Raw genomic sequence first — 72,089 nt, 5'->3', positions numbered from 1 at the left:
GCCACCCTCTCCCACGGTTCGGACGGGGTCTGCAGCGGTTCCAACAGTCCCGCCAGCGGTCTGTGTACTGGCTTGGCACTTTGGCATGTGTCGCACCTCGTGACGTAATCCGCGACTTCTCCCCGCATCTTGGGCCACCAAAAGTCTCTGGCTACTAATTCCACCGTCTTGTCCTTGCCGAAATGTCCGGCGCTGGGTGCGTCGTGTAGCTGTTGCAGTACTCTCGTGCGGAGTTCATCTCCCGGCACGTAGATGGCCCCCTTGCGGAGGAGCAGTCCGTCGCGTATCTGGAACTCGTCGTCCTTCGCCGTGCCGCTGCGCACCTCCTCCATCTTGGATCGTGCGAAGGAAACTGTTCGCAGCTCGCGCCGTATTGCTTCCAGGTCTACGGTGGCCGAAGCGCATGCCCACGCCTTGGGTGCGAAAATGTGTTTGGCCGCTACCGGTGCTGCTTCCTCCAGATACTGCGGCTTCCTGGATAGCGCATCAGCCATGATGTTGTTGTCTCTGGGGATATATTCTATCCTGAAGTCGAAATCCGCAAAGAACTCCGCCCAGCGGATGTGTCTCTGGTTCAGGAACCGCGCCGTGCGCCAGTACTCCAGGTTCTTATGGTCCATGCGAACTTGCACCGTGTGTTTGGCTCCGATGAGGAAGTGCCGCCACGCCTTGAAGGCTGCATGAATGGCCAGCAACTCTCTGTCCCAGATGGTGTAGTTCTGCTCCGACTTGCTGAGTTTCCTGGAGTAGAAAGCACACGGCCTCCAATCCCCTTGCGGGTCTTGCTGCAATAGGACTGCCCCCACGGCTCTGTCGGAGGCATCCGTCTCCACCCTCATGGGTCTGCTGGGGTTCACATGCAGCAGTTGTTCCTCGGAAGCGAAAAGACGCTTGTGTTTCTGAAAGGACTGCTCCGCCTGCTCCGTCCAGATGAACTTCTTCTTCTTGGAGCTGAGGGTGTCCGTGATGGCCGCCGTCTGCATGGCGAAACCCTTGATGAACTTGCGATAAAAGTTAGCAAAGCCGACAAACCTCTGGACCTCCTTCCGATTGCGCGGGCTTTTCCAGTCCAGTACTGATCGTACCTTGGCGCTGTCCATGGCGATTCCCTTGTCGGACAGCTTGTAGCCCAGGAAATCCACCTCCGTCATGTCGAACTGGCACTTCTCCAGTTTGGCGTAAAGCCTGTGCTCCCGTAGTCTTTGCAGGACTTCCTTGACATCTCTCTCGCGAGCCTCCTGCGATTCCGAGAAGATCAGAATGTCGTCCAGGAAGCAGACGCACTTCTTGTAGAGGAGCCCCGCTAACACGTGATGCATGAAGGCTTGGAAGCAGTGGGAGCCATTTTGTAAACCGAAGGGCATAACCCTATACTCATAGGTGCCCAAGGGCGTGAACATGGCCGTCTTCCACTCATCGCCCTCCCGCATGCATATAAGATTGTACGCCCCTCGTAGATCCAACTTGGTGAAGATGCGTACCTTCCTCACCGTCGCGAGCAAGTCGTCGATCTTGGGCATCGGGAAAGCCGTGGGCTTGGTTTTCGAGTTTAAGATTCTGAAATCAACTACCAGCCTCTTTTGGGGCGTGTCTTTTTTCTTCACAAAGAACACAGGACTGCCCCCCACTGCTTTGGATTCTCGGATGAATCTCCGCTTCAAATTGTGATCTATGAACTCCCTGAGCTCTTGCAGTTCGTTTTCAGACATGGAATACAGTTTTCCGGTCGGCAGCGTTGCCCCCGGCAGGAGGTCAATCTTGCAGTCGTAGGGTCTGTGGGGAGGCAGCTTGTCCGCTTCCTTCTCGCAGAAGACCTCCAAAAACGCCTTGTACTTGTCGGGTACCGCTTGCAGCATGCCCAGTTGTAGCTGTGGGTCATCCTCTTGCCCCTCGTCTTCCTGGTTAGTCATGATGCAATGTTCTGCGCAGTAGGAGGAGCAGAAGGTCAATTTACGCTGGTACCATGCCAATGCCGGGCTGTGCCTCTCCAACCAGCTCATGCCCAACACTATGGGCGTGTCTGACAGTTGGGTGACATTGAAGCTGATGACTTCGCGGTGATTTCCAATTCGCATCACCATTGGCGGCGTTTGCTGTACCACCTGTCCCCCCAGCAATTCTCTTCCATCGACTGTCACTACTTTCAGGGGCATCGTGGCAGGCAGGAGCGCTATGCTATGTTGCTTGATGAAATCCACTCCTATAAAGTCTGCATTGCTACCAGAGTCAATGGTAATAGGGACTTCCATGGTGAGCCCATTGGGAAGCTGGAGTGTTGCGGTGAGCTGCACCACTGGTTTGGGCGGGAGGGGGTCTATGGGCTGTAAGATTCCTGGGGACTGCTTCACTGATTCGTCTGGCTGGGCCCCAGCGGCTCTGCTTCCAGCCAGACTTCATCGTTTCCCTGCTGTGGTTCTCTCTGCTGAACTGCTTCTGTTACTTTTGCTGAGGCTGCATTGTGCTTGTGGAGCCTCTGGGGGCACTCTTTTGCCATATACTGAGCACTTTCGCAGATGTAGCACTTCCTGTTCCCTCTAGGAGGCTTCACTTTGGCTGCTCCTGGTGCTATGTCTCTGGTTGCTGACTGAGCCTTGGCACCACCTATCTCCATCGGCTCCTCTCCCCCTCCCAGTGGAGGCGTGGATTGAGCGCGCGCTGAGTCTCTGGGAAAGAAAGGAGGTGCTCTTGCTGGCGTGCGTCCCCAACGCCCTTCGTCTTTACTCCAGGGACGTTCTTCCAGCCGCACACCAATCGTCAGCGCTTTCTGGACCACTTCTTGAGTGCTGTGTGGTCTCTCCCCCCTTGCGATTTCATCTTTCACAGCCCCGTTCAGCCCCTCCCAGAACAGGTCCCTGACGGACGCTGAATCTTTTCCCCATCCCAGCGCGTTGACCAATGCAAAAAAGCGGGAATGATATTGCCTTACAGTGGCTCTGCCTTGTTTCAAACCGTGAATCTCTTTTCTAGCGACATCCACATCTATCTCCGATAAAAAACAATCGTCCATTGCCTTAATGAAGGCTTTTGCGTTTTCGAGGGCTGGATCATTATCTCTCCACAGATTGCGCAACCACGCTTTAGCTTCTCCATGGAGATGCGTTAGTATGAAGCCTACTTTCTCCTGCTCATCTCTAAAGTCCTTCTCCAGCAACTTTAGCGCAAAAACTACGTCTGCTCTGAAGTTAGGATATTGCTGCAGACTCCCATCGAAATGCGACACAAGGCTCCCTCCTCTCTTCCCGAGCCCAATCCCCTCTGATTTGGCTCCCGGTGGCCCCTGTTTAGTCAACATTTCCAACCTGATTTGCAGATCCTTGCAGACAGCATCTGATTCCTCTTCTCTCCTCCTTGCCGCTCGTATTTCTGCGTTAAGTTGTGCCACGGCGTCTTGCAAAGCTGCCAGTCGTTCTTCGGTAGTCATCTTGTGCTGCTTTTGTGAGCTCGCGAAGCACCAATCTTCGCCCCTCGCTGCGTCCTCTCACGTTGCGAGGTCCTTTGAAGGGAGACGGGACTTACTGTCAGAGCTGCCTCCAGGTCCCAGCTCACAGAGGACCAACGCTAGGCTGTAGTTATGTACAAAAGTCTTTATTGAGATTCAGTTTCCATTTTAAAGCCGCAGCGCGCAGCTCTACGTCTCGACCTTAGACCGGCGAAGTCCCGTCTGAGTCTCCGCCCCTTCCACACAATTTAACACTCTCGCCTTGCTCCACCTCTTCCTAAGTTCCTTTCTCCTCTGGGCCCTCCTGCCCGCTAGGGTTTCATCCTTCCTGGACTCCTCTGACGCTGACCCTGATGATTCTTCCCCCTCCTTCCGGCGGGCTTTAGGACCTGGTTCCCTATCCGGGCTACCTGCTGTGCCGCTCGCCTGTACATTTGAACTTGGCGCGCGCGCCCAGCCTGCAACTTTCCTCTTGACCGTTCCCTCGCTCTCCGATGGAGGCGTGGCCACCACTGACTCCTCTTCTCTCGCTGGTGGTGAATATGTGGGCTCTGATACCTGGGACTCCTCCCCCCCACTACGCTCTGGTGGGGAAGCTGGTCCTGATTTCCAACTGCTGCTCTGGGAGTCCCCGCTGGCCCCTTGTTTCTGGGGTGTCCCCCTTGGGTCCCCCCTTGCCCTGCCCATCGGCGCCCCCTTCTGTGAATCTTCCGATTCGCTGGAGAGGCTCACGGAATCTATTGGGCTGCTGTCATCCTCTCCTACGCTGCCCTCGGATTGCTCCCCCTCGCTCTCCATCTCCTCTCCTCCCTGCGCTCCCGCTGAGTCCCTGACAGGTTCGTATTACTGTTATAAGAAGAATTGCTTTTGTCTCGACTGAGCAGCACAAAATCCATAAGGTTTAGAATGATGGTACTTTCTTCCTCATTGTTTGAAGTGGAAGAAAACGTGTGTGAGAGAGAGTTTGGGATTAGGAATCTGAGGTGTCTGTTGGAATGGCAGTGGCGTAGCGTGGGTTATCAGCACCCGGGGCAAGCCAAGTAATTTGCGCCCCCTAACCCGTGGATTTGCGCCCCCTAACCCATGGATTTCCCTAACCCCCAGATGTTGCGCCCGGTGCGGCCGGCCCCCCCCCTGCACCCCCCACGCTACGCCACTGTGGAATGGAACAATGCAGTCTGGGTCAGTTTATTCATTTTAGGCCTACTAGCATCCATGAACAAATCTGATAGGAAACCGAACACAGGATGTAGAATAACAGCACTAACCCATAAAACTATGTGAAAGAAACAGTGTAATACATCTGAAGAAAGAAAGCCGTAAGGGGCATTGCATGGCAAGCTGAGCTTTCCCTAAGGCTGCCAGTATTTCAGAGATGGTTTAGTTGTGGCTAAGAATGTGAGCCATGAGCCTTGATCTCACCTGAGCAATCAGTTCTTAATGGGTATCTCAGTCAGCATTGATCTTTCACCATGAACTAAGGTGCATTTCAATAGTTGCATCAGCATCAAATTATTCTGAAAATAAGCAGGATCCTGTGGTCCTCCAGATGTTACTAGACTCCAGCTCCAGCCTGACCATTTGCTATGCTTGCTGGGGCTGATGGGAGTTGGAGTTGAAGACCAACATCTGGAGACTTGCAAGTTCCTCCTTCCCTCCCTGTTTTAAGAGATGGAGAGAGACTATATTGAACCGGGAATTTCAGTAGGGAATTTCACATTTTTCCTACCTCTGCCATTTGAGCTGCACCTGACAGACTAAGATCTCCTTCTAAAGGCACAGCAGCCATGTTGCTTCCTTTGCTCAGTCTAGAAAGGGAGAACAAAGAAAGGGAGAACATACAGCAAACAGTGAAAAGTGGATGCCGTGTTGTTGATTGGGACTAAAGGTGGGTCTTATTTTTGAAAAAGGTCGAAGGTTTTAGAAGTAGGTGGGTTCAGGCATGACCCAAGACCAGATTTCAGCTCAAAATGGATTTATTGTAACATCAGGAACACAAAGAACAATAATAGCAAATGGGCACTCAGCGCAGGATATAAACCTCCCTGCCTGTGATAGGTCACCTTATGCTGTGACTGGCGAATCACAACACTGGCCCTATCGCAGCAGGGATTGGCTGTCTGCCAGCTACCAGCAAATCCATTGAAGGGTTTTAGAATCCTCTCTGCCTTTTGTTATGCAGATGAAGTTCCTGAGCTTCAGGAGGCATGAAGGCCGGGACCTGCAAAGTCATGCATGCAGCCTGGCTTCCGCTTACAGTGCCTGCATGCATAATGGCTATTATTCTAAGGAGTCCTAAATAAGCCTTTTTCTCATGTTTAGCTTCCTCATCAGTTACTGACCCATCTTATACAGTTATTGTGAGGTTCCCTGAGTAAAATCTCAAGTACAGCGTTTTGGTGATTTAATTATCATAATTTGAAACTACTGTAGAGCTTTTCATCTTCAGAGAACTTTGAGAACATTAGTCAGTTTAATTAATTTCATTTTTGAGATGTTCCTTCTGCATTTCTTCCTCCACTGAACACGGTAGTACAGGCAGTTACAGCTGTATTATAATTCAGAAGTTGTTATGGTAAAGATTTTGACAAGAACAGAGAGTCCCTCATGAAAATAATCAGTGGTGCTAATTACATTGGAGACTAGAAGGCAAGAAATGTTCATTTGTAATTCTGAATATACTGTAGCTCTAAGTTTCGGCACTTGAAGAGTAAGGATCTGACTACATTCAGTTTGTTACCCATGACACAGGATATCATGGGAAGGAAACACAGATCTTCTGGAATTATAATACAAGGTTAAAATCATGTTAACAGTCAACTGCAAGTGCTCCCAAAACTTACACCCAGAAAATTGGCTCCACTTCCGGGTGGGGCCGGGTTGCGGACAGGCCGCCTAGACCCCCGCCACAGTGTGGGGGCAGTGCAGCGTCACATGTCACACTGGTGGAGACCCTGGCCACGTCTTCTCAAGTCTTATCTCAGCAATGTTCCAGCAATTTTTTTTTTCTGCATTAGCTGTTTAAAATTTCTGTCTAAAATTGGCTGAATTCAATAACTGTGAGACAGGCATGCAAGGAGACTTGGGGCCCACACATATGTCTGGTTGCCCCATGATTTCAAGTCACATGCCTGAGAAGGGCTTTTTTTGTTCCAACACTTTCCCCGTAAAAACTTGTTAACCGCTGAATCAGAACAAATGTCAATCAGGTTTTCTGCGGATTTATGTTTATTCTGATTAAGCAGTAAACAATGGATTTCCCTGAGAGAAAGCAGTGGGACAAAAAAACCCCAAAACCCTCTTGCTCCAAGACTTGAAATAACAGGACAAACAAAAATGAAAAGGTCCCTTAGAGCCTTCATGAACTAATAATCAATCTCCTACATGTGCAAAAGACCAAAAATATTTTGCATTTACAAATTAGTTTGGCTTTTATTTACAAATTGCATTTACAAATTAGTTTGATTTTCAGGAGTTATTATCACTCCTGGAGAATTATTGAATTTCTGAAAAGAAGTTCAGAGAGGTTCAAAATAATGCCTCTTGCTAAAACATGGTAACTCTGTCCTGTGAGAAGCTTTGGTGGTTCGATAAGATGAGCAAACACAAGATGAAAGTTAGCTCATGGTTACATGCTTGATCTTCTGTTCACACCTGAAATGGTAACAGAATGGATAGGTGTCTGAGATAAGAAGTGGGGAAATGTTGTAGAAGTATGAAAAACAGAAGCACAAGTTTAGTAGTATTTCAACAAATTTCCTCCAAGTACCCCAATTTTCCAGGGACAGTCCCATAATTATGAAAGCCAGAAAGTTCCTCTTTCCCCTGCCAGCCACCTTCATTTTTCTCTTTCTTTCTTTTTTATTACTACCAGAAAATGCAGGGCCTTAGAAATACATTTCCCCTGATGCCAACTTATTTATGCCTGCCATAATTATTTGGCTTATTGGAGAAGGGTTTTTTCCTTAATTAAAATTTAAATATTTTAGAGTGTTGGAACCAGGTGGCATTTTGCTGTTTCCTCTTTCTTGTCTTCCACTCAGATATTTATTTATTCTTGGCAAAATGATCATGCCTCTTGGGCACCTGGCAGTCTGCAAGGTCACCATTCTTGTTCTTTTCTCATGTTCTTTACCATTAGATATCTTGAATTTCTTTAGATACCTTGAATTTTTAGATACCTTGAATTTCTTTAGTACTAAGTAGATATAGAGAAATATCAATAGATAGATGGCTATATCAACTATATCAACTCTGCCTTTTTCCCTGACAGGACTCAATTCTTTCTTGATGAAGATCCAAGCAAGGAGAGGCTTCTGCAAGTGTCTCGCCTGCTTGACCAAATCCTCTTGGCACCTCTGCCCACAACAGACATATGGCTTCAGGGTTAGGTTTGTTGGGTTTATTGCACTATTCTATTCATCCTCCTTGCCTACCTCTTCTCTGTCTGTCTATCACATCCTGTCTATCACATCTTGATTAAAATAATGCAAGTCCTTGGAGCCAGCCAGATAAAACTGTCCTAGAGACTATCAGTAGCCATCTGAAAATGCATGTTCTTATGTCAGTGGGATTCCTCTGCTTTGAGGACCCAAGGCTGTAGATGTTTTAGACAAGATAATTTCTACTGAATTCTCAGAATACTGATGATCTCAGAATAACCTTTTCCACATGTATATTCAGACAAGGACAACACTTCTAAGCAAAAGTGAGTAACTCAAGCAAAATCAATGAAACTATCCAAATGAAGAGCAGGAAGCTTCAACAACAGCATTTTGTAGGTTTATTATACAACCCAGACAGGGATTTATACTAAAAGTCTGACAGCTTGGAGACAATGTGTGTGACACAGGGCTCCACAAAGTAGAGCAAGCAACAGAAAGTGCCAGTAGAATGACAGCACACTGACCAGAATAGCATTAAGCAGCTCTTAGGCCATTTTGATAAGATTATACAATTTTCCCGCAAGGACTCATTTAAAAACACAGGATTTAGCACTGTTGCCATATCATAAAACTGAATGGCTGCACACAAAATACAGAGCAAGGCTAGGCAATGGAGTCAGGTAACCTGCCACCAAAGAGGTAACAAACACAGCAAGTGAAAGATTGAAGTTCATAGCAGGTTATGTTGCTACGCTTTTTTGTTTCTCCCAGTGTGAAATAAAGAGCACATTCTGACGAGAGGGGAGAGAGAGAAACATGTGCATTGAATCTTAAACATTATGTCTCTGTAGTATACTTGCCATTTCAAGGAAGGGTGCTGGTGGGGTTTTTTTTTAAGTGAGGGGGCATGACTGATCTTGTAAAGGAAATAGCCAGAAAGTGTAAAAATAAAACCAGTAACTACTTTGCAGGATTCAGATAGTTGGACTGAGATCAGAATTATGTATACTCTGTACAAGTGTTATGCATTCTAGATAATAACTGTACTGGTAGTTTTACTAAAAAAAATAACCCCCCCCCCCAAAGTAGCTCAAATTTTGCACCATGAAAAACAGATTTGTGAGTCTCTCTACACTTTCAACCACAAGTCGGGACCTACCGGGTACATGCCAGGGGTCCTTTTACCATCTTGACTTACCTAGCTGCAGTGATTCAGGCATTGACATCCAGATCAGATTACTGTAAAATGGGGTGGCCTTTGAAAGAGTTACTGGAAACTACTGCTGAGCCAAGAGGCAAATGGAACCTCAGCTTTCATTTTTTAAAAATTCTCTAGCTATTGCAGAACGCTATATAAAAAACAGAATTACGGGCCCTGTTGTCCTAGACCACTCCTACCTTTCAGTGATTTCACTATTGTATGAAGGCATAGCAAAGACTGACATCTAGGAAAAGATATCTAGCCAATTTAAAGAAATAAAAGGTTCAAGTGACAACCCATTGCTTAGCCTTTTAGTTGTTAAGTATAATTATTCAATTCACACTGAAATGGGAAATGCCTAAATGTAGAAAAGGCTAAAAGTTAAAGCTAAAGAAGTGCTCTCTGAGCTGATCTGAGTTGAAGTTGCTCCGGTGTAGATGTTAAGGTTTCGGAAGGTGGTTGCTGGACATCTTTGTTCTCAGACTGTGAGAGGAAGGATGTAAACGACTCTCCAGGATCTGCATTCCCTAAGGCCAGTAGAGGTTGGAATGCAGGCAGTTGGGAGAGACAGACCTCTGCTTCTAGGACTGTTGGAATTGTTTCATATTTTGCAAGATGCTGAGCCTATGTCATATGTTATGGAACTGTTTGGATGTATCATTTGGTGTTCCTGTTCTGTTATGAAGAAAGTTCTGTAAGTAAAGTTTTTGAATGTCTTATGGGTCTGGACAATGCTTCATTTCCAAAAGGAGTAAATTTTCATGTATCTAGTCACTTCAAGATGTGCAATATAAATATCTGCAATATTAGTTTGGTCTTTCCTTAGGGAGAAGGCAATACCTGCCCGCTAGGAAAATAATCACTGTCACATACGTATGCAGGATTTTAGTGCAGCTATGATTGGGCAGTTGTCCATCTACCCAGAGGCAAAATGTAGCAGCAGAGACCTTTCTTAGATCTAACTTCATACCAAAAAAAAAAAAAAAAGTTCTCTTCCATTTGAGTTTTTTAAAAAATATTTAAAAAACTACTGGGCGAAGGCATATAAAGTCCATTGGACTGTAGCTGAGAAAGTGTGAGTTATGCAAAGTAACCCACCGTTGTTGTACTTAGTTTGCTGAGTGGAGGGAGTTGCTGGAGACAACCTTGAAGTGCTGTTGTCCTGATGTGTTTGGGGTATTTTTGGCAGGGGGTGAGATGTAAACATACAGTGGGGGCTGTAAAATTGACTGTAGCAGTTGTACAATTAAGAGCTGCAGAGGGTGAAGAGAGCCCGGGAAAGAATTGGGGATTTCAATGGCAGTGGAAGGCATTGTTTAGATGCCAGGTCTGTCTATAGATGCTGGACTGCAGATCTACTGGGAAACAACAGAGGAATAAACCTCAAATACCAGTTTCTCAGTGTCCAGATCTCCCCAGACCTTGTTGCTGCTTAGTAACTAGATCTACAATAAATTATGACCTTTTCTGTGCTACTAGTATATTTATTTTGCCTATTTACTTTGTCACCCGACTGCTGGAAAAAATCCTGCAGGAAGCCTGGAAAATTCCTTCACACGAGTATTTCCTAAATGCTGGTTTATATCTCTCTCTATAGAATGCATTTCAGAATTAAGTTGCTGTAATGGTTGCTTTGTGAAGCATTTTAAAATAGTCTATTTATTGTGGTATCCAAAGGACTGTGCATCTATTTTCTTTTACCTCAACACTGTCTTCAGTAACTTCCATTATATTCCCTCTTCCTATTTCCAGTCTCTGAATTCATTAGCTACATAACCAATCACTAACACATAGGCAGTGCCAGGAATGCAAATCCTACAGATTCTTTTCTTCGATTTTTAAAGAGCCTCAGGACAGTCAGCTGGATGCATCTAGCCAATTATTCTTTCTTGAGGTTTTCAGAAATTGTAATAATTCTATTTATTACCTGTCCTTAAAATGAAAACATTGTTCAGGTTTTGTTTTTTTTTAATGCTGCACTCCACAGTAGAGGAGACAAAAAACTTAATGACATCATGAATTTCACGTTAAACGAAAAGGCAAGATAACTTTCCCCCTCTATTCCACACCAGGAACACATAACCAATAAACCTGTGTACTGGAGTAAACTTACTGAAATAGATGATTGATTGAAGTTTTGTGTTGCTTTGCTTTGTTGGTGGTGTTCCCAAAATGACCTATATAACCACCAGTTCTTCCCCTCTCAATATGAACTGAAGACGGGGAGGGGGGGGGATGGTGACATCATCAACCAAGATGGTTACTTAAATTGCCGCTGAGCTTCTTCCTGAGAACAATAACCAGCACAAACTGAGACAATGTCATCATTGTCATTAAATGTAAGCATTTAAAAAAGGAAGCCTGGATTGCTAAAAGGGACCTTAGATTCGTGGATTTCACTACCTTTGAAAGAATCTCCCTCAGGCACAGGCCAAGCACTAGCACAAGCACTAGCAGGCCCAAAAATGGTTGCCAAGGCTTCCAAAAATGACAAAGCAGAAGCAGGGAAACTGATAGACCTTGAAAATGCACAAGGCCTAGTAGCCCTCATTAGGAAGGAATTAGCCCAAGACTGGGCAAAAGCACTCCTCCCACTGAGGGAAGACATTGCTAAATTAACTGAGACTGTGAATGATGTTAATGGACTGGGGTCAGCTATAAAAAGGAGACGGGTTTGGAAGGAATTAAGAAAAGGGAGATTGGACTTGATTCTGGTCCAGGAGACTCACCAGAGGAGGTGGGGGGCTACAATGAGTATGTCTCCCCACCCTGGACAAGATGAGTTTACTGGCTATTTTTATAAAACCTTTTCTGAACTTGAGGTCCCATTCTTGCTGAAATTATTTACAGATACAAAGGATCATGGCCTGATGTCTGGAACTTGGAAAAACACACACATTAGTAAATGAGGCCTATCTCATTAATAAATGTTGATTTAAAATTACTTACAAACATTATTACACACAGGTTAGCGATGATTGTACCAAATTATATACATTCGGATCAGACAGGTTTTATTAGGCAAAGGTCAATAACTACCCCAATTAGGAGGATCCTCAGTGCAATATACTGGGGATCAAACCAACCGGCACCGACAGCCATCCTTACATTGGATGCAATGAAGGCATTTGATCGTCTTGAATGGAATTTTCTTTTTGAAACCTTGCGAGGTTTGGCATGGGAGCCCCATTCATTGCACTGCTGACTACCTTATAGCAGGATTGTACCACAAATATTTTGATAAATGGTATACACTCTGAGCCTATATTGATGGGCCAGGGTGTGAAGCAGGGCTGCCCATTGTCGCCCTTGCTTTTTGCCCTGGCCATGGAACCTTTGGCTCTAGCACTTAGGGGAGACCCTGAGGTGTCTGGAATACAAATTAATGGACAGAGTCATCTGGTGAACATGTTTGCAGATGATTTAGCCTTGATGCTGTCTCGCCCTGGAACAAGTCTCCCGGCAGTAATGAAAATTCTTGATGCTTACGGAAAGTTTTCTGGTTTTCATGTTAACTATAGCAAATCAGACCTGCTATGCATTCATATGCCACCTGAAGTACAACTACAATTTCAGCACTCCACTGGAATAAAACTTTGCCAGAAATATTTTATATATTTAGGAGTTATTATCCCCAGGAACCTTCACAATTTGGAAAATTAATTTTGGTCCAATGATCCGAGAGATTAGACAAAAATTGAAAACTTGGAGCAAGGGTTCGTTGTCATGGTTGGGCTGAATCGCCACTATGAAAATGATGGTGCTGCCGCACCTCCTCTATCTCTTTAGAGTCTTACCAATAGCCATAGAAGACAAAAAATTACAAATTTGGCAAAACATGCTTCTAAAATTTATACACCAGAATAAAAGGCCAAAGCGTTATATCAACCAGCCAGAGGAGGTGGCGTGGCAGTACCTAATATCCTGTAGGCAGCAGCCGATTTACATGGATGTCAGGGACTCAGCGGGAGCGCAGGGAGGAGAGGAGATGGAGAGCGAGGGGGAGCAATCCGAGGGCAGCGTAGGAGAAGATGACAGCAGCCTGATAGATTCCATGAGCCTCTCCAGTGAATCGGAAGATTCACAGAAGGGTGCGCCGATGGGCAGGGCAAGGGGGGACCCAAGGGGGACACCCCAGAAGCAAGGGGCCAGCGGGGACTCCCAGAGCAGCAGTTGGAAATCAGGACCAGCTTCCCCACCAGAGCGTAGTGGGGGGGAGGAGTCCCAGGTATCAGAGCCCACATATGCACCACCAGCGAGAGAAGATGAGTCAGGGTTGGCCACGCCTCCATTGGAAAGCGAGGGAACGGTCAAGAGGAAAGTTGCAGGCTGGGCGCACGCGCCAAGTTCAAATGTACAGGCGAGCGGCACAGAAGGTAGCCCGGATAGGGAACCAGGTCCTAAAGCCCGCCGGAAGGAGGGGGAAGAATCATCAGGGTCAGCGACAGAGGAGTCCAGAAAGGATGAAACCCTAGCGGGCAGGAGGGCCCAGAGGAGAAAGGAACTTAGGAAGAGGTGGAGCAAAGCGAGAGTCTTAAACTGGTGTGGAAGGGGCGGAGACTCAGACGGGACTTCGCCGGTCTAAGGTCGAGACGTAGAGCTGCGCGCTGCGGCTTTAAAATGGAAACTGAACCTCAATAAAGACTTTTGTACATAACTACAGCCTAGCGTTGGTCCTCTGTGAGCTGGGACCTGGAAGCAGCTCTGACAATAGCATTTTCCTGGTAATTCAAGGATCACAACAAATAGCTTGGCTAAATATGGAAAACCCAAAAGAACAGAATTCAATAAGAGGGGTCCCATTTTGGCAAAATAATCATTTTTTTTAATTGAAATAGAAAACCCCTTTTTTATCTAATCTAAAATTTTGGAAGAAATGGTTCCCATGGATGACCTCTCAGCCTTCTCCTGTAATACCATTGGCATTTCACCCTACTTTCTATAATAGAGACAGAACATTCCCCTTTGAAAAATGGGGAAATGTGGGCCTGTCTTGGCTTAAAGACTTTTAAAAGAAAACACCCCATTGTCTGGATTAATACTACAAGAAATGGTTCAAAACTTTCCCCATAATTGGATGGTAATCCATAAAGTCATCCATTTTATAAGTAGCACAGATATTCACAAACAAGGGAGAGTCACTAACTGCATTTGAAAATATTTTATATACCACAGACCCTAGAGGTAAAGGTCTAATTGCTTTTATTTATAAAGCAATTGTAAATTTCTCAACCTCAAACCCTCCTTGTTGAAGACTAGATGGGAAAGAGACTTGGGAGAAGGGATTGATGATGGTTTGTGGGAAGGAATGTGGCAACAAGCCCCCTTTCGAGCTATTTCTGCCTGAATAAGAGAAAACACCTGTCAGGGACTCAGCGGGAGCGCAGGGAGGAGAGGAGATGGAGAGCGAGGGGGAGCAATCCGAGGGCAGCGTAGGAGAAGATGACAGCAGCCCGATAGATTCCATGAGCCTCTCCAGCGAATCAGAAGATTCACAGAAGGGGGCGCCGATGGGCAGGGCAAGGGGGGACCCAAGGGGGACACCCCAGAAGCAAGGGGCCAGCGGGGACTCCCAGAGCAGCAGTTGGAAATCAGGACCAGCTTCCCCACCAGAGCGTAGTGGGGGGGAGGAGTCCCAGGTATCAGAGCCCACATATGCACCACCAGCGAGAGAAGAGTCAGGGTTGGCCACGCCTCCATCGGAGAGCGAGTTAACGGTCAAGAGGAAAGTTGCAGGCTGGGCGCGCGCGCCAAGTTCAAATGTACAGGCGAGCGGCACAGAAGGTAGCCCGGATAGGGAACCAGGTCCTAAAGCCCGCCGGAAGGAGGGGGAAGAATCATCAGGGTCAGCGACAGAGGAGTCCAGAAAGGATGAAACCCTAGCGGGCAGGAGGGCCCAGAGGAGAAAGGAACTTAGGAAGAGGTGGAGCAAAGCGAGAGTGTTAAACTGGTGTGGAAGGGGCGGAGACTCAGACGGGACTTCGCCGGTCTAAGGTCGAGACGTAGAGCTGCGCGCTGCGGCTTTAAAATGGAAACTGAACCTCAATAAAGACTTTTGTACATAACTACAGCCTAGCGTTGGTCCTCTGTGAGCTGGGACCTGGAGGCAGCTCTGACAACACCTTAAAGCTAACCCAAAGCTAACTTGCACCCCACATTGCTAAGCAAAATAGACAAAAATATTTCTCTGCAATGTTGCAGAAATGGTGGGAATGAAGGAACATTTATACACATGTGGTGGAAATGCCCATTGATTAAAAACTTCTGGTTAAAAATATTTCAGGAAATGCTTCCTGTTTCTGGCGGTTGGAAATGGCTGACTCCCATACTATCAGATCCCAGCCGTGCCGGTAATTCAGGGCTGATATGGCGGTAATTAGCCCTGGCAGACTCCCCAGGGTGGGGGAGGATTGTCTCGTAGACCCGCAGATCATCCAAGATTTGTCAGCTGGCATCAAGGTGCAAGTGGCAAGGACTCTGGGTACGTCTGGTACTCTCTGAAGTCACTCTCACAAGCCGGACATATCTGTTTGATAAAATAATTAGATTTGGACAATAAACAGACATAGTCTGGACCAAAGAAGATTGAGGAAAAATCTGCAGAATTGCACAGTCCCTGGTGTTTAAGCTCGGACTTCAAAGAGATTCTCATCATGACATTTGGATTACAGAGGTGTTTGCTAAGTCTTTTTTCTCTTCTTAACATCTACAGTTGGTTTTCTATGCCAAGCCTCATTAAGAAACCTATTTTTTTTAAAAGAGTACAGATGGACTTCTAGTTATAATTAAGTATTCAACTGCGCAGCTTTACTCAAATTTGAAGGACGTGATAAATATAAAAGAAGAAACAAGATGGCATTTGTTAATATGATGCAGCACGGAAAGATGAGAATTCCTCCCTTTTTTGAGGGAAGTAGGAAATATTTGCTGGCTGACATTGTAATGTTTTGAGATAACAATTTGGGATAACATATAGTGCAGCTGTTTGCAGAAGTTTTTCATTATGAGCAAGAGAAAAGGCTGAATGGAAGTCTAACAGCCCCCCCTCTAGGGCCCGGAGGTGGGAAATTGTGTGGTCTCCGAGAAGCTGATTGATACAGTTCATTTACATTGCAATATTGCAAACAGTTTCACCCAACAATCTATAGCAACAACTCAACAACATGGAAGGCACTGTGTCACTAAATCTCAGAAGAAAGGTTTGGACAACAGCCCGGATTGGAGTGATTTAACAACTTGGGGGTTGCTCCATCATTAAACTTCAAAGAATAAACTTGGACAACAGCCCGGATTGGAAGATTTGAATGAAGTCAGGAAAAGCTGCGCTGGTAAATAGACAATTGAAAAAATATATATTTACAAATAAAGCTGTATTTGGTGGATGAAAGGACATATGATTTTTGACATGATTGAGAATCACATAGCTAGGGACGGAGAACTTTAAAGCATTAAGACCAGAAGGTGGAAAATATGAAAACAATGAGAAGAGGCAGGACTGAAGATTTGGAGATATGCTTCAGAGGTCCAGACTATGGGGAGCCCCGAAAAATTAATAATTACAATTTGTATTACAATTTGGTCTTTTTTAAATTTTAGTTTCTTGTTTTTAATTGGATTGTGATGTGGATACGTTGATTGGCTGTTTTTATTGGAAAATCAATAAAAATGATTAATTTTTTTTTCAGGAAATGGAACAAATTACATCTCAATCGATCAATTTAGATCGCAAAATAGCATTGCTTTCTATATTTGCAGATGGAGCACAAAATCTTAGAGACAAAGACTTAATTGTGCATCTTATAACTGCAGCACGTCTTGCTGTTGCTAGACACTGGTGGACATTAAACTTGAACCTATATGACGTCTGGTATGCTTATGTCTGGGAATTAATTTTCATGGAAAAGTTAACAGAAAGAGTATGTGAAAGAAAACGTGAGAAACTACATAATTTCTACATAATGTGGTCCTCCTTTATTACATATGCATCAAAGACAGAACATGCATTTAAACCACCTAAGACACATGAGAGCACGTGATCCACCTGGAGGAGGAACCGGCAAGCCACTCCAGTATCCCTGCCAAGAAAACTCCATGGACAAAGACAACAGGCATATAAAAGTTATGACGCTGGAAGATGAGCCCCTCAGGTCGGAAGGCGTCCAACATGCTACTGGGGAAGAGCGGAGGGCAAGTACAAGTAGATCCAGAGCTGATGAAGCGGCTGGGCCAAAGCCGAAAGGACGCTCAGTTGCGGATATGTCTGGAAGCGAAAGGAAAGTCCAATGCTGTAAAGAAAAATATTGCATAGGAACCTGGAATGTAAGAACCATGAACATGGGTAAGTTGGAGGTGGTCAAAAATGAGATGGCAAGAATAAATATTGACATCCTGGGCATCAGTGAACTAAAATGGACGGGAATGGGTGAATTCAGTTCGGATGACCATCATATCTACTACTGTGGGCAAGAAACCCGTAAAAGAAATGGAGTGGCCCTCATAGTCAACAAAAGAGTGGCAAAAGCTGTACTGGGATGCAATCTCAAAAATGATAGAATGATCTCGATACGAATCCAAGGCAGACCTTTTAACATCACAGTAATCCAAGTTTATGCACCAACTACTGGTGCTGAAGAAACTGAAATTGACCAATTCTATGAAGACTTACAACACCTTATAGAAGTGACACCAAAGAAGGATGTTCTTCTCATTATAGGGGATTGGAATGCTAAAGTAGGGAGTCAAGAGATAAAAGGAACAACTGGCAAGTTTGACCTTGGAGATCAAAACGAAGCAGGGCAAAGGCTAATAGAGTTCTGTCAAGAGAACAAGCTGGTCATCACAAACACGCTTTTCCAACAACACAAGAGACGACTCTACACATGGACATCACCAGATGGGCAGCATCGAAATCAGATTGATTATATTCTCTGCAGCCAAAGATGGAGAAGCTCTATACAGTCAGCAAAAACAAGACCTGGAGCTGACTGTAGCTCAGATCATCAGCTTCTTATAGCAAAATTCAAGCTTAAACTGAAGAAAGTAGGAAAAACCACTGGGCCGGTAAGATACAATCTAAGTCAAATCCCTTATGAATACACAGTGGAAGTGAGGAACAGGTTTAAGGATTTAGATTTGGTGGACAGAGTGCCTGAAGAACTATGGATGGAGGCTCGTAACATTATACAGGAGGCAGCAACGAAAACCATCCCAATGAAAAGGAAATGCAAGAAAGCAAAGTTGCTGTCCAATGAGGCCTTACAAATAGCGGGGGAGAGAAGGCAAGCAAAATGCAAGGGAGATCGTGAAACATACAGGAAATTGAATGCAGATTTCCAAAGAATAGCAATGAGAGACAAGAAGACCTTCTTAAACAAGCAATGCAAAGAAATAGAGGAAAGCAATAGAATGGGAAGAACCAGAGATCTGTTCAAGAAAATTGGAGATATGAAAGGAACATTTCGTACAAAGATTTCCATAATAAAGGACAAAAGTGGAAAGGACCTAACAGAAGCAGAAGACATCAAGAAGAGGTGGCAAGAATACACAGAGGAATTATACCAGAAAGAAACGGATGTCTCATATACCCCAGGTAGTGTGGTTGCTGACCTTGAGCCAGACATCCTGGAGAGTGAAGTCAAATGGGCCTTAGAAAGCACTGCAAATAACAAGGCCAGTGGAAGTGATGGTATTCCAGCTGAACTATTTAAAATTTTAAAAGATGATGCTGTTAAGGTGCTACACTCAATATGCCAGCAAGTTTGGAAAACTCAGCAGTGGCCAGAAGATTGGAGAAGATCAGTCTACATCCCAATCCCAAAGAAGGGCAGTGCCAAAGAATGCTCCAACTATCGCACAATTGCACTAATTTCTCACGCTAGCAAGGTTATGCTTAAAATTCTACAAGGAAGGCTCAAGCAGTATGTGGACCGAGAACTCCCAGAAGTGCAAGCTGGATTTAGAAGAGGCAGAGGAACCAGAGACCAAATTGCAAACATGCGCTGGATTATGGAGAAAGCTAGAGAGTTCCAGAAAGACATTTACTTCTGCTTCATTGACTATGCAAAGGCCTTTGACTGTGTCGACCATGGCAAACTATGGCAAGTTCTTAAAGAAATGGGAGTGCCTGATCACCTCATCTGTCTCCTGAGAAATCTCTATGTGGGACAAGAAGCTACAGTTAGAACTGGATATGGAACAACTGACTGGTTCAAAATTGGGAAAGGAGTACGACAAGGCTGCATTTTGTCTCCCTGCTTATTTAACTTATATACAGAATTCATCATGCGAAAGGCTGGGCTGGATGAATCCCTAGCCGGAATTAAGATTGCCGGAAGAAATATCAACAACCTCAGATATGCAGATGACACAACCTTGATGGCAGAAAGTGAGGAGGAATTAAAGAACCTTTTATTGAGAGTGAAAGAGGAGAGTGCAAAATATGGTCCGAAGCTCAACATCAAAAAAATGAAGATCATGGCTACGGGTCCCATCACCTCCTGGCAAATAGAAGGGGAAGAAATGGAGGCAGTGAGAGATTTTACTTTCTTGGGCTCCATGATCACTGCAGATGGTGACAGCAGCCACGAAATTAAAAGACGCCTGCTTCTTGGGAGAAGGGCAATGACAGGCCTAGACAGCATCTTGAGAAGTAGAGACATCACCTTGCCAACAAAGGTCCGTATCGTTAAAGCTATGGTTTTCCCAGTAGTGATGTATGGAAGTGAGAGCTGGACCATAAAGAAGGCTGATCGCCGAAGAATTGATGCTTTTGAATTATGGTGCTGGAGGAGACTCTTGAGAGTCCCATGGACTGCAAGAAGATCAAACCTCTCCATTCTGAAGGAAATCAGCCCTGAGTGCTCACTGGAAGGACAGATTGTGAAGCTGAGGCTCCAGTACTTTGGCCACCTCATGAGAAGAGAAGACTCCCTGCAGAAGACCCTGATGTTGGGAAAGATGGAGGGCACAAGGAGAAGGGGGCGACAGAGGATGAGATGGTTGGATAGTGTTTTCGAGGTTACCAGCATGAGTCTGACCAAGCTGCGGGGGGCAGTGGAGGACAGGAGTGCCTGGCGTTCTCTGGTCCATGGGGTCACGAAGAGTCGGACACAACTAAACGACTAAACAACAACAAAGCATCTCAACACATATTTAAATGTGTATTTTGTCTCAATGTATTGTCTCAGTATTTAAATGTCCATTTTGATATGCTTAAACTGTTGAGAAGTGCTAAATCTGGTGAACAGCTAAATTGTAATCTGAACAAAAGTCTGGGAACTGCAGACTTAAGTGCATATAGGAATGTGAAAAGAATTAATTCCACACATGTCTGGAAGCTTAAAGATGCTGCTGTAGCTTTAAGGGTTTGTTTGATGCAGAGGAAGAGTAAGTGACCCAACTCTTGGTGGTTTTTGGCACACTTGCCAAAATTGCCCCAGTTGCCTGTTTATATAAGCAGGAAATGACCCGGTGGGGAAAGTCCCATCAATTTAATGTGGCCACAATTTCACGGTTTGCAGCTATATTGAGCAGTGAACACAATGCTGATGTAATAGAGCAGCAATAATTAATTAAACATGGGCCACATCCTTAGAAGTAATAAGCAGCTGCACAAGCAGCATTGATGTTGACTCTTTTCAGGAATAATCTCATTAATAATGGAGAGGGGCATAAAATAGTAATACAGAATTCTGTATTTTCTCATTACCCTAAACATCAAGCTCTTGTTTAACACTGTTCCATTCCTTTCTTACACTTAGTACATGCATATGCATCAAGATGTGTTTAGGAATGATGTGTTTAGGAATGTGGTGCACATGATTTCTGCATGCAGGCATAACCATCAGCATAAATTAAGATCCTGCACAGTTTAAAATTTCCCTTCAACTATTTTAGGTATATTAATTCAGTTTTCCCTCTACTACACAACTTTCAACTGGGAGCATATCTCCCAGTTATTCATGTCCCCATCAAACAGTACAGTATTTATAAATCAGGATTGTTTTTAAGCAAGAACGGCAAACATGTTTGAAGCATATGCAATAGAAACTAGTGATTAAAATGCAAGCTCCACAGAAGCCTTCCTTAGGTTGATCTCAAAGAAAAGAAAAGAAAAGAAAAGAAAAGAAAAACAGAATAAATGCTTGTGACACTTGGACTACTCTGTAGACTTTCAGTACTAAAACAGGGAATTTTAAATAGGCACTTAAAGGCAAGGAGGCTTTGGATCATGAGACAAAGTTGGAGAGCAGTTTGGCAAAATGAGCACAAGAGAAACCAATGTCCTGGAGTCTGCATTTCTACACAAAACATTTACAGTTTTGAGCTGTTGAGGGGTTTAAAAAGATTTTTCCTTGCCTGCACAGTGTTGTTTTTTAGGAAGAAAAACACGACTGCTGCTAAATCATTGACTTGGAATTGACTCTCTTAAAGTTGTCATTGTTATTTACTGTCCACCTTGTTCCAGCAGAAGAGCATGTTTTCCCATCATTTTTCTCCACAATGACTTTGTGGCCTGTCAATGTAATTCCCATTTTACAGGTAGAGAAACAAGGCTTGTCAATGGCCAATACAGAACCTATTGCCAATTCAGGATGTTTATTTAATCTTTTCATCACCACATCCAGTTCTTTGCCTCTTACACCATTGAAGATCCTTGACTTCCATGCTTGGCAGCAAAGAGCCTCTCACAGTTCATCATTTAGGAAACTATTGCCTTGGAATGCAACTATTGCCCTGCTCATTCTTCATGCACAACTCTTATTTTCGTGCTTTCAGTTTTCTTAAAGAATACAGCAGAGTGCCCTGAAGTTACAACTTTCCCTGTTGGCTTTGGTATTAAACAGCACGCTATTTTGGGGGGTAAAATTATAGTTTTATAGTTTATTTTATTAAGCTTATTATACTAGGTTTTTTTAAGGACTAGAATATTGATTTTACAAGAATTACTTCCTGCTCTGCAAGCCATACTCAGGGAATATATAAAAGCTGGCAAATGGGTGCCAATGTCATGTTGGGATACTGCCAGGGAGATAAAGCCCATCATGACTCCCCGTCGCCTCCAGACGATCCATCGATCTCCCGTAGATACAGTATCAGCAATTAGCGACATGAGCTCCAGAAATAGCTTGCCACATTCCAGAGCTGATGCACGCTCTATCAGCAGAATTCACACAGCGAAAGATGCACGCAGGAGAGCATTATTTAGAAGTTTATTCAGCGTTGGTCAGAACAAAGGAAAAAACATGACTGCCTGCTTGCGTGTTCAGGCACAGAGAGAGAAACGAAAGCATAGACACAACAGAAACTTCCTGTGAACAGGAAATACGCAGACTGTGACTCACAAAGCCTGCTCCCTTTTAAGGTGGAACGGAAATATCCTAACATGTCAACATTTCCATGCCTAGTTATGAAGTGTTGATAGAGAATCGTTGTTATGGAGAACATAAAGGCTCCAGTGAGCAGTAGATAATTCACTTAACAAAAAGTCATCCCTATTTAGTAGTAAGCACTGAACTGTAGTGAACATTACCAACTCCAGTGATTTGGAGTAGGAAGAGAATTGAAAATACAGGCAGGAAATGGAAAAGACAGCAAGGGGAAAAGAATGCTGTCAGAGCTGCCTCCAGGTCCCAGCTCACAGAGGACCAACGCTAGGCTGCAGTTATGTACAAAAGTCTTTATTGAGATTCAGTTTCCATTTTAAAGCTGCAGCGTGCAGCTCTACGTCTCGACCTTAGACCGGCGAAGTCCCGTCTGAGTCTCCTCCCCTTCCACACCAGTTTAAGACCCTCGCCTTGCTCCACCTCTTCCTAAGTTCCTTTCTCCTCTGGGCCCTCCTGCCCGCTAGGGTCTCATCCTTCCTGGACTCCTCTGACGCTGACCCTGACGATTCTTGCCCCTCCTTCCGGCGGGCTTTAGGACCTGGTTCCCTATCCGCGCTACCTTCTGTGCCGCTCGCCTGTACCTTTGAACTTGGCGCGCGCGCCCAGCCTGCAACTTTCCTCTTGACCGTTAACTCGCTCTCCGATGGAGGCGTGGCCAACCCTGACTCATCTTCTCTCGCTGGTGGTGCATATGTGGGCTCTGACACCTGGAACTCCTCCCCCCCACTGCGCTCTGGTGGGGAAGCTGGTCCTGATTTCCAACTGCTGCTCTGGGAGTCCCCGCTGGCCCCTTGCTTCTGGGGTGTCCCCCTTGGGTCGCCCCTTGCCCTGCCCATCGGCGCCCCCTTCTGTGAATCTTCCGATTCGCTGGAGAGACTCATGGAATCTCTCGGGCTGCTGTCATATTCTCCTACGCTGCCCTCGGATTGCTCCCCCTCGCTCTCCATCTCTTCTCCTCCCTGCGCTCCCGCTGAGTCCCTGACATCCATCCCCCCCTCGAAGCCCCCCCTTCCCCCCTCCCTCTCTTCTGGCATGGGTTCCGGGTGCTCCAATGCTGTGGGGGTGCATGCCGGATACCGGTTTTTCCCCCTGGCATGCTGCCAGTCCGTGACGGGTACATCGACGTTGCTCTCCTCCGCTTCCATCTCGTTGCCGGCGTGCTTGAACCCAGGATCCTCCCCCAACGCGTCCATGCCCCCTTGTTCCCCCATTTCCTCTGGAGAGTCTGCGTGCCAGGGCCCTCTGAGCAGTCCCCTGCGCCACTCCTCCTCGGGTTGGGTGTCCCACCAATAAGAGCGTTCCGCACCCAAGTCTGAGAACGACCCCTCCGGCGAGGTAGTCTCTGGAACCGTCTCCTCAGCCGAGGAGAACCCCTGAAACGTACTGGCTGAGAGTGTGGGAGTGAAAAGATATTCATCAAAATAATCCTCCGGCATGGGCCTGTGTGGGCAGAGTGCGTGGAACTCGTCTTTGAGGTAGTGCTCCTCCACCGCATAGTACGGCACCCAGCTGTTGGCGCTGGCCGGGGCACCTTCCCTTGCGATGAGATATTCGACCCCCTCTTCCCCCCATCTCGAGTCCAAAATCTCCGTTACCTCGTTGAGTGGCCCCGCCCTCGGCGACCCCCCTGTCCTGGGTGCGTCACTAAGCGGACTGGGAGCCGTCCCTGGCTCCTGAAACCTGTGAGGTGCCTTGTAGGGCGTTAGCACCGATCTATGAAAGACCGGGTGCATTCTGGAACCCTCTGGTAGTGTCAAACGGAAAGCCACTGGGTTGATCTGTGCCTCGACTAGGTAAGGGCCCAGCTGCTTGTGTCCTAGCTTCTTCTTAGCTAAGGATCTGGCCGGCACTGCCTGGGCCGCTAACCAGACCCAGTCCCCTACCCGTATGTCCTCCCCCACTCTTCTGTGTTTGTCTGCTTGCACCTTGTATGCGTGTTTTGCTAGGTCTAACTGTCTACGGAGCTGTTCATGGACCTCCTGTAACTCCTCTGCCAATGCCTCTGCTCCCTGCGGCTCCCCCTCCCCCTCTTTCTCTAAGCCCGGGAAGGTCCTGGGATGTCGCCCGTTGTTGGCGAAAAACGGTGTCACCCCCGTGGACACGTGTTGTGTGTTGTTGTAGGCAAACTCGGCCAGGGGCAGGTAGTCCACTCAGGTCAAGGGCTGCTGGTTAGCGTAGCATCTCAGGTACTGCTGCATGATGGCGTTGACCCTCTCCGCTTGTCCGTTGGTCTGCGGGTGTCTTGCTGACGCTAGGTTGACCTTGACGTTCAGGATTCCCATCAGCTTCCGCCAGAAACTCGAGATGAACTGGCGCCCCCGGTCGGACAGGATTGACCGTGGCAGGCCGTGCACCTTGAACACGTGGTCTATGAACAGCTTGGCTGTCTGTTCCGCTGTGGCCACCTTCGCGCAAGGAATAAAGTGCGCCATCTTGGTGAACATGTCGACTACCACGAGTACTGCTGTTTTGCCCCTCGAGCTGGGCAGGTCAGTGACAAAGTCCAAGGCCACCCTCTCCCACGGTTCGGACGAGGTCTGTAGCGGTTCTAACAGTCCCGCCGGCGGTCTGTGTACTGGTTTGGCCCTTTGGCATGTGTTGCACCTCGTGACGTAATCCGCGACTTCTCCCCGCATCTTGAGCCACCAAAAGTCTCTGGCTACTAATTCCACCGTCTTTTCCTTGCCGAAATGTCCGGCGCTGGGTGCGTCGTGTAGCTGTTGCAGTACTGTCGCGCGGAGTTCATCTCCCGGTACGTAGATGGCCCCCTTGCGGAGGAGCAGTCCGTCGCGTATCTGGAACTCGTCGTCCTTCGCCGTGCCGCTGCGCACCTCCTCCATCTTGGATCGCGCGAAGGAATCTGTTCGCAGCTCGCGTCGTATCGCTTCCAGGTCTACGGTGGCTGAAGCGCATGCCCACGCCTTGGGTGCGAAAATGTGTTTGGCCGCTACCGGTGCTGCTTCCTCCAGATACTGCGGCTTCCTGGATAGCGCATCAGCCATGATGTTGTTGTCTCCGGGGATATATTCTATCCTGAAGTCGAAATCCGCAAAGAACTCCGCCCAGCGGATGTGTCTCTGGTTCAGGAATCGCGCCGTGCGCCAGTACTCCAGGTTCTTATGGTCTGTGCGAACTTGCACCGTGTGTTTGGCTCCGATGAGGAAGTGCCGGCACGCCTTGAATGCTGCATGAATGGCCAGCAACTCTCTGTCCCAGATGGTGTAGTTCTGCTCCGACTTGCTGAGTTTCCTGGAGTAGAAAGCACACGGCCTCCAATCCCCTTGCGGGTCTTGCTGCAACAGGACTGCCCCCACGGCTCTGTCGGAGGCATCCGTCTCCACCCTCATGGGTTTGCTGGGGTTCACATGCAGCAGTTGTTCCTCGGAAGCGAAAAGACGCTTGAGTTTCTGAAAAGACTGCTCCACCTGCTCCGTCCAGATGAACTTCTTCTTCTTGGAGCTGAGGGTGTCCGTGATGGCCGCCGTCTGCATAGCAAAACCCTTGATGAACTTGCGATAAAAGTTAGCAAAGCCGACAAACCTCTGGACCTCCTTCCGATTGCGCGGGCTCTTCCAGTCCAGTACTGATCGTACCTTGGCGCTGTCCATGGCGATTCCCTTGTCGGACAGCTTGTAGCCCAGGAAATCCACCTCCGTCATGTCGAACTGGCATTTCTCCAGTTTGGCGTAAAGCCTGTGCTCCCGTAGTCTTTGCAGGACTTCCTTGACATCTCTCTCGTGAGCCTCCTGCGATTCCGAGAAGATCAGAATGTCGTCGAGGAAGCAGACGCACTTCTTGTAGAGGAGCCCCGCTAACACGTGATGCATGAAGGCTTGGAAACAGTGGGAGCCATTTTGTAAACCGAAAGGCATAACCCTATACTCATAGGTGCCCAAGGGCGTGAACATGGCCGTCTTCCACTCGTCGCCCTCCCGCATGCGTATAAGATTGTACGCCCCTCGTAAATCCAGCTTGGTGAAGATGCGTCCCTTCCTCACCGTCGCGAGCAAGTCGTCGATCTTGGGCATCGTGAAAGCCGTAGGCTTGGTTTTCGAGTTTAAAATTCTGAAATCAACTACCAGCCTCTTTTGGGGCGTGTCTTTTTTCTTCACAAAGAACACAGGACTGCCCCCCACTGCTTTGGATTCTCGGATGAAGCCCCGCTTCAAATTGTGATCTATGAACTCCCTGAGCTCTTGCAGTTTGTCTTCAGACATGGAGTACAGTTTTCCGGTCGGCAGCGTTGCCCCCGGCAGGAGGTCAATCTTGCAGTCGTAGGGTCTGTGGGGAGGCAGCTTGTCCGCTTCCTTCTCGCAGAAGACCTCCAAAAACGCCTTGTACTTGTCGGGTACCGCTTGCAGCATGCCCAGTTGTAGCTGTGGGTCATCCTCTCGCCCCTCGTCCTCCTGGTTAGTCATGATGCAATGTTCTGCGCAGTAGGAGGAGCAGAAGGTCAATTTACGCTGGTACCATGCCAATGCCGGGCTGTGCCTGTCCAACCAGCTCATGCCCAACACTATGGGCGTGTCTGACAGTTGGGTGACGTTGAAGCTGATGACTTCGCGGTGATTTCCAATGTGCATCACCATTGGCGGCGTTTGCTGTACCACCTGTCCCCCCAGCAATTCTCTTCCATCGACTGTCACTACTTTCAGGGGCATCGTGGCAGGCAGGAGCGCTATGCTATGTTGCTTGATGAAATCCACTCCTATAAAGTCTGCATTGCTACCAGAGTCAATGGTAATAGGGACTTCCATGGTGAGCCCATTGGGAAGCTGGAGTGTTGCGGTGAGCTGCACCACTGGTTTGGGCGGGAGGGGGCTGTGGGCTGTAAGATTCCTGGGGACTGCTTCACTGATTCGTCTGGCTGGGCCCCAGCGGCTCTGCTTCCAGCCAGACTTCGTCGTTTCCCTGCTGTGGTTCTCTCTGCTGAACTGCTTCTGTTACTTTTGCTGAGGCTGCATTGTGCTTGTGGAGCCTCTGGGGGCACTCTTTTGCCATATGCTGAGCACTTTCGCAGATGTAACACTTCCTGTTCCCTCTAGGAGGCTTCACCTTGGCTGCTCCTGGTGTGAGGGCTCTGGTCGCTGACTGAGCCTTGGCACCACCTATCTCCATCGGCTCCTCTCCCCCTCCCAGTGGAGGCGTGGATTGAGCGCGCGCTGAGTCTCTGGGGAAGAAAGGAGGTGCCCTTGCTGGCGTGCGTCCCCAACGCCCTTCATCTTTGCTCCAGGGACGTTCTTCTAGCCTCACACCAATCGTCAGCGCCTTCTGGACCACTTCTTGAGTGCTCCGTGGCCTCTCCCCCCTTGCGATTTCGTCTTTCACAGCCCCGTTGAGCCCCTCCCAGAACAGGTCCCTGACGGACGCTGAGTCTTTTTCCCATCCCAGCGCGTTGACCAATGCAAAAAAGCCGGAATGATATTGCCTTACAGTGGCTCTGCCTTGTTTCAAACCGTGAATCTCTTTTCTAGCGACATCCACATCTATCTCCGATAAAAAACAATCGTCCATCGCCTTAATGAAGGCTTTTGCGTTTTGGAGGGCTGGATCATTATCTCTCCACAGATTGCGCAACCACGCTTTAGCTTCTCCATGGAGATGCGTTAGTATGAAGCCTACTTTCTCCTGCTCATCTCTAAAGTCCTTCTCCAGCAACTTTAGCGCAAAAACTACGTCTGCTCTGAAGTTAGGATATTGCTGCAGACTACCATCGAAATGCGACACCAGGCTCCCCCCTCTCTTCCCGAGCCCGATCCCTTCTGATTTGGCTGCCGGTGGCCCCTGTTTAGTCAACATTTCCAACCTGTTTTGCAGATCCTTGCAGACAGCATCTGATTCCTCTTCTCTCCTCCTTGCCGCTCGTATTTCTGCGTTAAGTTGTACCACGGCATCTTGCAAAGCTGCCAGTCGTTCTTCTGTAGTCATCTTGTGCTGCTTTTGTGAGCTCGCGAAGCACCAATCTTCGCCCCTCGCTGCGTCCTCTCACGTTGCGAGGTTCTTTGAAATCAGAGACGGGACTTACTGTCAGAGCTGCCTCCAGGTCCCAGCTCACAGAGGACCAATGCTAGGCTGTAGTTATGTACAAAAGTCTTTATTGAGATTCAGTTCCCATTTTAAAGCCGCAGCGTGCAGCTCTACGTCTCGACCTTAGACCGGCGAAGTCCCGTCTGAGTCTCCTCCCCTTCCACACCAGTTTAAGACCCTCGCCTTGCTCCACCTCTTCCTAAGTTCCTTTCTCCTCTGGGCCCTCCTGCCCGCTAGGGTCTCATCCTTCCTGGACTCCTCTGACGCTGACCCTGACGATTCTTGCCCCTCCTTCCGGCGGGCTTTAGGACCTGGTTCCCTATCCGCGCTACCTTCTGTGCCGCTCGCCTGTACCTTTGAACTTGGCGCGCGCGCCCAGCCTGCAACTTTCCTCTTAACCGTTAACTCGCTCTCCAATGGAGGCGCGGTCAACCCTGACTCATCTTCTCTCGCTGGTGGTGCATATGTGGGCTCTGACACCTGGGACTCCTCCCCCCCACTACGCTCTGGTGGGGAAGCTGGTCCTGATTTCGAACTGCTGCTCTGGGAGTCCCCGCTGGCCCCTTGCTTCTGGGGTGTCCCCCTTGGCTCGCCCCTTGCCCTGCCCATCGGCGCCCCCTTCTGTGAATCTTCCGATTCGCTGGAGAGGCTCATGGAATCTATCGGGCTGCTGTCATATTCTCCTACGCTGCCCTCGGATTGCTCCCCCTCGCTCTCCATCTCCTCTCCTCCCTGCGCTCCCGCTGAGTCCCTGACAGGCGGCTTCAATGGAATTCATGGGACCAAGAAGCTCTCTGGGATGATAGCCCAACCCATGCCATTGCCCACAATTACCTTTTGCCTCTTTTTCTCCTTCCAAGTAAATACCACTAATTAGTTCATCTTCAAAAGGTTACACTTCAGACTTGGAGCAGCTCCCTGAGCAAGGATAGCTAGCTGGTTGTTTTTTACAGAGAGTGAAAGAGAGGCAGCTGCTTAGACAGTGACAGAGAGAGAGAAGATGGGAAGAAATCTGTATGCATTCTTTATGGCAAACCTTTCCCAATATTGCTACCAGAGGGAAAAGGGCTGTGAATAATGGATATGATTTTGTGCATCAGAAAGATTAGGATGAGGTCATTTCTCTAACAAAATTCTAATGATGAGCATGTACAAGTAATTTTGACAGACTGTTGGTATACATAGGAAATACAATTAACCTCCACTCATTAGAAGCTCTTAAATCTGGACTTATTGTAGACAAGCTTTAGGTCTCCCCTCATTAGGGACCTACAAGCAAAGTGTACCCAATATGGTTGCTAAGCAGCATAAGAGGATGCACTTGGCAAAGCTTGTCTGGATCCTTGGCAATCACTCAATGAAGAGAGATAGCATCACCGCTGAGAATGCAGCGCATGCTCACCCTCTGTCCACAAGCACACTGCACTCTCTGGAGCTCAGAAAAGTATGCCACACCAGAAATCAAACAGTGATTCTTATAGCGCTGCATGGAACTCCAGCAATGCAAAAGTGACTTTGACAGCAATGATTGCTGCCAGTATGTATGAATTAGTCCAAAGTGTGACCAACATATAACAGGCTTCATTCCCACCAGCTGTTTTTCTTTTATAGATACATTTGTGGTCTCCTTAAAGAATCTTATAAGTTCACTCAGTTCCTGCTTTTCTATGCAGCCGGATAATGCATAGCTCACATTCCTAAGATTCCACCTGAGCCACAGATGGCCATGCAATGGAATTTCACAAATCACAAGGACGGAAGTTCAAGGAAAAGATGCTAAAACATGAAGAGAAGTCTACCAGCCATGGATAATTTTCTTTAATACAAATATAACTTAGTCATACTTAATGCTTTGTTTATTTCCTTTTTTTAAAGATATTTTATTTGGTTTTACAGGGAAAAAAAATAATAGCCACAAAAATGTAAGAAAACAAAAACAGTCACAAATACACATAAAACAGATAGGAAGAACAAAGTACAGAAAAAAGAAAATTCCTTTAAAAAATAAAAATTCCAACTTTTAAATTCATGTTTACAAAACTTTCTTTCTTGACTTCCTCACGCCTCCCTTTTTGTGTTCCCCTTTACCCAATCAGATACAGCAAATCCTTACCCTCTTTCAAAACTCATTTCTAATTATTAAAATCATTCTATTATGTCTCCGATCTTTCCTTCTTATGTTTAAACACCTTTAACATATTATTTACTTTTGACATAATATAACTTAGTCTTTCACCCTTTTTCTATTACCTTTTTACATAGTTTTTAAACCTATATCACTAATACCATATTATTTTTATATCCAACATCCTTTTAACCTTCATAAACTTTACAATGTTTCTGCAGATAGTCTTTAAACTTCTTCCAGTCCTCTTCCACCACTTCTTCTCCCAGGTCTCGGATTCTGCCGGTCATTTCTGCCATCACCATATAGTCTATTACTTGCATCTGCCATTCTTCCAAGGTGGGCAAATCTTGTGTCTTCCAATGCTTTGCGATAAGTATTCTTGCTGCTGTTGTTGCATACATAAAAAAGTTCTATCTTTCTTTAATACCAATTGGCCGACTATGCCCAAGAGAAAGGCCTCTGGTTTCTTAAGGAAGGTATATTTAAATACCTTTTTCAGTTCATTATATATCATCTCCCACAAAGCCTTAACCTTTGGGCACGTCCACCAAAGGTGAAAGAATGTACCCTCAGTTTCTTTACATTTCCAACATTTATTATCAGGTGATAAATTTTAGCAAGCTTGACTGGGGTCATGTACCACCTATAAATCATTTTCATAATATTCTCTCTTAAGGCATTGCATGCCGTAAACTTCATACCAGTGGTCCACAACTTTTCCCAGACAGCAAACATAATGTTATGACCTTCTTGTTCTAATATCTCCCAATATTTCGGCCATTTGGCCTCCATATTGAGTCTTTTCAGAGCCTTTGCTTCCATGGGTGACAACCACGTTGGGGTCTTATTTTCCAGTAGATCTTTATACCTTATCCAAACATTAAATAATGCTTTCCTGACAATATGGTGTTTAAAAGCTTTGTGCGCTTTAACCTTGTCGTACCACAAATATGCATGTGTCAGAGCTGCCTCCAGGTCCCAGCTCACAGAAGACCAACGCTAGGCTGTAGTTATGTACAAAAGTCTTTATTGAGATTCAGTTTCCATTTTAAAGCCGCAGCGTGCAGCTCTACGTCTCGACCTTAGACCGGCGAAGTCCCTTCTGAGTCTCCTCCCCTTCCACACCAGTTTAAGACCCTCGCCTTGCTCCACCTCTTCCTAAGTTCCTTTCTCCTCTGGGCCCTCCTGCCCGCTAGGGTCTCATCCTTCCTGGACTCCTCTGACGCTGACACTGACGATTCTTGCCCCTCCTTCCGGCGGGCTTTGGGACCTGGTTCCCTATCCGGGCTACCTTCTGTGCCGCTCGCCTGTACCTTTGAACTTGGCGTGCGCGCCCAGCCTGCAACTTTCCTCTTGACCGTTAACTCGCTTTCCGATGGAGGCGTGGTCAACCCTGACTCATCTTCTCTCGCTGGTGGTGCATATGTGGGCTCTGACACCTGGGACTCCTCCCCCCCACTACGCTCTGGTGGGGAAGCTGGTCCTGATTTCCAACTGCTGCTCTGGGAGTCCCCACTGGCCCCTTGCTTCTGGGGTGTCCCCCTTGGGTCGCCCCTTGCCCTGCCCATCGGCGCCCCCTTCTGTGAATCTTCCGATTCGCTGGAGAGGCTCATGGAATCTATCGGGCTGCTGTCATATTCTCCTACGCTGCCCTCGGATTGCTCCCCCTCGCTCTCCATCTCCTCTCCTCCCTGCGCTCCCGCTGAGTCCCTGACATCCACCCCCCCCCTCGAAGCCCCCCCTTCCCCCTCCCCCTCTTCTGGCGTGGGTTCCGGGTGCTCCAATGCTCTGGGGGTGCATGCCGGATACAGTTCTTCCCCCCTGGCATGCTGCCAGTCCGTGACGGGTACATCGACGTCGCTCTCCTCCGCTTCCATCTCGTTGCTGGCGTGCTCGAACCCAGGATCCTCCCCCAACCCGTCCATGCCCCCTTGTTCCCCCATTTCCTCTGGGGAGTCTGCGTGCCAGGGCCCTCTGAGCAGTCTCCTGCGCCACTCCTCCTCGGGTTGAGTGTCCCACCAATAAGAGCGTTCCGCACCCAAGTCTGAGACCGACCCCTCCGGTGAGGTAGTCTCTGGAACCGTCTCCTCAGCCAAGGAGAACCCCTGAAAAGTACTGGCTGAGAGTGTGGGGGTGAAAAGATATTCGTCAAAATAATCCTCCGGCATGGGCCTGTGTGGGAAGAGTGCGTGGAACTCGTCTTTGAGGTAGTGCTCCTCCACCGCATAGTACGGCACCCAGCTGTTGGCGCTGGCCGGGGCACCTTCCCTTGCGATGAGATATTCGACTCCCTCTTCCCCTCATCTCGAGTCCAAAATCTCCGTCACCTCGTTGAGTGGCCCCGCCCTCGGCGACCCCCCTGTCACGGGTGCGTCTCTAAGCGGACTGTGAGCTGTCCCTGGCTCCTGAAACCTGTGAGGTGCCTTGTAGGGCGTTAGCACCGATCTATGAAAGACCGGGTGCATTCTGGAACCCTCCGGTAGTGTCAAACGGAAGGCCACTGGGTTGATCTGTGCCTCGACTAGGTAAGGGCCCAGCTGCTTGTGTCCTAGCTTCTTCTTAGCTAAGGATCTGGCCGGCACTGCCTGGGCCGCTAACCAGACCCAGTCCCCTACCCGTATGTCCTCCCCCACTCTTCTGTGTTTGTCTGCTTGCATCTTGTATACGTGTTTTGCTAGGTCTAACTGTCTACGGAGCTGTTCATGGACCTCCTGTAACTCCTCAGCCAATGCCTCTGCTCCCTGTGGCTCCCCTTCCCCCTCTTTCTCTAAGCCCGGGAAGGTCCTGGGATGTCGCCCGTGGTTGGCGAAAAACGGTGTCACCCCCGTGGACACGTGTTGTGTGTTGTTGTAGGCAAACTCGGCCAGGGGCAGGTAGTCCACCCAGGTCGAGGGCTGCTGGTTGGCGTAACATCTCAGGTACTGCTGCATGACGGCGTTGACCCTCTCCGCTTGTCCGTTGGTCTGCGGGTGCCTTGCCGACGCTAGGTTGACCTTAACGTTCAGGATGCCCATCAGCTTCCGCCAGAAACTCGAGATGAACTGGCGCCCCCTGTCGGACAGGATAGACCGTGGCAGGCCGTGCACCTTGAACACGTGGTCTATGAACAGCTTGGCTGTCTGTTCCGCTGTTGCCACCTTCGCGCAAGGAATGAAGTGCGCCATCTTGGTGAACATGTCGACTACTACGAGTACTGCTGTTTTGCCCCTTGAGCTGGGCAGGTCAGTGACAAAGTCCAAGGCTACCCTCTCCCACGGTTCGGACGGGGTCTGTAGCGGTTCTAACAGTCCCGCCGGCGGTCTGTGTACTGGCTTGGCCCTTTGGCAGGTGTCGCACCTCGTGACGTAATCCGCGACTTCTCCCCGCATCTTGGGCCACCCAAAGTCTCTGGCTACTAATTCCACCGTCTTTTCCTTGCCGAAATGTCTGGCGCTGGGTGCGTCGTGTAGCTGTTGCAGTACTGTCGCGCGGAGTTCATCTCCTGGTACGTAGATGGCCCCCTTGCGGAGGAGCAGTCCGTCGCGTATCTGGAACTCGTCGTCCTTTGCCGTGCCGCTGCGCACCTCCTCCATCTTGGAGCGCGCGAAGGAATCTGTTCGCGGCTCGCGCCGTATCGCTTCCAGGTCTACGGTGGCTGAAGCGCATGCCCACGCCTTGGGTGCGAAAATGTGTTTGGCCGCTACCGGTGCTGCTTCCTCCAGATACTGCGGCTTCCTGGATAGCGCATCAGCCATGATGTTGTTGTCTCCAGGGATATATTCTATCCTGAAGTCGAAATCCGCAAAGAACTCCGCCCAGCGGATGTGTCTCTGGTTCAGGAACCGCGCCGTGCGCCAGTACTCCAGGTTCTTATGGTCCGTGCGAACTTGCACCGTGTGTTTGGCTCCGATGAGGAAGTGCCGCCACGCCTTGAAGGCTGCATGAATGGCCAGCAACTCTCTGTCCCAGATGGTGTAGTTCTGCTCCGACTTGCTGAGTTTCCTGGAGTAGAAAGCACACGGCCTCCAATCCCCTTGTGGGTCTTGCTGCAACAGGACTGCCCCCACTGCTCTGTCGGAGGCATCCGTCTCCACCCTCATGGGTTTGCTGGGGTTCACATGCAGCAGTTGTTCCTCGGAAGCGAAAAGACGCTTGAGTTTCTGAAAGGACTGCTCCGCCTGCTCCGTCCAGATGAACTTCTTCTTCTTGGAGCTGAGGGTGTCCGTGATGGCCGCCGTCTGCATAGCGAAACCCTTGATGAACTTGCGATAAAAGTTAGCAAAGCCGACAAACCTCTGGACCTCCTTCCGATTGCGCGGGCTCTTCCAGTCCAGTACTGATCGTACCTTGGCGCTGTCCATGGCGATTCCCTTGTCGGACAGCTTGTAGCCCAGGAAATCCACCTCCGTCATGTCGAACTGGCATTTCTCCAGCTTGGCGTAAAGCCTGTGCTCCCGTAGTCTTTGCAGGACTTCCTTGACATCTCTCTCGTGAGCCTCCTGCGATTCCGAGAAGATCAGAATGTCATCCAGGAAGCAGACGCACTTCTTGTAGAGGAGCCCCGCTAACACGTGATGCATGAAGGCTTGGAAGCAGTGGGAGCCATTTTGTAAACCGAAAGGCATAACCCTATACTCATAGGTGCCCAAGGGCGTGAACATGGCCGTCTTCCACTCGTCGCCCTCCCGCATGCGTATAAGATTGTACGCCCCTCGTAGATCCAACTTGGTGAAGATGCGTCCCTTCCTCACCGTCGCGAGCAAGTCGTCGATCTTGGGCATCGGGAAAGCCGTGGGCTTGGTTTTCGAGTTTAAAATCCTGAATCAACTACTAGCCTCTTCTGGGGCGTGTCTTTTTTCTTCACAAAGAACACAGGACTGCCCCCCACTGCTTTGGATTCTCGGATGAATCCCCGCTTCAAATTGTGATCTATGAACTCCCTGAGCTCTTGCAGTTTGTCTTCAGACATGGAGTACAGTTTTCCGGTCGGCAGCGTTGCCCCCGGCAGGAGGTCAATCTTGCAGTCGTAGGGTCTGTGGGGAGGCAGCTTGTCCGCTTCCTTCTCGCAGAAGACCTCCAAAAACGCCTTGTACTTGTCGGGTACCGCTTGCAGCATGCCCAGTTGTAGCTGTGGGTCATCCTCTTGCCGCTCGTCCTCCTGGTTAGTCATGATGCAATGTTCTGCGCAGTAGGAGGAGCAGAAGGTCAATTTACGCTGGTACCATGCCAATTCCGGGCTGTGCCTGTCCAACCAGCTCATACCCAACACTATGGGCGTGTCTGACAGTTGGGTGACGTTGAAGCTGATGACTTCGCTGTGATTTCCAATTCGCATCACCATTGGCGGCGTTTGCTGTACCACCTGTCCCCCCAGCAATTCTCTTCCATCGACTGTCACTACTTTCAGGGGCATCGTGGCAGGCAGGAGCGCTATGCTATGTTGCTTGATGAAATCCACTCCTATAAAGTCTGCATTGCTACCAGAGTCAATGGTAATAGGGACTTCCATGGTGAGCCCATTGGGAAGCTGGAGTGTTGCGGTGAGCTGCACCACTGGTTTGGGCGGGAGGGAGTCTGTGGGCTGTAGGATTCCTGGGGACTGCTTCACTGACTCATCTGGCTGGGCCCCAGCGGCTCTGCTTCCAGCCAGACTTCGTCGTTTCCCTGCTGCGGTTCTCTCTGCTGAGCTGCTTCTGTTACTTTTGCTGAGGCTGCATTGTGCTTGCGGAGCCTCTGGGGGCACTCTTTTGCCATATGCTGAGCACTTTCGCAGATGTAACACTTCCTGTTCCCTCTAGGAGGCTTCACCTTGGCTGCTCCTGGTGTGAGGGCTCTGGTTGCTGACTGAGCCTTGGCACCACCTATCTCCATCGGCTCCTCTCCCCCTCCCAGTGGAGGCGTGGATTGAGCGCGCGCTGAGTCTCTGGGAAAGAAAGGAGGTGCCCTTGCTGGCGTGCGTCCCCAATGCCCTTCATCTTTGCTCCAGGGACGTTCTTCTAGCCGCACACCAATCGTCAGCGCCTTCTGGATAACTTCTTGAGTGCTCCGTGACCTCTCCCCCCTTGCGATTTCGTCTTTCACAGCCCCGTTGAGCCCCTCCCAGAACAGGTCCCTGACGGACGCTGAGTCTTTTTCCCATCCCAGCGCGTTGACCAATGCAAAAAAGCGGGAATGATATTGCCTTACAGTGGCTCTGCCTTGTTTCAAACCGTGAATCTCTTTTCTAGCGACATCCACATCTATCTCCGATAAAAAACAATCGTCCATTGCCTTAATGAAGGCTTTTGCGTTTTGGAGGGCTGGATCATTATCTCTCCACAGATTGCGCAACCACGCTTTAGCTTCTCCATGGAGATGCGTTAGTATGAAGCCTACTTTCTCCTGCTCATCTCTAAAGTCCTTCTCCAGCAACTTTAGCGCAAAAACTACGTCTGCTCTGAAGTTAGGATATTGCTGCAGACTCCCATCGAAATGCGACACCAGGCTCCCCCCTCTCTTCCCGAGCCCGATCCCTTCTGATTTGGCTCCCGGTGGCCCCTGTTTAGTCAACATTTCCAACCTGGTTTGCAGATCCTTGCAGACAGCATCTGATTCCTCTTCTCTCCTCTTTGCCGCTCGTATTTCTGCGTTAAGTTGTACCACGGCATCTTGCAAAGCTGCCAGTCGTTCTTCTGTAGTCATCTTGTGCTGCTTTTGTGAGCTCGCGAAGCACCAATCTTCGCCCCTCGCTGCGTCCTCTCACGTTGCGAGGTTCTTTGAAATCAGAGACGGGACTTACTGTCAGAGCTGCCTCCAGGTCCCAGCTCACAGAGGACCAACGCTAGGCTGTAGTTATGTACAAAAGTCTTTATTGAGATTCAGTTTCCATTTTAAAGCCGCAGCGTGCAGCTCTACGTCTCGACCTTAGACCGGCGAAGTCCCGTCTGAGTCTCCTCCCCTTCTACACCAGTTTAAGACCCTCGCCTTGCTCCACCTCTTCCTAAGTTCCTTTCTCCTCTGGGCCCTCCTGCCCGCTAGGGTCTCATCCTTCCTGGACTCCTCTGACGCTGACCCTGACGATTCTTGCCCCTCCTTCCGGCGGGCTTTAGGACCTGGTTCCCTATCCGGGCTACCTTCTGTGCCGCTCGCCTGTACCTTTGAACTTGGCGCGCGCGCCCAGCCTGCAACTTTCCTCTTGACCGTTAACTCGCTCTCCGATGGAGGCGTGGCCAACCCTGACTCATCTTCTCTCGCTGGTGGTGCATATGTGGGCTCTGACACCTGGAACTCCTCCCCCCCACTACGCTCTGGTGGGGAAGCTGGTCCTGATTTCCAACTGCTGCTCTGGGAGTCCCTGCTGGCCCCTTGCTTCTGGGGTGTCCCCCTTGGGTCGCCCCTTGCCCTGCCCATCGGCGCCCCCTTCTGTGAATCTTCTAATTCGCTGGAGAGGCTCATGGAATCTATCGGGCTGCTGTCATATTCTCCTACGCTGCCCTCAGATTGCTCCCCCTCGCTCTCCATCTCCTCTCCTCCCTGCGCTCCCGCTGAGTCCCTGACAGCATGCCATCCAAACGCATTGTTAAAAACTTCCAAGTCCAAAATGTCAGTGTTCTCAGAAGCAGCCAGTCTTTCAACCAGCAGAATGCTGCTGATTCATAGTAAAGTTTTAAGTCTGGCAGGGCAAACCCCCCTCTTTCCTTCACATCAGTTAATATTTTAAATTTTATTCTGGGCTTTTTGCCCTGCCAGACAAATCTAGAAATATCTCTCTGCCATCTCTTGAAACAATCCATCTTGTCCACAATCTGCAAAGTTTGAAACAGAAATAACATTTTTGGCAATACATTCATCTTTATAACTGCAATTCGACCCAACAAGGAAAGCTTCAATTTAGACCATATTTCTAAATCTTTTTTAACTTCTGACCAGCATTTCTCATAATTGTCCTTAAATAAATTCAAGTTTTTAGCTGTCATATTAATCCCCAGATATTTCACTTTCTTAACTAGGGTCAAACCAGTCTCATTCTGAAACCTTTCTTTTTCGATCTGCGTTAAATTTTTCTCTAAAACCTTGGTTTTTGACTTGTTCAATTTAAATCCTGCCACATGACCAAATTCTTGAATCAGTTCTAATACCCTTTTCATACTAGATTCTGGCTCCTGTAGTGTCAAGACTAAGTCATCTGCAAAAGCCTTCAATTTGTATTGTTTGGCTCCGACCTGAATTCCTTTAATCAGACGGTCCCTTCTAATCTGTCAGGGACTCAGCGGGAGCGCAGGGAGGAGAAGAGATGGAGAGCGAGGGGGAGCAATCCGAGGGCAGCGTAGGAGAATATGACAGCAGCCCGAGAGATTCCATGAGCCTCTCCAGCGAATCGGAAGATTCACAGAAGGGGGCGCCGATGGGCAGGGCAAGGGGCGAGCCAAGGGGGACACCCCAGAAGCAAGGGGCCAGCGGGGACTCCCAGAGCAGCAGTTAGAAATCAGGACCAGCTTCCCCACCAGAGCGCAGTGGGGGGGAGGAGTTCCAGGTGTCAGAGCCCACATATGCACCACCAGCGAGAGAAGATGAGTCAGGGTTGACCACGCCTCCATCGGAGAGCGAGTTAACGGTCAAGAGGAAAGTTGCAGGCTGGGCGCGCGCGCCAAGTTCAAAGGTACAGGCGAGCGGCACAGAAGGTAGCTCGGATAGGGAACCAGGTCCTAAAGCCCGCCGGAAGGAGGGGCAAGAATCGTCAGGGTCAGCGTCAGAGGAGTCCAGGAAAGATGAGACCCTAGCGGGCAGGAGGGCCCAGAGGAGAAAGGAACTTAGGAAGAGGTGGAGCAAGGCGAGGGTCTTAAACTGGTGTGGAAGGGGAGGAGACTCAGACGGGACTTCGCCGGTCTAAGGTCGGGACGTAGAGCTGCACGCTGCGGCTTTAAAATGGAAACTGAATCTCAATAAAGACTTTTGTACATAACTACAGCCTAGCGTTGGTCCTCTGTGAGCTGGGACCTGGAGGCAGCTCTGACATAATCATATTCAGCAGCACCTCCAGGACCAAAATAAATAATAATGGAGAGATAGGGCAACCCTGTCGTGTTCCTTTTTCTATCTTAAATTCTTCAGTCACCACATTGTTAACTATCAATTTAGCTTTTTGTTCTGAATAAATTGCACTTATACCATTTTCAAACCCTTGTCCAACCCCCATTCCCTTAAGATTTTTCTTCATAAAATTCCAGGAAATATTATCAAAGGCCTTCTCCGCATCAATAAAGATTAAGGCTGCTTTTGTATTAATGTTCACTTGTAATATCTCCAAAATATCAATTATATTCCTTGTATTATCAGACAAGTGTCTACCTGGGAGAAAACCTGCCTGATCCTTATGAATCTCTTCAACTAATACTTTTTTTAATCTGTTAGCTAAAATATCGGCAAAAATTTTATAATACACATTTAAAAGGGATATGGGACGGTAGTTCTTAAGTTGTGTCTTTTCAGACTCAGATTTCGGTATAAGTGTAATGAAACCTCTTTCCACGACTCCGTCGCCTTCTTCCCCTCCATGATTTCGTTACAAACCTCCTTTAATGGTTGAATTAGATAGTCTTTCAAAGTTTTATAATACTTGGAGGTTAGCCCGTCCGGCCCTGGAGACTTGCCCAGCTGCATGTTCTGAATGGCACCTTCAATCTCCTGTTCTGTAATTGTGTGATTCAACATCATCTTTTTTTCTTGAGATATTTTTTGTTAACCATTAGATCTTAAAAATTGGTCTATATCAGTCTCTTTCTGTGGCCCTTGTGTCCTCTAGAGGGACTGTAGCCATCTTTGCAGTTACACTTTAACAAGCCCTTTTCCAAAATTTTCAAAAGTGCCCCTTAAAGACTAACAACAGTTGCAAAACAGTTGTAAAACGTAGGAGAAACCTTTAAAATGCTTCCCTTCTGCAGAGTTACACACAATTACAATGTCTCTAAGTCGTGCGACACTGAAGAAAGGCAAAGCTTAAATTTTTTTTCCAAATGCTGCAACTGAATAAACTGAGAAACTAGGGACTGAACTGCAATGGCTTAGATTCCTTCAGAACCCCAAGTCTGACTCTGGCTTTTAGAGGAGACCTGGAGTATCCCTTATCTCTTTTTTCAGGAACCCTGGGACCCTCATCATCTCCAAGACTCCCAGCTTCAAACTGTTGGTTTGGGGGGTTTTTTGTGTGTTTTTTTTTTGGCCATCCAGTCTGATAAGACCTTAAATGGGGAAGAATTTCAGTTATGAAAATGAATGTATTGCCAAGAATGTTATTTTTGTTTCAAACAATACCCGTGGTCAGCGGAGAGGGACACTTCAAACAATGGCAAAAAGATATTTCCAAATTTATCTGGCAGGGAAAGAAACCAAGGATTAAATATAAACTATTAACAGATACCGCTGCCCCCCCCAAAAGAGGTGGCTTCTCTCTGCTGGATTTGAAATTATACTATGAAGTGTCATTTCTCTGCTGACTACGGGAGTGGATAACTTTTAAAAATACAGATATCTTAGACCTTGACAACAGATTTGGTTGGCATGCATATTTATGGTATGAGAAGACCAAAGTGCATAAAGTGTTTTTGAATTATTTGGTAAGAAAAGCAATTTATGGACTATGGGGAAAATATAAAAACCTGTTAGAGAAGAAGACATCATGGTGGCTTTCACCAGTGGAAGCGATATCCCTGAAAAAGACTAATGCAAAAGGTGAATGGGCAACCTATAGAGAGTTGCTCATGGAAGTAGAGCAACAATTGAAATCGAAAAGTTTTGAGGATATAAGACAGTAACAGACTGGTTGCAATATCATCAATTAAATGATGTGTTTAAAATAGATAAGAAAATTGGATTCAGTAAAGAAATGTCAAGGTTTGAAAAATATTTAATGGAAAATAACATGAAGTTACTTTCTAAAATGTATACCGTATTTTTCGCTCTATAAGACACACTTTTCCCCTCCTAAAATGTAAGGGGAAATGTGTGTGCATCTTGTGGAGCGAATGCAGGCTCCATGGCTTCAGCGAAAGCAACGCGAAGCCTCTGGAGCACAGTGGGAGCTCCTGCTGTGCTTCAAAGGCTTCACGTTGCTTTCGCTGAAGCCAGGAGAGCAAGAAGGATCAGTGCGCACCAATCCCTCTTGCTCCTGGCTTCACTTTGCTGGAGAGGTGCTGTGCATCTTTCCCTCTCTGCTCAGCACCCCTTCAGCGAAGCTGGAGGAGAAATGGAAGGGGCTCCACTTCTCCTGCCGCTTCGCTGAAGGGGCGCTGCACAGAGAGGGAGAGAATTTTTTTTTCTTGTTCTCCTCTAAATCTAGGTGTGTCTTATGGTAGGGTGCATTTTATAGAGCGAAAAATACGGTAAATTGTTGCTAGAGTGGCGTACCAAAGACGAAGTAGTTAAATCGGTAATGATACATTGGTCACAAGATATTGTCAAAACCTGGCTCTTCAGGATCCAGCAAACGAGGCAGGAGATGGGGCAGGAGAGGAGAGTCAGCTGGCAGAAGAGAAAGAAGGCTTGGCTTTCCAACCCCCCCCCCCGCAGATTCCGCAACCCTCCCTTTCTAGACCTGGCACTCCATTACCGGTGGAGGGGAGAGGGCTAGAAGAAAGCCCAGAAAGCAGTCTGCCAAGGGTGACTCTTGTGACTCCGGAACCACTCTCTAGCAACAGTGATTGAGAGCCAATTAACGCTCTCAGTCCGAAGTCCTGACGTTGGGCAAACCTACAGGAAGAACGTAAGCACAGAGGCAGACTTAAGGGGTTTTGGTGCCAATCTTGTTGGAAACGTAACCACAAAGACTCCGATTAGGACATCTTTGATGTATGATGGATATGTGTGAGAGCAGCTCTGTGAATATGCTCGTAAATAAAGCTTAATTGAATTGATAACCGTTCACATGCTTGCTGGCAGGGCTGTCTTAAGCAAATGTGGTGCCAGGGTGTGAAGATCCACCCAGCGTCCCCCCCCCCAGGTTGCCCAGTCCCAGGCGTACAGGAGGGTGGAGCTAGCCGGCTGCCTCAGCGTCTTGCTGGCTCGGTTGCCCCCGAACTTGTGGCGCAGAGCCACCTGCAGCAGAAGAGCCCGTCACAGCGCTCCGACTGATGGGCGGGCTCTTCCCCAGACTCAACTGTCAGGCCCCGGACTCTCGGCCTGGTGCCCCTGAAAGCCTGGCGCCCAGGTGCCCTGCACCCCTAGCACCTATGGGTAAGACGGCCCTGCTTGCTGGACTGTTCGCTGCTAAAAATCATTATAGATATTGGGCACAACATCCAATTTTCATCTTGGGAAAAGTTATGGAGGGAGGATTTAAAATTTATAGCATGCTGTGCATTGAAGGAGAATTATATGAAAATGATGTATCGGTGTTATTTAATGTCAGGCCTGGTCGTTGTCCTCTTCAGATCACCACACAAACACTTCTTGTTCTTTTATAACTTTTTATTGTGTATTAACAAAATAATCTTATAAACAGTTCTTAACTATTTATATCAGAGTCACTTATTTCAGATACCTTCTGAGCTCTGCTTCTCTGTGACCAGCCACTCTCAAAATGGCGAAGGCGCCTTTCCCTTCGTTTTCCCGTTCTTTTTTCTAACCACCTGGCTAGAGCTGGCTTGTACCTCCCCTCCTCCGAATCTGAGCTAGAACTTAACCCTTGCCTTTCCTGTGAACAGCCGGTCCCTCCCTGTTGTTCCTCTTGCTCCGTTCTATTAGATTCACTGCTCTCCTTCCTGTCAGTATATGGAAACATCACCGCTGCAGACAGTTTGTTGACATCACTTGATGCGCCTATCTGTGGGAAAGAAGAATTTCCCAGGACGTTCACAGGCTGGATAAGTCTTTGTGAAGAGTGTAACTTGAAACCTTCTGTGTGCGCATGTTCAGGAAGTTTGTCAGACCTGCTAGAAGAACTGAACTGAAAGGACATGTTTTTCTCTAGTGCTGTAATGTCAGAAAGAAACATCATGTAAACAGATTTCTGACTTATTTTCTTTCCTCTGCGGAAGCAGGAGGGAGGGGTTGTGCATTTTGCCCATGCTTGGGAAAATGTCGCCTATCAAAATCTCCCTGGTCTGTCTGGATATCAGACAAGCTCCGAGGACAGTGAGAGGGGCCAGCAAGTAAGTAAGCAAGCTCCGAGGACAGTGAGAGGGGCCAGCCTCTATGGTGGGGGCTTGCAAACCAACAAGTGGTAGCAGAGGATGGTTGCAACAACAAGACAGCTGAGCACCAGGTGGGTGACTTTTTTTTGCTGATAAGCAGCGATCCACGGACCTCTGCGATGCTGATTTATGGCTGGATGGTGAACGTGAATTGAAGAGTCTTCGGTTCCCTGAGAAAAAGGCTCCTGTTTTGGATAAAACAGAGCGGAAAGCAGCCGCATGCTTCGCATTCCAGAGCTGATAAGAAGTTCCGTTACTAAGTGACAGGTCGTGAGTACTTTTTGAGCTAAATTTATGGGCTGGTTAGCTTAAAGAGCATAGAGAGAATAGAAGCTTCAGAAACGAAAGCAAGGCTGGGTGTTTTTCAGTGATGCTTGTTGTAAAACTGTTGGAAAGGGACTTTCTGAAGCAGTTTGCTGATTGCTGTTGGATTGCAGCGAAGGCTTATTGTTTACAGATTCTCGGAAAGGGAAAATTCCAGGCAGCTGGGCTGACTGCCAAGTGCAAGCAGCTTGTAAACAGCCCAATAGACTATTGGATTTTCCAGCTTGTAGCTGAAGCTGCAGCTTGGGATTAAATATGGCTATGTTCTCTCAGAAACTGAATAGCCAAAACTGGCTAGAATGGTCATTTGCAATGGAATTTTTGCTGGTGGGAGAGCAATTATGGGACTTAGTCCAAACTCCACAGCCTGTTGCTGTACAAGCACAGGGGGAGAAGGCTGCAGTTCAAAGTGAATTGAAGCAGCGTGTCCTGAGAATTTTGGCAGAAAATGTGGACGCTTATCTTGAGCCAGTCCTAAAGGGTGCAGAAGAACCAAGGGTCGCTTGGGAGTCACTCCGCAAAGCTTGTGAAGCTGGGATGGGAAGCAAGGACTGAGAATTGGTTGCGCCAAAGGGGGAGAGCCAAGATGAAGCTAGCCAAATTCTTGAGAGCTCATTGAAAGCTGGGAGGAGCTTTGAGCCACAACAGGGAAGTGAAGGGACTGTTGCTGCTGTTGCTGTTGATGATCCTAGCACTGCTGCAATGGCTGTTGCTGATGGGGGGAGTGAAGTTCGGAAATCAAGCACCCCCACTACTATTGCTACAGAGGAGAAAGCTGTAACTCAGAACGCTGTTCGTCAGGAGACACCACATCAGGAGAAAGGAGCTAGAGGGAGCTCTGTACAGCCTGAGGCTTCAAACAAAGGTCGTACCCAGTCCCAGGCAAAATCAGATATGGCTTTGATGTCACTAAAAGCCACATCATCCATGGAGAACTCATTTGTTATAGACACAGGATGCACGCAACACATGACATCACGCCAGGAACTGTTTTCTACGTTTGAGAAGCAATGCTTCACTATGAAACTGGCCAATGGTCAGGAAATGGAAGCAACTGGGATCGGAACTGTGTATCTAGAAAGCCTGAACTTGACTATAAACAATGTTTATTTTGTTCCAGGTTTAAAGTACAATCTGTTGAGTGTATCTCAAATCACTAAGAAGAAACTGGTGTTATCCTATGATGAGGAAAGCTGCAAAATCTACAAAGATGGAGAGCTGTATCTTTCTGCCAGAGAGAAAGATGGACTGTATCTGTTGACATTTGATGAAAATGATTATAAAATGTGCACAGCATGTGAATCTAAAATGCTTTCTCTTGCAGGTATCTCGAAAGAAGACACTAGAGGAAAGGCAACAAAGATAAACAGTGTTTTTCAGCGAGTGTATGCTGATGTAATTGGTCCTTTAGCACCATCTAGAGGCAATGCAAAGTACTATCTTGTATTTGTTGATCATTTTTCTCAATATGTATGGATTTACATATTGAGATCTCCCAGAGAAACCTTAGAAAGGTTTAAGGAGTTTTGTGATAAGGTTAAGAATGTTCATGATGCTAAAATTGATTTTCTTTTCACAGATGAGAAACCAATTTTTCTTTCACAGGATTTTCAGGATTTCCTGGAGAAGCAAGGGATAGAGCACAAGGTTGCTGTTTCAGAGGCTGCATGGAACAAAACTGTGTGTGTAAAAGTGAACAAAGAGTTGCAAAATGGCATGAAGGCACAATTGCTGAGTTCACACTTGCCACATGAGTATTGGGCTGAATCTTTATCATGTTTTTGTTACTCTTGGGTGAGAAAGGTTTCGAAAGGTATGGAATGTTCTCCTTTTGAGAGGCTATTCCACAGAAAACCTTCTGTCTCACATTTTAAGGTTTTTGGATCTCAAATCAGGACGGAAACTCCAGATGGGGTGAAGAATGCCAAAGGCATTTTTGTGGGTTATGAGAAGGGTCTCTACAGAGTAATTTTGTCTGAATCTGGTCAGGTGATTCTCACAAAATTTCTAGAGAGTGCTCCTGGACAGGAGAGAGTAATTTTTCACATATTTCCCACTGCTGATGATTCAGATGATGAATTTGATTATTCTGATTATAGTGATACTGAAAGTGACACAGAAAGCTCAGAGAGTTCTGTTGACACAGTTATTGAGAAAGGTTCACACACAAAAGCTAGACATTCACAGGTTAAGGATTAACCACTGTTTACTATTGGAACTGGTTCTCTGAAAAGTCCTGAGACTGAACCAGTCAGCAAAGAGGATCAGCACCTCATACGCAGGTCTGAGAGAATCACAAAGGGCGCACCACCAAAGAGGTATTCTCAAGAGTTTGCTAGTTCAGCTATTGCATGTGTTACTATTGTTGACAACTCAAGCCATGTTAAAGGTGTGGCTAAGTCAGAGACAAAGACACAACAGAGAGTTGCTAAGCATAACACAACGTTCCCTAACCAAGGTAATGCAGAAGCACTCATTCCTTGGAAGTCAGACAACCAGAGAGTTACATTGGTGAAACCAGTGGTGGGTAGTTCCAAGGTTGGAACTGAAATAACAGGGGATTGTTATATGTATAACAACTGTTTGTTTTCTTCTCTGGATCAAGCTTTGTCCGCAGCTAATGATGATTCATATGGGGGAGGATGTCAGTATATGGAAACATCACCGCTGCAGACAGACAGTTTGTTGACATCACATGATGCGCCTATCTGTGGGAAAGAAGAATTTCCCAGGACGTTCACAGCTGGATAAGTCTTTGTGAAGAGTGTAACTTGAAACCTTCTGTGCGCATGTTCAGGAAGTTTGTCAGACCTGCTAGAAGAACTGAACTGAAAGGACGTGTTTTTCTCTAGTGCTGTAATGTCAGAAAGAAACATCATGTAAACAGATTTCTGACTTATTTTCTTTCCCCTGTGGAAGCAGGAGGGAGGGGTTGTGCATTTTGCCCATGCTTGGGAAAATGTCGCCTATCAAAATCTCCCTGGTCTGTCTGGATATCAGCCAGAGGAGGTTACCGGTAAGCAAGCTCCGAGGACAGTGAGAGGGGCCAGCCTCTATGGAGGGGGCTTGTAAACCAACACTTCCCCCCTTGGGGAATGCTTTCTCCCTCTGATAAACTGAAAACTCCTAACTCTTCCCTGACATCATCCCTGCCAGGGAGACATAGGCCATCACTGCATCCACGTCGTCTCCGGACGTCGGTCGATCTCCCGTAGTCACGCAGTATCAGTTATTAGCGACACGAGCTCAGGAAAATACCTTCCACATTCCTGGGCTGATGCACACTCTATCAGCAGAATTCACACAGCAAAAGTAGCACTCAGCAGGAGAGCATATTTACAAGTTTATTCAGCGTTGGTCAGAACAAAGAAAAACATGACCGCCTGCTTCGGTGTTCTGGCGCAGAGAGAGAGAGAGACAACAGCTCTATCGAAACAGAAACATCCTGAGAAAACAGGAAATGTGCAGACTCTGTGACACACAAAAGCCTGCTCCCTTTTAAGGTGGAACGGAAATATCCTAACATCCTCCCCCTTTCCGTGTAACCTGTAGTACCTGTGGTTCAACCCAATTGCAACCTCTGTACGTAAACCTTAAGTTGTTCTCTGTTAACAACCTTAGACAACAGATCAGCAGGAATCTCATTTCCTGGCATGTAGGACACCCGAATGAGTCCTTTCTGAATACACTCTCTTGCACGATGTAGCTTAATCTGCAAGTACTTGGTTCTTTGCTTGCAACTCTCTGAGTTCAGCAAAGCCAAACAAGATCTATTGTCTTGATACACTTGTATAGGACATTTCACAGAAACCCCGATGTCCTTAAACAGTTGCATCAACCATTCACAATCCATGAGTGAAAATGACAGAGCATTGAGTTCTGCTTCACAGGAACTTAAGCTTACTGTTGTCTGCTTTTAGCACAACCAGTCAAACAGACAGTGGTTGTACATGTAGCATACTCCAGAAGTGCTTGTACCATCCGTTGTGTCACTTCCAAAACTAGCATCTGCAAAGATTTCAAGACCTCCAGTCTTCTGACTGGTGAACCTCAGCCTGTAGTGCATAGTCCCTTTCAAATAGCGGGCTATACGCTTCAGAGCTTTCCAATCCTGAACAGTAGGATTGTTAGCATGTCTGCTAAGCAGGTTAGTGCTTACAGCAATGTCAGGTCTTGAGCATCTAGCAATGAAATTCAACTTGCCTAGAATGCATCTGTACAGCGTAGTGTCAGAAAACGCTTCAGCAGTACTGTCCACCTGGTAACCTGTCACCATCGGTGTGTCTGCTGGGTTTGCATCAACCAAATTCAACCTGGTTAATACATCAGCAATTTTCTGTGTTTGGTGTACCAGAAAGTTACCTGCTTGGTCCCTCTCCACCTGCAGAGAAAGATAGTTGGATACCTCACCAAGATCCTTCATGTCAAAGTGCTCCTTCAGCTGAGCTAGGGTGCTTTGGTAAAAAGCCTGATTCTTCCAAAACATCAGAAGATCATCAACAAAACATAAACAATACAGTTTGTTTTGCTCCTCCTCCTTGACAAACACACACGTATCGGCTTTGCCCTGGTGAAAACCTAGAGAAAGCAACGTCTCAGTGAGTTTTGTGTTCCAACACCTGGCACTCTGCTTGAGACCATATAAAGATTTCCTCAGTTTACAGACCATTCCCTTCTGTATCTGCATTCCATCAGGTGGAAGCATGTACAGCTCCTCCCCCAAAATCCCGTACAAAAAAGCTGTATTAATGTCATGATGGGAAACATGCAGTTTCTCCTCTGCAGCTATCTTGAGCATCAGCTGAATGCTCTCATATTTAACGGTGGGCGAGTAGGTCTCGTGGTAATCCTGCCCTGGTACCTGTGAAAAACCTCTGGCAACCAATCTGGCTTTGTGTCTGACAACCTTGCCATTCTGGTCTGTCTTGGCCTTGAAGACCCATTTGCTGCCAACCAGTCTCATTCCTGGGACTACCGGTACCAGTTCCCAAGTTTGGTTCCTATTCAAGGAATCAACTTCAGCCTTCATGGCATTAAGCCAAGGCTCAGCATCTTTAGAGGTTAACTCCTGAACCTCTTTGAAGCTTGAAGGTTCCCATACCTTCTCTGTGCTACTAAGAACAGCAGTTGCTGTCTTAGCAAACTCATCAGCAAATCTCTTTGGAGGTCTGCCTTTGGTCGCTCTTTCAGACCTGCGAACTAGACGCAAGTCTTCTGGACTCATCTCCTCTTTCTTAGGAGAAAAGTGACCAATGGTGAACAGTGGTTCTTCCAGTTCATTGTCAGACGCATCAGATGGTCTGACTGAGGCCTTTGCGCTCTTGTAGTCTGCTGTGTCATCACTGTCGCTGACACCAGCAGCAGCGCCACCCACTGAACTGGAATCCGAACTCTGATCATCATCATCATCATCAGCTTCCTCAGCTTTCTCAACATTATCTAGTTTTTGCACATCACCTTTATCCTCCTCTGGGTAACTCTGGAAAATTCCCACATTTCCCCCCCACTTAGGATTGTACTCAACACTCCTTGTGAACTTAATGGATTTAGAATCAGTCATCCATACTCTGTATGCACCCTTTTCGTACCCCATGAACAAACCATGTGCCCCACGCTTCCCAAGCTTGTTGCTTTGTGGGGTGTGTACCCACATGTCAGAACCAAAGATTCTCATGTGCTTGACGTTCGGTTTCTTACCAAACATCTTCTCATAGGGAGTGCAACCAATAGGTGATGACAGTCTGCGATTTAAGGTATAAACCACCGTTGATAGAGCCTCCCCCCAAAACTTCTCAGGGAGATTGGCATCATGCAACAAGGTTTTTAGGCCTTGAAGCAATGTCTGGTTTGCTCGCTCAGCAAGTCCATTCATCCATGGCGATCTAGGCGTTGACATGTCATGCTGGATTCCCTTCTCAGTCAGGAAAGCTTCAAACTGCTGAGAAGTGAACTCCCGATACGCTTACCGTGAACATTCTCCAACCAAGCACAGAATGCCTTGAATTTAGTAAACGCTTGCGATTTCTGCTCAAGCATAAACACATGAATGTACCTAGAAAAAGAATCAATTAGAACCATGAAGTACCGTGCTCCTCCCAAAGAGGGCGCAAGTGGACCAACCAGGTCTGCGTGCACTAGCTGGTAGGGTTTGGAAGCCTGCCTGCTAGACTCCTTGCCTTTTGGAGCAACCTTCACCTTGTTCTCTGCACAAGATACACATTTCATGTGAAACTTACAAGGTTTGATGTTCAAACCTTCAACCAAACCAGGCATCTTGGCCAGCGCCTGCCAAGACATGTGGCAGAATTTTCGATGTGCATCATGAATACATCCTGCATGAAGAACCTTGTTAGTTTGTGCAACACAACAAGAATCAACATTAGACATAATAGCATTGTCATCATAAGTTATACAGAATAAACCATCTATAAACTTTGCCTTTCCTGATGACACAGGCGTTCCTGTTGAAGGAAATCTCAAAACCACGCCCAGTCAGCTGTGGGACACTGAGCAAATTGTCTGCAGCACCTGGAACATAAAGTACATCACTGATGGTAGTGTGCAGACTTGCAAGTTTCACAGTCCCTACTCCTGCAATTTGCAAAGTCCTTCCATCAGCCAGGTGGATCTCACCATCTTGAGGTGTGAAGGAGATAAATAGGTGCCGGTCCCTCGACAAATGGCGCGTGCACCCCGAATCCACAACAAATCTGGCCTTTGGAGCAGCTTTTCTGGCAAGCAAAACCTTGTCTTCCACCGGCGTGGGCTTTTGCAGCTTGCCCCCCTGCTCCTGGCCATCAGACTTGCCTTTAGCCTTTGGTGAAGCTGTGCCAGCAAACAATGCTTTGTTTTTCCCTGGCTTGGGCTTTCCACCCCCCTTCTGCTTCTGGCCATCTGCAGGCTTCTTCCTTTGTTTAGCTCCAGTCTTTGGACAAAACTTCTGAGTATGACCTTGGTTCCCACAGTTCCAGCATTTCACAGCTGCCAATGCTTTGGCTCCCCCTGGAGGCTGGAATGCTGTCCCACATTTCTCCCCCTGAAGTGCACAAGCCGACTCAGCTGCATTTCTCCTGTCATATTCGTTTTGCAAAGTCGCCAAGACCTTTGTAGCAGTGAGGTCTTGCGCAGGGAGGGTCACCAGCTGACTTGACAAGGCATGATAGCTTTCATCCAGTGAGTCCAGGATGAGGATTGCAAACAGTGACTCAGGCATATTGAAACCTCTCTGAGCCAATTCCTGTCTGAGATTCTGCAAATGTAAAATGTGGGCTCTAAGGTCTTCCCCTGGCTCCAAACGCTTCCTGTGCAGTTTTCTGAAATAAAGCAACACAGACCCAGCCTCTTGTCAGAAATGACAGGCTTTAAGCCCGTCCCACATCTCACGGGCACTGGCTTTGCCAGCCAGGGTAATTAACTCTTCAGGAGCTACTGAGAGCAAAATTATCCCCATGGCTCTCGGATCTTGTGCTTTCCACTCATCTGTCACAGGGGCTGGGGGGTTCTCAGAAATGGTATTCCACACTCCAAGCTTTCTCATCTGGCCCTCACAGTACCTTGCCCAGGTCTGATAGTTGTGGCCATTTAGCTTTGGTGGAGACGGAGCAGCGTCTGAGGATTGTAAAAGATCCAACTCAGCTATTCACTTGAGCCCGAGACTCTTCTTCTACTTCAAAAGACCCCTTATCTTGGCTCCCTTTAATCACAAGCCTTCTTGGCTCAGCTCCCAGACCAACTTAGCCCTGCCGGACATCAAAGTCTCTTTGCCGCGGCTTTCAGAAAAGCCTCTGCTTTTGCTTTTCTACACACATACCTCAGCAGTCTGTCGCAGTCTTACTCTCCTGTAAGTGCCGTGAATCTGGGCCCATAACCTGTTGTTGGGATACTGCCAGGGAGACATAGGCCATCACTGCCTCCACATCGTCTCCGGACGTCCATCAATCTCCCGTAGTCACGCAGTATCAGTTATTAGCGACACGAGCTCAGGAAAATACCTTCCACATTCCTGGGCTGATGCACACTCTAGCAGCAGAATTCACACAGCAAAAGTAGCACTCAGCAGGAGAGCATATTTACAAGTTTATTCAGCGTTGGTCAGAACAAAGAAAAACATGACTGCCTGCTTTGGTGTTCTGGCGCAGAGAGAGAGAGAGACAACAGCTCTATCGAAACAGAAACATCCTGAGAAAACAGGAAATGCGCAGACTCTGTGACACACAAAAGCCTGCTCCCTTTTAAGGTGGAATGGAAAAACCTAACAATCCCCTCCCCTAAGCCCCCCTTCCTCCTCCTCGCTCTCCTCTGTTTCTGAAGGACCGAATCCTATGAACTCTTCTTCCTCACTATCTGTCTCTTCAAAAATTTCTTTATGGGGTTTTGGCTTGTGGGGATATTTTCTATGAAATTCTCTCTGCAATTCTGGAACGTTAATGTTTCTGCTGGTTCCCATGAGTTCTCAGACTCACCTAACCTTTTCCATGCAACCAAATACTGTAATTTCCTCCTATTTATTCTCGAGTCTAATATCTCTTCCACTTCGGTCTCCTCTTCCCCCATCATGGTGGGAAAAGGAGGTGGTTCCCTTGAACTTTGATACTTATGTGCTGGTACAGACACTGACAATAAAGATCTATGAAATACAGGGTTTATTCTCATATTTTCAGGTAAATGAAGCTTGAAAGCAACTGGGTTAATTTGAGCCTTTACTTGGAAAGGTCCCAATCTCCTTGGTTCTAGCTTTTTACACCTCCCTCGTATTGGTAGTCCCTTGGTAGACAGCCATACCCAGCTCCCTACTTGGATTTCTTCCCCAATTCGCCGGTGCCTGTCTGCAGCTCTCTTGTAAGCCTCTTTAGCTTCTTCCAAATCCTCTTTCAATATCTCATGAATGCACCTCAACTCCTCTATCATTTGTTCTGCTGCTGGTACTGCTAACTGCTCCTCTTGACCTGGGAATGCCCTTGGGTGCAAGCCATAGTTTGCCACAAATGGGGCTCTGCCCGTAGATACATGCATTGCATTATTATACGCAAACTCTGCTAGACTTAACTTCTCTAACCACCCGCTCTGCTGATAACCAGCATAACACTTCAGATATTGTTGTAGTGTTGCATTCGTTCTTTCAGCTTCCCCATTGGTTTGCGGGTGTCTCGCCGACGTGAGGCTTAGCTCCACATCTAGTAACTGCATTAACCTCCTCCAAAATTGTGATGTAAATTGGGCCCCTCTATCTGAAATGATTTGTGATGGCATACCATGCAACCTAAAAATATTATCTAAAAACATCTTTGCAGTTTCCTGCGCGGTTGGAATTTTGGCAAATGGTATGAAATGCGCCATCTTGGTTAGCAAGTCAACTACCACAAAGATCACTGTATGCCTATGCAATGATGGTAGATCCGTTATAAAATCCATAGACACCATCCCAAGGCCTTCCCAGCGTGGGCATAGGTTGTAACAACCCTGCAGGAGCTGCTCTGGGTGCCTTGGCTCGTTGACATACTTCACAACCTCTTACATATTGCGTTACCTTCTCCCTCAACTTTGGCCACCAGAACTGCCATGTGATCTGATACAGGGTCTTTTCTCTACCAAAATGTCCTGCAGTCGGGTTATCATGATGTTGCCTCTTAATTCACCTGCAGGTACATATAGCATCCCTCTCCTGTACAACAATCCACCTTTTTCCTTGAAACCTTCCTCTTCCCCTCTACCTTTTCTCAGTTCCTCCATTTTCTTTTGTGCAAACTCATCTGTTACTGTCAATCGCTGGTGTCAGGGACTCAGCGGGAGCGCAGGGAGGAGAGGAGATGGAGAGCGAGGGGGAGCAATCCGAGGGCAGCGTAGGAGAATATGACAGCAGCCCGATAGATTCCATGAGCCTCTCCAGCGAATCGGAAGATTCACAGAAGGGGGCGCCGATGGGCAGGGCAAGGGGCGACCCAAGGGGGACACCCCAGAAACAAGGGGCCAGCGGGGACTCCCAGAGCAGCAGTTGGAAATCAGGACCAGCTTTCCCACCAGAGCGTAGTGGGGGGGAGGAGTCCCAGGTGTCAGAGCCCACATATGCACCACCAGCGAGAGAAGATGAGTCAGGGTTGACCACGCCTCCATCGGAGAGCGAGTTAACGGTCAAGAGGAAAGTTGCAGGCTGGGCGCGCACGCCAAGTTCAAAGGTACAGGCGAGCGGCACAGAAGGTAGCCCGGATAGGGAACCAGGTCCTAAAGCCCGCTGGAAGGAGGGGCAAGAATCGTCAGGGTCAGCGTCAGAGGAGTCCAGGAAGGATGAGACCCTAGCGGGCAGGAGGGCCCAGAGGAGAAAGGAACTTAGGAAGAGGTGGAGCAAGGCGAGGGTCTTAAACTGGTGTGGAAGGGGAGGAGACTCAGACGGGACTTCGCCGGTCTAAGGTCGAGACGTAGAGCTGCACGCTGCGGCTTTAAAATGGAAACTGAATCTCAATAAAGACTTTTGTACATAACTACAGCCTAGCGTTGGTCCTCTGTGAGCTGGGACCTGGAGGCAGCTCTGACAGCTGGAATTCCCTGCCGTCCACTACTACAGCTGCACACCCCCACTGATCTGATCTCGGCATTTCTCGCAACTTGGGAGGTGCTTCTCCTTCCATATACTCAGGTTTGCACGATAGTGCGTCTGCAAGAATGTTTTGATGCCCAGGTATGTACTCAATCCTAAAATTAAACCCAGCAAAAAACTCCGCCCACCTAATTTGCCTTTTGTTTAGCTGTCTAGCAGTTCTCCAATACTCTAAATTCTTATTATCTGTTTGTACCACCACCTGATGTGACGCCCCTTCCAAAAAATGTCTCCACACTTTAAAGGCAGCATGCACAGCTAAAAGTTCCTTATCAAATATGGTGTAGTTTTGTTCTGATTGATTTAATTTTCTAGAGTAGAATGCACAGGGTCTCCAGTCGCCTTCCTTGTCCTGTTGCAGCAGAATGGCCCCAATAGCCCTATCAGAGGGGTCAGTTTCTACCTGAGCTTCCCCCGACCCCAGCCCGCAGAACGGATCCGAAAGCAATGGCGAGGTTGCGCTGAACCTCGCCATCGCTCCCGAAGCTTGCGGGGCTGGGGGCGGGGGAAGCCCGAGCTTCCCCCGACCCCAGCCCCCAGAACGGGTCCAGAAGTGATGGCGAGGTTGCGCTGAACCTCGCCATCGCTCCCAGAGCTTGCAGGGCTGGGGGCGGGGGAAGCCCGAGCTTCCCCAGACCCCAGCCCCCAGAATGGATCTGAAAGCAATGGAGAGGTTGCGCTGAACCTTGCCATCACTCCCGGAGCTTGCTGCTATCCGAAGCCCGGGGAGCGCGGCGCTGTAGCCCGCTGTGCACCCCGGGCTTCGGGCAACTATCTGCAAGCCTGCAGTGCCCGGCAGGAATTCCCGACGGGCTCTGCAGGCTTGTGGATAGCTTCCCGAAGCCTGGGTGCGCAGTGCCACGCTCCCCAGACTTCGGGCTGCAAGCACCTATCTGCAAGCCTGCGGCACCCACGGGAGTTCCCGCCAGGCTCCGCAGGCTTGCGGATAGCTTCCTGAAGCCTGGGAAGCTAGAGGGGTTGGTGTGCACCAATCCCTCTCGCTCTCCAGGCTTCAGCGAAAGCCTGCATTCACCCCATAGGACTCACACACATTTCCCCTTCATTTTTGGAGGGGAAAAAGTGTGTCCTATAGGGCGGAAAATACGGTATATACCTTCATCACAAGATCTCAGGGTGGTTCGCAGAATGAAATACAATATAAAAATATAAGTAAATAAATAAACAAAACAAAAACAACAAAACAAAAACCTCCTACTTCCCACAGACCCATTTAAAAGGCTGTAGAATATTAAGCAACCAAAGGCCTGGTTGAAGAGAAATGTTTTCACTTAGTGCCTAAAAATATAAAATGAAGGTGCCAGGCGAACCTCCCTGGGGAGAGCATTCCACAAACAGGAAGCCACTTCAGAAAAGGCCCGTTTTCGTGTTGCCACCCTCTGAACCTCACTTGAAGGCAAATAAAGAAGGGCCTCAGCTGATGTTCGCAGAGTCCAGGACGGTTTATATGGGGAGGTATTGTGGCCCTGAGCCGTTTAAGGCTTTATACATCAAAACTAGCACTCTGAATTGGGTCCAGAATCTAATTGGCAGCCAGCGCAGTTGTGCCAGGATTAATGTAATATGACCAAACCATCTTGGCCCAGTGAGCAACCTGGCAGCCAAATTCTGCACCATCTGAAGCGTCTGATGCATCTTCAGGGACTTCCGGGTTGGCGCCTCCGGCAATGGCGGAGTTCCTCCGATCGGGAGGAATTTGCTCTGTGGAAATCAGGGTCTGACTGCCACGGTAAAGGTGGAGACCCACTAAAATCACAGGCGGGAGAAGCTTGTGAACGTGGGATTCGGCTGGCACCCTTTGCGTCTCCCCTGCTGGTGGGGAAACCCAGTTTTGGGGATCCGGAGCGATGTGGGGTGAGTGGGGCGGTGCTTTGAATTGACTGCTTTTTTCACGGAGGGAAGCCGCATTGCTGTTGCTGGAGAACGCTGACTTTTTCTTGTGGACAATTTACTTTAAACAACTACCCGTGAGTAGAACGGAAAAGGAAAATTGGATTTACAAAAGTCTTAATTTGGTACCGAAACGGGAAGGTTTCAAACAGGAAGTCCGCCTTCCCCTTTTGTAAATAGATTGAAGCAAAGAAGCTGCAAGCTAAGGTCTTGGAAAGCCTTATGTAAAGGATTAAACTTCCATCGATTAAAATCATTAACCCCCCCTTGGAAGCAGGAGAAAAGGGGGAAAATTTTGGATCATGTAAGCCTGCAGGAGAGAGTGATAAAAATTAAATTACCACTGCTCTGAACCTGGAAACGGGCTGCCAGTAGATTGACGTTTTGGGAGAGTTCATTGACTGTGAATAAAACGTATGTTGACAGTTAGTTAAATAAGAAAAATATATTGTTTCCATTGCCCTCTTCTGCGTTTAAAAAGGAGGAAAAGTAACTGAAAATTGAAACTAACTTTACTTTTTGAACTGTGCTTGAAAGGATTGATACAAGTGGAGAGTGTTTCCCTCTAGAGGGAGCTTTGGAAACTGTTACAAGAGTGGAGCTGGGGAATCTCCAGCTGCAGGATAAGAACTGTGAGAATCAGGGATTGACCTTGGACCATTTAAGAATGTCGACAGGAGAAGCCTTAGTGAATGCATTTTGTAAGATAAGCTATTTGTTGGAACAGCTTCATAAGAAGACCGATGTTATGACTACTAAAATTGATAACTTGGGACAAATAGTGATTAATCTGGGACAAAAAGTGAGCACCAATACAGAAATTATTCAGGATTTGGTACAGGAATTTACTTCAGCAGAACAAATTGTGGAGAAGGAGAAAGAGAAAGTTGTTGTTGTCGAACCTAAAGTAATACAAGTGGGAGCCTCAGCCTTACAAAGGCAAATTGAGGACTATAAGTTGAGGCCTTTTATGATTGAATTTAGAAAAAGTCAGATTTTGAGGATTGGAGCCCAGCCTGGACTGGAGAAGGAAAGCTGGAAAGATCCCTCCATGCAGGGATTAACTGACTTTTGGGACATGGACTTGGGTCAGGAGGAGACTGGAGTTCTGGGGACCTTTGGATTTGGAGGAATCTTGAAACATGTCCTGAAATACTTTATGAATCTTAGCTTTAACTATGGAAATCTGGCTGACCTGTCGAGAAGGAATAAAAATATTGTTAGGCCGGAGTTTCCCCGCCATCTGCTTTATAGAATCAAAGAATATGAAGAAGAGCTGCAGAAGGGACTTGGAAAAGAGTTAAGAGCCTCGGACATAAGATCTCCGGGTTGATGGACTGTATGGAGTTGACGGAAGTGACTGGCAGAGTCCGAGACCGGGGAGAGGAGATGGTGGAAGAGGATTGGAAAATTTAAAGTCTGTATATAGAAATACTGTAAAATTAATGAGTGATAGAAAAATGTTGGAATGAAATTTTATGGCCTTAGTAGAAATGTTATAAGGAGTTAAGCTTAAATATGTATATTAGTTTTAATGGAAATAAGATTAAAAATATGTTAAGACATTTATATGACAGAAAATAGAGAAAGATGGAAAGGAATTGCTGAAACAATTAATAGAAGTGGAATACAAAAAGCGAGGTGAGAGGAGGTCGATGAAACAAGGGAATGAAAGATAGAGTATGGAAAAGGTATGATGTATGCTTTTAAATTGTTTTTGTTTTGTTTTGTTCTGTTTATTGTGTTTAGTTTAATGTGTTAAGGTTGTGTTTTGTATTGTTTATATATTGTATTGTATTGTTTTTTCTCTTTCTTGTATTCTTTCTCCTGTCTTTTTTCTTTTCTTTCTTTTTTGTAAGCTTTAAAAGTAATAAATATTATTTTTAAAAAAAGCTTCTGATGTATCTTCAGAGGCAGCCCTATGTATAACGTGTTGCAGCAGTCAGCCTAGAGGTTACCATAGCATACATACCCTCCAACATTTCACCAATGAAAATAGGGACGTCCCATTCCATAATGATAATTTTACCATTTATACCCCCAACCACTTTGGACAGCTTCCAACATATATAAAAACATAATAAAACATTTTAAAAAAACCTTCCCTATACAGGATTGCCTTCAGATGGCTTGGGTATTGGATAACTGCATACCCTCCAACATTTCTCCAATGAAAATAGGGACATCCTAAGGAAAAGTGAGACATTCTGGGATCAAATCAGAAACCGGGACAGCTTCTCTAAATCAGGGATGTCCCTGGGAAATATGGACACTTGGAGAGTCTGAGCATAGACAACAGAAGTAAAGCTATCCCTGTCCAGACGGGGGTGAAGCTGATGGAAGTCATGCCACTGAGGCTACCTGAGCCTTAAGCTACAGCAGAGGATCCCAAGTCCCCCCAGCTACATACCTGTTCCATCAGAGGGAGTGTAACCTCACCAGAGCAGGCCACCTCCCAGCCATCCGGTCCAGGGAACCACCTACTAACAGTGGCTCTGTCTTATCTGGATTGAGCTTCAGTTTGTTGGCACTCACCCAATCCATTACCAAGGCAAGACATAAAGAGGCAAGATATAAAGTGGCAGTTTCATACAACCTTATTCATTTGAATAAGAAGTGAAGCTATTTGAATAATCATCAAAACCACTTATTAATTTCTTCCTGGTGTACTAGAATTTGATAATCTGACTGCCTGATTTAAAATGCCTTTGTTTATTGTTCTTTGTTCATTTTAAGATGTAATTTAATTAATGTATGCATTAATACTTCGAAAATGTAAAGTGATGTGTGAAAACTTTTAAATGTCCTATTAACTACTATTCAGAGGAAATCTAGTCTAGGAGGTAGAAGGTACAACACAATACACTGGAGATAAAATGGCAGACTCTGGGAGCGAATATAGTTGAGGTGGGCACAGCTTTTCAAATGTGTCTGTTGGACTCGATGGCCCTTGTGGTCTCTTCCAACTCTATGATTCTATGACTTCAGCCCGGGTGTAATATGGGCATGCCCAATGGCTCCACTTAACAACCTGGCTGCAGCACTGCATCAGCTGCAACTTCTGGGAAAATCCCAAAGGAACCACATGGATCCCATTAATAATAATAGTAGTAGTAATAATTTTATTATTTATACCCTGCCCATCTGGCTGGGTTTCCCCAGCCATTACAACAAACCCATTGTGAAGTTACTAATGAATCACAGTGACCAGGCCACCTGTGTCCAGGACATATACGAACCTAAGCCGATAACAGGCGCTCCTCCTCACAGAGGTAATCTGATCCCCCAAACTTCACATCTGCTCCTCTTGTCCACAGAATTTCTGTATTTCCAGAATTCAGTTTCTTTGCCACCACACAGCCCACCCATGCATCCAGGCACCAGTTTAAAACAGTTTTAGTCTTTTTTGCTACAGAGGCAACAGAGAACTAGAGATGCACATACTGATGCTACCATGCTCCAAATCCAAATCTCCCAGCACCTTTATGTACATATTTAACAGCCCTTTAGCATAATCTCCCAATGCTATTCTCTGAACCCAACTCTGTAAGTCGGGGCAGAACTACTGCAGTGCTACCAGCAACTCCTAAGTTGAGTCAGCGACCCAGGAGAATATAGGTATTAAAAGCTGCTGAGAGATCAAACAAGAACAACAAGGTTGCACTCTCTTGTCCCTCTCCTGAAATGGGACATCCATCAGGCTGACCAAAGCCAGTTCTGTTCCAAAACTGGGTCTGAACAAAGACTGAAATGGGCCAAGATATTGGCTTCCTCCAAGAGTGTCTGCAGTTGGACTGCCACAACCATCTCAAGCAATTTAGCTCTCAAAAGGGGTATTTGTGATCATGTGGCATTTTTCAAGTACCTCAGGGTAAGTGTAGCAACACTGCTGATGGGAAGCCCTTTGCACAGAGGTGGCCCTCGCAGTGGGCTGCTGCTGATAACCATATGATCATAACCTCTTGATCATTTTCAGAGCTTTTTCGGAGGCTTGGAAGCTTTTTCAGAGGCTTGGAAACAGAATGCTGGGCTGCATAATCTATTGGTTTGATCAATTCCTGCCCCCCCCAACTCGTTTGCACATTTTATGCAAAGTATGGTAATTGTTACTTAATGTGGGAATATTTTTTCCCCTTTATCTGTCCTCTACTGTGCCCCCCACTCCCAAGTTTGGCATAAAGGAAATATCAGCATAAAATAAATCAGCATATTTACCCCTTAGAATTGCACATTCCCTTCTGATTTTCTTCATCTGGCATGTGTTTATACCTTTCACAACAGAACCTCTGATATGGAAAGGATGAACACCTCTGCTCATTCACAATCAATGCACCTTGAGTGATAGCTTTGGAATCATTGCCTTTTATGCATCAAGCCAGCCAGTGCAAAACTAACTGTCAGTTGACACCATTACATCAATCAGTTTACAGAGGATTTGTACCCTTCAGTAAAAGTGACACTTTCTTAATTTTTGTTTTATCTGCTCACTGTTAGCAGACTATTCTGTTAGTTTAATTTCAGACGGAAGGCAGTAATGAACAAGATGAAGCAAAAATCTTTTCAGCTTCCTTCAGGAGATGCATAGTATGTACTCCCTGGGTACTTTTATTCTTGATAAGAGAAGCACAGGCAATGATAGTACTGTTCTGACAGATCAAAAACTTTCAGTCACTCACTTTTGATTATTTCCTGAGAGGAAAGCATTTACAAAATGTAGCATTTTCTCCTGCAAAGACTTCTGAGTAATTTAAGCGCTCCAATGCAAATACTACTAAAACTATTTTGTCCAGAAAACAGCTATTGATTGATTAGGTGTTCTTTATCTGGCTACTGGAGGTGAGCAGGAAGCAGAAAAGGAGCACCCAGCTTTTGGTTTTAGTAAACTGTGTGTGGGATAAGGGGAATGTCTACTGAGGGAGATGCAGTGATAGGGGTAGTACAAAAGGAATCTCAATAACTGGAAGGTTCAGGCAACCAAGATTCAGAGAATGGGTGTTCTTTGGTTCTTGCCATTTCAAAGTAGCCTTGTAATATAATTAGAGGACATATGTGAAGTATGGGGGCAACAGTTAAGAATCAGAATTACTTAAGGCAAAGACTATATTGTGTAACTTAATTTTCCATAGTGTTTTTCACAAAACCTGAGAATTCAGGTACTAGAAACCATGGTTATAGTCCAACAGGAATGTCTCTGGTCCATCTCCTCTTCCTTTCCATAGAGATTGTGATGGAGGCTTTCATAGTCCATGAATACAGGGGGCTCCCTGCTTCAGACCTTCACCCTCCAGGAGTCAGTGCAGGCTAATGGGAGCTTAACATATTTGTTTCTGCTTGCTTGCTCATGTGCACATTTTACACATGAGCAGAATGTGTGCTCTGGGTATGTTGAATCATCGGCATACCTACCCAAGATCTCCAGCAGTGTTGTTACCTGGAAATGTGTGCATATGGAAACAATGCTTCTCTCTTACACAGTAGTATTATTATTATTATTATTATTATTATTATTATTATTATTATTATTATTCCACTGATCTGGCTGGGTAACTTCCCTTTCTTCCTATACAACTGCAAGCTATGATGCTTTGCATACCCCATTATATCTTGATATTTTTGAGTGGCCAACATAATACCAAAAAGGTATTTTCCCCATAACATGAAAGCAGGAGGTTCAATGCCCTTTATTACAGGCCCCACGATGGCAGCCACTGGAGTAGTACTGGCACAGCTGCTGTGGGTGAACAAAGAATGAGGCTGACTTCCTTTGTGGCTCCTCCAAAAGGTATATGATGAAAGCTATTTGGGCAGCATCCCTGAAGTGAATGCCCAGCTGCCTGGCTTGGATCTATTGCAGGAGTTCAGAGATGACTTGACCTGATTAAACTTTGATAGTATATTTGTTCAAACCAGCACTGGCCCCATTCAGGTCATGCCTCAGCTTTTTCACTATCTTGGGCTCTGTTTACAAAGTCATTCTGTCAGTCTGGTGTTGGACCATCCATTCCAGTCTCAAGCACAAAGAAAAGACTGTCACACAGGAAGAGATTACTGTTGCGTTTGCAAAGTAAAGGAAGGATTGAACTCTGATTAATAAGAATACACACAGAGGCTTGAACCAGCAAGACGTGGTGGTGCGTATAATCGTGTCTCTCTGTGCCTCTCCCGTGTGCAGCCCCTGGCCCAGGTAGTTTTATTCACAAAAGAGCTTTTTACAGAGTGTTTGTAAGAACCAATCAGATTTCTTCTGAGCATTTCCACAAACCCACATGGGGAGAAAGTTAGGTCAAAAGAAATTCTTTTAACTACAAAGACTACTACTCTGAGCATGCATACATAATCTGAGAGTAAATAAAAGAGGATGGAAGGATGGCAAGGAGAAAGGCATCTTTATCACCTTCCTGTGAAACTGGTTCCAGGCCCTAAGATTAACATCCTACATTGAAGGAACGTTTTGCTTCTGCACACACTGCTCACCACTCCAAGCTGAAATATTCCTAGGATGTTCAGTTCACAGTCAGTTCACACAAACATGGCATTCTGACCTGTTCTTAATGCATAGTTGATCACATCTATGGAACATGATTGATATGTCCTTTTAAGTCTTACATTATCAATCATTAAGTAATTGTTTTAGGTCTTGTTCTATTAATCACCAATTATAATTTAATTAGGAGGTTTTCATGCCTGTCTAGTTCTGTGTTCCCTTTCTCAGCCTTTAATCTATCAGTGATTAATACCTATATGTAACCTTTGCTTTGTACTTGTGTTAACCAATCAGCAACAAGCACATATGTGGCAATGCTGTATTATTCAATAAAAGGGACTCCCCGAGACATGCTCGAGAGGATGCCTCCCATATGACACCTGCTACTCGTCTGTCGTTTATTCCAACCCAACACTACATCAAAGAAACTTGCCCACTATCTTTACGGCCCAGGATGCCTGCCTGGTGAAGCAACTGCTGTGTACATGACATGTGAGGAGAGAGAAATGGGCAGTAGAGGAAATGGCCAGAGATGCAGAGGCGTAGATTGATCAAGAATCATATCAAAATAGTTTAAATTCAGTCAATGCAATGCTTTCATTGCTGACACAGATGGCTTACTCTATATTTGTTATAATTCCTCATAGCAATCCCACCTGATCACTACATCTCTGGATATTTGCACTCCTACAGATTACACTGAATTCCTGTGTAGTTGAAGAAGTGGACTATTAATTTCCAAGAGACTTCCATTTTCCCTCCTCTCTTTCTTTTGAAAACCTGCAGGGAGAGAAGCAACATTAAACAGCCACAGCTGGGGAATTAACATGTGAGCCAGGAAAAGGTCAGCTTGCTGAGTTCAACCTACCTTTAGAATACATGACAGCAACCTTTTCACCTCCCCTATGCAGGATGCAAGTTCATGTAGGCTGCCATAGAAGAGGGAGGCTTGGCTGTAAATGACATAGCTGGCTTCTTCTGAAAGCCAATACTAAGTATGGCTAGCCTAGGAGTTATGAGAGAATAGATCCACAAGTAAAATAGTACCCTTGCTGTGGTTTGTGAGAGTGCTTGGCCAACAAAGAACCAGGCTGAGGCAGCAGAGTCAAGCAGGGAGAGAATAATGGGAAGTGAGGAGAGCTTGCAGGTTATAGGATCTTTTAGCAGACAAGCTTAGCCCCAAGGCCTGTGGGATTAAGGATGCTTCACATACTGAGAGCCAATCATGTACTGACAGATTCAGGTTGCATGCTTATGGTTGTGCAATAAACCCTTTCCCCTCAAAGACTGGACTTTCCTGATAAGGAAAGTGACAGGAAAATGTACTAGAATTTATGGGAGACCACAATGCATGTGTTTGTAAGGTACACACTGAGCTGCAGAGCTCAACTGATAACTTGGAGCGGTCTTATTCTTAGAGGGGAGGGCCAGGGGATATGACAAATTATGGAATATTATTTACAAACAAAATTTTAATTCCCCAATTTTAAATGGAGAATGAATAAGACTTAAAGGAAGCATTTTCCAGTCTTCTTAACAGTTCAAATTTCAGCTCTGAATCAGAATGCTCCATTTCTAAACATATGCCACTCATTAATGCACTGGAATCTTGGCCATAAAGCTGGAAGAGACTCAAGGAATTGTTTGGATTTTTTTATCATTGAATTTCCATTGTCTTAAACCTATATTTATGCTAGCTTTTCTTGTATTTATACTGGCTGTATTATAAACTCACTTTGTGAAATGGGAGGTAAAATACCTCTGTAAATAAATATCCATTCCTATGGTGATCTGACAATTTTGGACACCTCTGTTGGGGCAGATACAGAGTGAGTCCTGGCAACTGGTACACAGATTCTTTGGAAAGTTTGAGTCACTCATTTCAAAGGTTGGCAACCTTAGATCGACCTGTTCTTCTAATGGATATAACTGGGAATGTATGAACTTTCTGAATTGGCCACCCCTCAGCCTCTGCCTGACAACATGACCCAACTTGAGTTCAGATGCAATGATTACAAAGCTATTTTTCAGCAGAGCTACAGTTTTACCCCAAAGACAGATCTAGCATGCCAAATTGTATGCACACTGTCTGAATATAAAAATTGTACTCTTAATTGTTGGATATAAGCTCGACTGGTTTTGGGTTAACAGTTGGAGCTGTATTCATTAATCTGAACAGGAGAGAAAAGGCAGTCTGTCACAACATAGCCCAATTCAGTAGTGAAGCAGAACAGGTGAGGGAACACTTTCCATTTGCAATGCACAGCAGCTGATCTCCAATGTGATGCAATTGTTGAATGAAATTAAAGAGGGCATAAAAGGAAATACACAGGGCACTGAAAAATTGGGTAAAGATTTTGAGGATTTGAGAGTGGAACTGAGAGAGGTGAAGACAGAGGTTACAACCCATGAGACGAGACTGACACAACTTGAGACAATTAGAGTGACTGATTTAGAAAGTTTACAATATGAAAACTCAAATTCGATTGCATTTCTTCAAATGAGAGAATGGGAATCTCAGTTAAGATTGAGAGGGGTACTGCAACTGGTATAGGATCGGCTTAGGGAGTGGATGATAGACAAATTTGTGGCTTGGTGGGATTTGAAGAAAGACGAAGTAGCCTGTTGGATAGAAAAGGCCTACAGATTTGGTCCTTAAAAAGACTCAAAAATTATCTATGATTGTATTGTGGTCTTCAAGACTAAAGAACAAAGACACTATTTTGGGCCTGCATTACAAAAAAGGTTTAAAAATTCAGGACAAAGCAATTGTCCTTTTCAAGGAGATTCCTAAACACTTTTTGAGCTTGAGATCCAATTCCAATTCCACAGACTTGGCAACTACCCTGAGAAGGAAAAATATCTTTTTCAGGTGGGAATTCCAAGAGGGCCTTTCCTTCAAATTTGAGGGCAGAAAACAAAGAATTAAGACTGTTGGAGAGAAGGACAGGTTTCTGCAAAAACACTCAGTTGAACTCAGGTTGGAAAACCCACAACCGCCAGGGGCAGGGGCAGCAGCTCCCTAATTTATAAAGATGGCTCTGAGAATCTGTTATTGGAATGTCAATGGTTTAAACTCCCCACAAAAACGCAACCAGATTTATCATGTTTTGTCAAAGCAGAATTTGGATGTAATTTGTTTACAGGAAACACACATTACAAGCCTACACAGAAAAATTCTTTGGAATAAACTTGGCCAAGAATTTATTTCTTCAGATAAAGTTAAAAAAAGAGGAGTGGTGTTTTATGTTAAAGAAAAATGGAACCCAAAATTGATTTTTAAAGATGAGGAGGGAACATACATAGCAGTAGAAATTACAGCACAAGGCGAAAAACATTTATTATTGGGAATTTATTCACCTAATGATGGCAAAGAGGAATTTTTTAAGAATCTGGAAACAAGGTGTCAGGGGCTCAGGAGCAGAGGCACAGGGAAGAGAGGAGATGGAGAGCGAAGGAGAAGAATCCGAGGGGAGCGTAGGAGAAGAGGACAGTGGACCGAGGGATTCCATGAGCCTCTCCAGCGAATCGGAAGATTCACAGAAGGGGGCGCCAGTGGCCAGGGGGTTCCCAAGGGGAATGCCCCAGGAGCAAGGGGGCAGCAGGGACTCCCAGAGCAGTAGCTGGAAATCAGGACCAGCTTCCCCACCAGAGCAGAGTGGGGGGGAAGAGTCCCAAGGATCGGGGCCAGTGCATTCCTCACCAGGGAGAGAAGATAAGGCAGGGCTGACCACGCCTCCATCAGAAAGTCGGACAACGGAGGAGAGGTCAGATCCGGCCAGTGTCCCGGAAGAGGGAAGCAGTGACCGAAGTACTGTAACGGTTAGGAGAAAGGTCACTGGGACTTCCGGTCGACGCCAGCTGCTTCACGAGTTCGGGTCTGACCGCTACGGCGAAGCGGAGACCCCTAAAATCACAGGCGCGGAAGCCTGTGAACAAGGAGACTCGGTGGGCACCCTTACTGCAAAAGAGCCTTTTTAAAGGCTCCGGAGGAGCATCGGGGGATCGTGCGGTGCTGAGAGTCGCTACCCAGCCCGTGAAGTGAAGCCGCGTCGCCATAAGCGGAGAGCGTCGATTCCTTCCTGAAATTTGGACTGAAATTGAAATACCCGTAAGTAGGATTGGGAAACCTACTGGGATTACAAAAAACGTTTGAAATTTGGCTGAAAATGGGGTTGGTAAATAAAGGAAGTCTGCCTCCCCCGGTTTGCATGGCTTTTAAAGCAACTGAATTGGAGAGCTACAATTGAAGGAAAAGTAACTCTGAACTTTTGAATTACCTAACTTTGGCATTGAACTTTAACTACCCCTCCAGCAAGCAGGAGCAGGGGGGGAAGAAAAGGAATTTTGGCTTAACCTGCGAGAGAGGAAATTTTAGTGATTAATTTCTGCTGTCTCTGACTCTGGGAACGGACTGCCTGGGTGAAGCGCTTTGACAGGAACTGTCTGATAGAATCTGCTGCAAAGCAGAGAGCTTAAATAGATACAATTTTTGGGACTTTACAGATACAATTTTTGGGACTTTACAGAAATAAATACTGTTGCAACTGGAAGATTGAAAGCTCTTTTTCCAAGAGGGCTTTTGGTTTCTTTGTTTCTTCTGCTTATTGGATATAATGTATTGCTCCCTCTAGAGGGTTGAAAGGCTACAACTTGTAACATAGACTGTCAAATAAAAACAAGTCACTGGTTTTTTTCCACTTAAGAGCTGTTCCTGTGGGAACGACCTTGGGACATGAGTGGTTCCACAGAAGACATAACAGCTAGATCTAAGGCTAAAGCTGCACAAAAGAAAATAGGCTCAATATCAGGCTTAGCTGGACAGGAGAAAGGAACAAACGTATTCATGGAATCAGTGACTCAAGCATTACTCAAAATAAATGAATCTTTAGAAAACCTGACCAAGCAGAGCATGGAGAATACCAAACAACTGACAGAACTTACAACAAAATTGGACTTGAATACGAAAAGTATTACATCTAACACAGAAACCATAAATAAATTGGTTCAAGAAAACGCTACAATTCGAAAAATTGCAGAAGAGGCTAAAGCTACTGCTGAAAATACGCAGGAAAGTTTAATACCAGTCTGCAAGAAGTTGGATCAACATGAGGCGGCCCTGTCTTTGTGGGAGGTGCAGAGGAAAGAGAGGAATTTGAGATTTAGGCTGGTCCCTGAAAGTGAAGGGGACAACCTAGTGGACTTTCTCACAAAAGAGTTATCAGAATTTTGGCAGGTAAATTCAGAGGGAGATGACTTTAAGATAACAACTGCCTTCAGACTGGGCAGAAGGGAAGGCAGGAAGATTCCAAGGGACTGTCTGATAACTCTGAGATCCAAAGAGGAAAGAGACAAAATTTTAAATCTACATTACCAGAGAACCCTTCAGATTGGAAATGCTTCTGTTCAAATTTACAAGGACATCCCAAAATACATTCTGCAGCTAAGAACTTATTTTAAGAATCTGGTTGACCTGCTGAAGAAGAATAACATACCCTTCAGGTGGGAATTTCCACAAGGCTTGTCCTTTAATTTCAAAGGAAAAAAAGTTAAAATAAGAACAGTGCAAGATAAAGAACGATCCCTAGACAGAAACGAGGAGGACCTTGTGAAAGGAGCCCTTGACTCGACCTCTGATGCAGACCTTGGAAACTTGACATTTGGACTGAAATCACCTTTGGAAGAAGATCAGCTGCAGGGAGCAGCTGGAGGCAACTAACTAATAATGTCTCTGCAATTTTTAACCTGGAACTGTAATGGGCTCAACCTTCCCAGAAAAAGGCGTGAGGTTTTTCATATTTTGAAAAGAGAACAATTGGATTTGATATGTATACAAGAAACTCACATAACAAGGGCACATAGAAGATTACTTATAAATAAAAGATTAGGACAGGAATTTATCTCATCAGATAAAGTCAAGAAAAGAGGAGTGGTGATCTATGCAAAGGAAAAATTGGACCCAAAATTGATCTTTAAAGATGAACATGGAAGAATTTTGGCAATTGAGATACAAATCCAAGGAGAAAAAATCTTGATAGTTGGCATCTATGCACCTAATGAAGGGAAGGCAGAATTTTACAAGAAATTGCATGAGACATTAACGGATTATTTGGACCATAAGGTGATTTTACTAGGAGATATGAATGGTGTGGTCTCTACAAACATGGATAAAGCACAGAGACAGGTGGTCTCTAAGGACGGGAGACTACCTAAGACCTTCTTTGAAATGACTGAAAATATAGATTTGATTGATATCTGGAGAACAAGAAACCCTCTTGAGAGAGAGGGAACATTCTTCTCAGAGGCACAAATGACTTGGACAAGAATAGATCAAATATGGATTACTAGTGGAATGGCTCCAAGGATAAAAAAGGTGGAAATCTGCCCAAAGACATGCTCCGACCATAACGCAGTGAAGATGGAAATGAAACTAACAACAGCTGGATCTTTCAGATGGAGAATGAATGACACCCTATTTAGAGAAGTGGAGATTTACAAAAAGGCCCAAAAAACTTTGAAGGACTACTTTGAGATAAATCTGAGGACAGAAGTCGAGAAAAGAGTGATTTGGGACGCAAGTAAGGCCGTGATGCGAGGTTTTCTGATACAACAGAACTCTTTAAAGAGAAAGAAACAAAATGAAAGGAAGGATAAGATTCTGGAAAAAATAAAAGAAGGAGAAAAGAAACTGAGGTCTAAACCAAAGTCTCATGAAATCCTGAGAGAAATTAAGTTCTATCAAATGGAATATATGGAATTGATGAACCAAGAGATAGAATGGAAAATTAAGCAAATGAGACAGAGGACATTTGAATCAGCGGATAAATGTGGGAAACTTCTAGCATGGCAAGTGAAGAAGAGACAGAAATTAAATACAGTTACAAGTTTGGAGGTGGATGGAAAGAACATTTTTAAACCAAATGAAATTAGTAATTGTTTTCAGAGTTATTTCAGGAGACTATATTCACAAGGGCCGGAAAATGAAGGAGACATGGAAGATTTTCTTAAGAAATACGGATTACAAAAAATTTCGCAACAAAGTATGTTGATTTTAAATGAGAAAATAACAGACCAAGAAGTGGAGGGTGCCATTCAAGACATGCAACTAGGGAAATCTCCAGGACCAGATGGACTAACCTCCAGATATTATAAAGCATTGAAAGAATGGTTAGTACAGCCGCTTAAGGAGGTTTGTAATGAAATATTAGAGGGGGAAAAGGCACCTGAATCGTGGAAAGAAGCCTTCATCACACTTATACCAAAGACTGAAACTGAAAAAAACCAGATTAAGAACTACCGCCCTATATCACTACTTAATGTGGATTATAAAATATTTGCTGACATTTTAGCAAAAAGACTGAAGAGGATGTTAATGGAGGAGATTCATAAGGATCAGGCAGGCTTTCTCCCAAGAAGACACTTATCAGATAATGTAAGGAACATAATTGATATTATGGAACTGCTAACTGTAAATATTAATACGAAGGCAGTCCTGATTTTTGTGGACGCAGAGAAAGCCTTTGACAATATCTCTTGGAAGTTTATGAAGAAGAATCTCCATGGGATGGGGGTAGGCCAAAGGTTTGAAAATGGTATAAGTGCAATATATTCTGAACAAAAGGCTAAGTTAATTGTAAATAATGTGGTTACTGATGAACTATCCATAGAAAAAGGGACACGGCAGGGGTGCCCGATATCCCCATTACTTTTTATATCAGTCCTGGAGGTTTTGTTAAACATGATCAGGGGGGACCAGCTGGTAAAAGGAGTTCAGGTCGGAGCTAAACATTATAAATTGAAGGCATTTGCAGATGACCTAGTATTGACGTTACAAGAGCCAGACACTAGTACAAAAAGAGTTTTAGAGTTAATTCAATTTTTTGGCCAGGTGGCAGGATTTAAGTTGAACAAACAAAAAACTAAAGTTCTGGGAAAAAATTTAACAAATGTTGAAAGAGAGAGATTCCAAAATGAAACTGGGTTAATGGTGGCAAAGAAAGTAAAATATTTGGGGATTAACATGACATCTAAAAATGTGAACTTATTTAAAGACAACTATGACAAATGCTGGACAGAGGTAAAGAAAGACCTAGAAATATGGTCGAATTTGAAGCTTTCCTTGTTAGGCCGAATTGCAGTGATTAAAATGAACGTATTGCCTAGAATGTTATTTTTGTTTCAGACGTTACAAATCGTGGATAAACTGGATTGTTTCAAGAAGTGGCAGAAAGATATATCTAAATTTATCTGGCAGGGCAAAAAGCCCAGAATAAAATTTAAGATACTTACTGATGTAAAAGAAAGAGGGGGGTTTGCCCTGCTGGATTTGAGACTGTACTATGAATCGGCAGCTTTCTGCTGGTTGAAAGACTGGCTACTTCTTGAGAATGCAGACATTCTGGATTTGGAAGGATTTGACAATAGGTTTGGTTGGCATGCATATTTATGGTACGACAAGGTTAAAGTTCATAAGGGTTTTAAAAACCATATTGTTAGGAAAGCATTATATAATGTTTGGATTCGGTACAAGGATTTGTTGGAAAATAAAACTCCTAGGTGGTTATCACCTATGGAGGCTAAGGAGGTGAAGAAACTCAATATGGAATCCAAGTAGCCAAAATACTCTGAAATTTTAGAACAAGAAAGCGGTGAATTTAAACTACAGAGCTTTGAGAAATTAAAGCCCAAGGTGCGAGATTGGCTTCATTATTACCAAATAATGGAAACTTTTAAACAAGACAGGAAAATTGGCTTCCAGGTGGAGAAATCGAAATTGGAAACAGAATTGCTAGAACCCAATACTAAGAATGTATCAAGAATGTACAATTTGTTGCTGAAGTGGAATACAATAGATGAGACAGTTAAATCAGCTATGATTAAATGGGCACAGGACGTTGGACATGACATTATGTTTGCTGACTGGGAACAGTTATGGACCACCGGTATTAAATTCACGGCATGTAATGCCCTAAGAGAAAATATTATGAAAATGATTTACAGGTGGTCCATGACCCCAGTTAAGCTTGCGAAGATTTATCATCTGCCCAATAATAAATGTTGGAAATGTAATGA

The 72,089-nt window shown here is 46.2% G+C and overlaps 2 long non-coding RNA genes across 2 annotated transcripts; one reads left to right on the top strand and one right to left on the bottom strand.

Moving 5' to 3' along the window:
- The first annotated feature begins 22,042 nt into the window (after nucleotides 1–22,042).
- Nucleotides 22,043–48,375, top strand: LOC307214357. Its single transcript, XR_013837968.1, has 2 exons — nucleotides 22,043–22,388; nucleotides 47,538–48,375. It is a non-coding gene; the product is annotated as an uncharacterized lncRNA (long non-coding RNA).
- Nucleotides 43,036–47,176, bottom strand: LOC307214497. Its single transcript, XR_013838159.1, has 3 exons — nucleotides 47,109–47,176; nucleotides 43,147–43,247; nucleotides 43,036–43,071 (listed from the first exon to the last, which is right to left on the bottom strand). It is a non-coding gene; the product is annotated as an uncharacterized lncRNA (long non-coding RNA).
- Nucleotides 48,376–72,089: the final 23,714 nt, after the last annotated feature.

The sequence above is a fragment of the Podarcis cretensis genome, assembly GCF_951804945.1.
Source record: "Podarcis cretensis genome assembly, chromosome: 4".
Lineage (NCBI taxonomy): Eukaryota > Metazoa > Chordata > Lepidosauria > Squamata > Lacertidae > Podarcis > Podarcis cretensis.
The sequence above is the reverse complement of the archived record's forward strand: the minus strand, read 5'-3'. Positions and strand labels throughout refer to the sequence as shown.